Below are 72,089 nucleotides of genomic sequence, written 5' to 3' on the forward strand. Positions count from 1 at the left end.
CAATCAAGGAATGAAAATATATATATTGGCACCATAGGCCTAGTCACAAGGACAATCACTAAATTATAAATTTAGATTTTTATAGGATTATAAATTGTATAATTAAACAAATAATCCTTTACTAGACAGAGAGTCATAAACCACAACTGTCATTATATAACATAGTTATAACCCGTAGGTATCAAGCCATTAATAGACTTGTGTACAGATAAAATCTGTAGATATTTCTTTACTAGGCAGGGAGTCATAGACCACAACTGCCACTATATGACATAGTCATAACCCGTAGGTATCAAGTCATTAATAGACTTGTATACAGATATAATCTGTAGATAATTTATTAAAAAGGGTGGCTTGTGTGATTCTACAGATCACGCTTAGCCAGAATGCTAACATGTTCTCAGATGTTAACAGGGAGTTGAATCTTTTCAACCAGGTTTTACCATCAGGGCCAGGCCTGTTAATAAGGCATTCAGGCTAGGTTATACCTTACTAAGATTCTTATAAAATGGCAAATCAAATAAAAATTGATATTTTCCATTATTTTAATATTATTCATGCATATAAATAAAATGATAAATTCAAATTAACCATTTAAATTTCCAATAAAATACCAGTACATAATTGCCCTAAACGGGACTTTGAAATAACATAACTAGCATGAATAACATGCCCGCGCAGGGGCTAAACTAGTACAACAATAACAAAACAAAATAAAATAAAACAAACCCACGCAGGGGTCAACAGGATAGCATACCCACGTAGGGGTAGAATAAGATAGATATACCCACGCAGGGGTAGAGTACTGGAATAAATATCCACGCAGGGACATGAGTACATGAAATGGTAATCGAAGGATTCAACGATCCTTCTTGCTCTTACCCTTGAGCAAATCGAATACCTTCTTAAACATGCCACTGGTGCGTCGGCGATCCTCTCGCATATTGTGCTGAAACTCGCGTCGCATGCTATCAATCCCCTGCAGGATCTCCTGAACCTGCGGCGGCGACATCATAGGCGCCGGTGGTGGTGGCTGGTAGTGCTGCGGCTGCGGCGGCTGGTAAGGCTGCGGCTGCGGTGGCTGCTGGTAACCCGGAGGGTAACCAAAAGTAGATGGGCCAGCAGCCCAAGGGTCTCCAAGTGGACCACTATGTGGGAGTGAGCTGTAGTTCACAGCTTGCCAATAAGGGTCTCCCGTGTAATCATAACCCTGAGGGAATACCTGCTCGAACGGGTTGAACTGAGCGGCACTAGCATAAGCCGGAATCGGCTCTCCAAAATTCTGCGGCGGCAGAGGCGGGATCGGAACAGAAGTAACCTCCGATACTGGATGCTGAGACTCCCCTGTCTCAGACTCCCCAGGTAGCGACGTGTAGCGGCTGCTACTAACACGTGGAGGGGTGCCTATGCGAATCCCTCCGCGCGTAGACATGCGCGCGTTCCTCCTTGGCCTCTGAGGCGGAGGAGGTAAGACTGGCGGCGGCGGTGGTGACGGAGTGATCACGTCACGCCATAGGGCCTCAGATAGGTCCTGCGGTAGAGGCGGCTGCTGCTGGAGCTGCTGCTGCTGCGAGTGGTGCTGTGAGTGCACCGGCGAACCATGGAGCGATTGAAGCATCGGAGTACCATGGAGTGATTGAAGCATAGGAGAGTTGTGGCTAGGGGTGAAGTACCAATCATGCTGCTTGAACCTCTCCTGGAAGCTGTCCACACCATTAAATGGTGATCCGGTGTATGGCGACCCATCCGATATCTCAATCGGGTGGTTTGGTGTACCTGATGGTGGGAGCGAAGGGTCCGTCTCCTCGTCTACGTCCATCTCGTGACCACCAGAAAGGTGGTCCTCCTGTCCAAGTGGGTTATGGCCCACTGGCTCCTCCACATAAGCATTAGGGTTATACAAACCCTGGTAGACGGGCGCTGGGTGCTGGTGTGGTGACTGGTGCAACGGTATGTATGATCCAAGCGAATCATGGGGCCCGTTCTCCGAATGGGGCCCAAACGAGTGGGGTAATGACGGAGAAGTGCTCGCGGAAACCGAATGCCTAGCAGGCTCGGCAAAAGACCTCCAAAGGTCGTTAGCGGCTGTGTGGTGTGTAGCAGATGGGGCCCGCCTATGCGAGGGACCAGCCTCATGATCGTGCGATGTAGGAAATCCTCCACGACCTCTCATCCTTGGCGGCATCCTGATCCTGTCAAAAATCAAACAAGTTGCACAACATATATATGTAAGACAATGCAATAATAATTAAAAATAAATTAAACGAAATGTTGAACATTTCCTAAGTTCTTTGTCTAGACTCGAAAATCGAGGAATGTGCAATTGTGTAACTGAGATTAAACACAAAAGACTAGTGTTTAATTCACTCAGCGTTGGCTCTGATACCAACCTGTCACACCCCGAATTTCCACGTGTCACCGGTGGGCCCGGTGTGGGGTACAGTGACGTAGTTGGCATCGTCATAGACAATCAACACAATATAATAATGCACAGCGGAAGCAGAATAGAAACATTTCAACTTTTAAATAAAGTGTAATAATAATATCACAGTAGTTGAAATGGATCCACAGGCGGATCAAATAAAAATAGAAATAAATAGTTCAACAGATAAATGTCGTCCGAGTTTGCGAGACTATTGTGGACGCTCTCTAGGAAACAGCCAGCCTATTTCCGTATAGTACCTGCACTTAATCTTTTGGGAAAAATACGTCAGTTTACACTGGTAAATACAAATCAACCGACTCATTTTGAAAATGATTTAAAATTTATTTAAATGCACAAGGCATAAATATTTTATTAACTTGGGATAATTATATAATATAAACTTGTGAACGATTTACATGCACTTATATCTCTGGTGGCCCGGGATCTACTGTCCGGGCTAGAGATTTAATTGACGCACCACATCAAAGAGTTATACACGACGGGTGTACGCCTACACCCCGTGCTCTGGTCGTGGCCATCTCGTAAGATAATGCCAAGGATATCCGGGACATGGTCAATAACCCCCCAAAGCCTTTAAGTAAGACAAGACTGTTTAAACGAAATCACACAAGCTATTCAAGACTGTACACCCATAGGGCGCAGGACTTGTGTGCCCGATCAAGCGGTATTTTAAATACCGTACCCCAAGCCCGTATAGGGAAAATAAGTCAAAATGTATTTACCTGAGCAAGTATAAGTCACAAACGATAAGTGGTGGTAGCTTTTACCGGGCTTCCTAATCTGGAACAAAGGTTTATAATTAACCTATTAGATTCCTAACGGCCTTTTATTTAAGCTTAAGCTTTGACCGGTTAGTTTTAGGAGTGATACGGTTTACGCACGATTAAACGAAAGACCGGATAGAATGTGATTTAGACCCGACAAGTTTGAATACTTGTATAATATGGGTATACTAAATACATTCTGGATTTTGAAGCAAAAACGATATCGTTTGACCCGTTTCGGTCAATTTACGCAAACTAGTTACGTAAGCCGAACCGAACGCGAAAAGGGCGATACGGGTAGCCAAAAGATTCAAATGCAAGTTTCCTGAAGTAATATGCTTAGAATATGATATTATATCAGTAAGTTATGTCCTATATTGCCCGGGATAATTTTAAACTCAATTTATGCCTTAGAAGGGCATTTTGGTCATTTAAAAGATAATAAAAGGGTAAAATTAGAAATCTGAGTTTCGGGTCTGGTTTATACAGTAAATATACTTAATATAACATATTATATCAGTAGGGTATGACCCATATACCAAATATATCATTTAAAGTCAAACTATGCACCGTAGGGGCAATTTAGTAATTTCACAAGGGCTAAAAATGCCAAAACTGGAAACCTGAGTTTAAAATATCATACTTACTGTTATTATATGAAAATATGCTAAACACATCAGTAGGTATAAGTTTTATAGGTTTAAAACAAGTACAACGCTTACTATGCGCTTAAAATGCTAAAAATACGATTTAAGGGCGTTTTCGGGTTTTCACAGTAAATCTGAGATTTTTATATTTCCAGAAGTCTTATAATAATTTATTCATCATATAAAATCAGTAGAAAAAGGTTTCGGGTCAAAAGGAGGTGTAAAACTCATTTTATGGCTAAAACGGTCAAAACCGACATAAACCGAAATGGCTAGGTGATCTAGGATCCGTTCAGCCAAAAATTACTTAAAAATCATCAAAATTCCCAGAATATTATATATAATCAGTTGGTAAAAAGTTTTGTACCAAAACGTGGCCAGAAACGGGTTCTACGCAAAAAGGACCGTTTATGTAAATTTTATAATATAGTTTACGCTAATGGCCATAACTCACAATCTGGACCACCAACTGATCCGAAACTTTCGGTGCAAGTTTATATAATAAAAATAAAGATTTCTATCCTTTCACTTTTCCAAAAATCCCGTTTTAAATCAAAAAGGGCAAAATAGTCAACTTTATGCATAAACCGGAAACAAGCATTCGAATAGGCTAAACATAGACTCAATCAACGAAAGTTCCAGAAAGTTTAACTAAAATAATAATAGTCAAAAATACTTTCCAAAACAGATCTTGAACATGCATGTACGAATCCGAATCGATAGTCTACGAAATAATCGTTTTACAAGACTTTCGATTCCGATTCGTGGCTATACTATAGATTGTCGAGTTGATGATGATTAAAACACATTTACATATATATTACAAGTTATTTTCAATGATCAATCAGGTTGCATGTCATCTATATCATTAATCATGTCATTTTTCGCAAAAATCACTTCTGTTGACTTTTTAGAATTAGGTTTGACTCGACATTAAGCATGCATGTAGTGGGAATCAGTTAGTACCCTTTAGAGGGTTTGTTTCCCACATAAATACTAATCTGTAACAAGTTTCAATTCGAGAAATTACTGAAAGAAATCCGTTTAATCAGAAAGTCAAAGGTTATGAACACCCAGTTTGACTTTTAGCAATTAACACAACAAGAATGGATCAAAGAACGAATTGAAGGCTTACAAGAGTCCTATAGATGTTAAATGGTCACTAGGAGTCGGCCTTGTTGATCAGAATCCCTCCAGAAAGCTTGCTTGAAGTGTTCTTGAGAGCTCTTGAGAGAATGCTCCTTGTTCTTCACTTGCAAATGATCAAAATGAGATCAATTCTTGTTTTAAATCAGTATTTTCGAGCTTACTGTAGTTGTAGGCTTGCATGAAATGTTATTGGTGATTGTGGAGGCAAGTTACAGCTGTTTGTCACTCAAATTCGGACCCAAATCAACCCAAATTCGATTTTCTGCACCTGATAGTCCCACGCGGCCCGCTTGGGCATTCCCAGGCGGGTCGCCTGACCCCTCTGATCAGCCAACAACTTTCCTCAATTGACAGAAATGGTCCCTGTGCTTGTACGTGATGTTTCGGCTACTTTTCTCGACCCGTAAACCCCCAAACTTGGTTTTTAATAACCTTAGGACTTTTACCAACATGGTAATGCCCTCGGATAACTTTGCGCTCAACCGCAAAGCCCTGAATTCGACGTTGACGCTTTTAGTCCCTTAAGTACGGTTTTGGCCATAACTTTCTCATACGTTGACGAAACTTCATGAAATTTTTACCACATGTTCTAGTGAGTATATTTTAGCTATACAAAGCTTCGGGTCTGCCAAAAGTTCACTCAGAGGTATAAATTAAACATGTTGACACTTTTGGCCCCTATAGTTTACAATACTTCACTTTTGGGCAATTTCCGCGTCGTATGATCCATGAACCATCCGTTGAAGGTTATGAACATTATGTGGGGTTATCTTGGAGCCTATTTATCCATTGTTGACACTTTGGACCCTTACGTTCCATAGTTTTCACTGTTTGTCACTTTTAGTCCCTCTAAAGTATGTTTTCACATAACGGAACCTTATGACACGTGTCAAGACATTATTGGACGAAATTTTTCGAGGTGTTACAATAGAATTTTTAAATTAAAAGTTTATTGCAAACCTTTATCCAATGAATCTGACAGAATTTGATGTTGTATTAGGAATGGATTGGTTAATAGCCAATAAAGCCAGTATATTATGTGATCAAAAGTCAATTCAAGTAAATTCACGAAGGGGTGAAAAGATCACAATTAAAGGAGATAAGCCATCTAGATCCACGAAATTCATCTCTGTGATGAAAACAACAAGTTATATAAGAAAAGGGTCATTAGTGTATTTGATCACCATAATCACTAACACTAAAGGAAAAGAACTAAAAGATATTCCAGTAGTATCTTAGTTTTCAGATGTATTTCCAGAAGAATTACCAGGATTACCTCCGGACAGGGAAGTTGAATTCAGAATCCATCTGCTACCAAGGACAACACCAATTGCCAAAGCACCTTACTGTTTGGCACCTACAAAATTGCAGGAACTAAAGAAACAGTTAGACGAACTGTTGGAGAAGGGATTCATACAGCCAAGTTCATCGCCATGGGGAGCACCGATTTTATTCGTTAAGAAGAAAGACGGATCTATGCGTATGTGCATTGATTACCGAGTATTGAAGAAGGTCACGATTAAGAATCGGTATCCATTACCGAGAATCGATGATCTGTTCGATCAGTTGCAAAGAGCTCGATTTTTCTCTAAAATCGATTTACGGTCAGGATATTATCAATTAAAGGTACAGGAAGAGGACATTCCTAAGACCGCATTTAGAAGAAGGTATAGCCATTATGAATTTACTGTCATGCCATTTCGTTTAACCAATGCCCCAGCTGCATTTATGGACATGATGAACCGAATATGTAAGCCATATTTGGATAAATTCATAATTGTCTTTATAGATGATATTCTCATTTACTCTAAGAGTAAAGAGGAACATGCAAAGCATCTGCATGCACTTCTAAGTTTATTAAGAAAAGAAAAGCTTTATGCTACGTTTTCGAAGTGCGAGTTTTGGTTAGAACAGGTACAGTTTCTTGGACATTTAGTCAATCATGAAGGAATTCATGTGGATCCCACCAAGATCAAGGCGATTACCAAATGGAAAACCCCTGAGTCACCAACCGAGGTTAGAAGTTTCTTAGGATTGGCCGGTTATTATAGGAGATTTATTCGAGATTTTTCTAGAATAGCCATTTCCTTAACTAAGCTAACCTGTAAATCTGTTAAGTTTGAATTGGACCAAAACAAGAAGAAGCCTTTAGAATTATTAAGCAAAGACTAACCAATGCACCCATACTAGCGTTACCAGAAGGAACTGAAGACTTTGTAGTCTTTTGTGACGCTTCTAAGTTAGGTTATGGATGTGTATTGATGCAACGACAAAAGGTTATAGCTTATGCATCTAGACAACTTAAGAATCATGAAGAGAATTATTCAACCCATGATTTAGAACTAGGAGCTATAATTTTTGCCCTGAAGATTTGGAGACATTACCTGTACGGTAGTAAGTTTACCATTTTCACCGACCATAAGAGTTTAAGGTATGTTTTTGGGCAAAAGGAACTGAATATGAGACAAAGACGCTGGATGGAGATTCTTAGTGATTATGATTATAATATCCAGTATCATGCAGGAAAGGCTAATGTGGTAGCTGATGCTTTAAGTCGAAAGTATCATGAAAAGCCAAAAAGAGTACGTTCTCTTGAATTAAATATACAGATAGATTTAAATGATCAGGTTAGAAAAGCACAAGAATCAGTAATCAAGGATTATACTAAAAAATTAAAAGGAATGATCAAGGAATTAGAACAAGGAACAAATGGAATTTTCAGATTCTATAAGAAGAGAATGTGGATACCTAAATTAGGAAACCTACGCCACCGTATACTAGAAGAAGCCCATAAGTCTAAGTATATGATGCAACCTGGAAGTGATAAGATGTATCAGGGTTTAAGAAAGAATTTTTGGTGGATACGAATGAAAAAGGATATAGCAACTTATGTTTCTAAGTGTTTAACCTGTTCCTAAGTCAAGGCTGAACATCAAAAACCCTCAGGTCTATTGCAACAGTTAGAAATGCCAAAGTGGAAATGGGAATTGATAACTATGGATTTTGTTACCAAATTACCCAAAACAAGAAAAGGTAATGATACAATCTGGGTGATTATAGACAGACTAACTAAGTCAGCTCATTTCCTACCAATGAAGGAAACTTTCAGTATGGAGCAATTAGCTATGCTATATGTAAATGAAATAGTTTCATTACATGGAATTCCTTTATCAATTGTTTCTAATAGGGATAGCCGTTTTACCTCTCAGTTTTGGACAAGTTTCCAAAAAGCAATGGGAACCAAGTTGAATCTAAACACAGCCTATCATCCTCAAACGGACGGACAAAGCGAAAGGACAATTCAGACAATGGAGGACATGCTTAGAGCTTGTGTAATTGATTTCAGAGGTAATTGGAACGATCATTTACCACTAATAGAATTTTCTTCTAATAACAGTTATCACACAAGTATCAATGCTGCACCATTCGAAACACTTTATGGATGAAAGTGCTGAACCCCAGTTTATTGGGCAGAAATTGGGGAAAAGCAACTATCCGGACCTGAAATAGTGCAAGAAACAACCGACAAAATCATTCAAGTCAAGGAACGACTGAAAGCAGCACGTGACCAACAAAAGAGTTATGCTGATAACAGGTGAAAGCCGTTGGAATTTCAAGTAGGTGACAAAATGTTATTAAAAGTCTCTCCTTGGAAAGGAGTGGTAAGATTCATCAAAAGGGGAAAGCGAAGCCCCAGGTATGTTGCACCTTTTGAGATTAGTAGAAGAATAGGACCTGTAGCCTATCAACTACAACTGCCAGAGGAAATGGCAGGAATACATGATGTATTTCATGTATCTAATCTCAAGAAATGCTAAGCTTGTTGGTGCAGTTGTCTGTCGACTACATCTTTGTTCGAGTCTTAGGTTAGGGCTGATTGTATCATGCACGAAAATCGAGAAATCATGTTTTAATCATGGTTCCGCTCATATGACACTAAGATAGTTTCGCTTATGTGTCACTAGGTAGTTTCGCTTATGTGTCACTAGGTAGTTTCGCTTATGTGTCAATGAAGGTTTCGCTTTTGTGAACATGTCTGTATAAGCGAAACCTCATCCCTATATAAAGGGTGATATGAGCGAAACCACATAGTAGTTCGGTGGTGGTCTTGTATGGTACGGCGAAGCTCTGCCAGATTGTCTCCAGCGCTTGTATATTGTTAGCAGATCAATAAAAGAGACGTTAAATTGTGAAATCAAGCTAAACAAAGACTGAATCAATGAATTCCGCCTCTGATTCAGTATGAGCACTCTTCTGATCGACTCATTAGGTCGTATAACGATCCTACAAGTGGTATCAGAGCTCAGAAGGAAGAGTTCTTACCGTTTAGCTCGTTTTCGGTCAAAAATTCTGATTTCTACACCTTCTTTTATCATTTCAGAAAGTTTTACCGGTCGGAATTTGCTCAAAATTTCACAGAATGTGTGTTGTTGGACATTAACAAACCCTGGAAAGTTTCGGACCAAAATACAGACTAAAAATGGATCAAATTGCCTTCCGATTAGGTTCCGCTTTTATGGACACTTAGGGGTTTCGCTCCAAAGACCACCTAGTTTCGCTCTTGTGACATAAAAAGATTGAAAGGTTTCGCTCCAAATTTTCTGATAGTTTCGCTCATAGGTGCGTAATTTGAGGTTTCGCTCATAAGGCCTATCAGGTTTCGCTCTTGAGGCACACTATTGGAGGTTTCGCTTTTGTGAACATCAAGGTTTCGCTCATAGTGCCATATAGGTTTCGCTTATTCGGACATTAACTGGTTTCGCTCATTTGGACTTAAATTGGTTTCGCTCATTTGGACTTAACCTGGTTTCGCTCATTTGAACTTGACTTGGTTTCGGTTTCGCTTATAGTGACATTAGGGTTTCACTTTTCTGTTACTTACATCTTGGAATTTCGCTTTTGTGACATTTTGAGAGAAAACGTGTCGGGATTGTTAGAAAAATGGCAATGGTTTTTGATGAACAAGAAAACAATGATCTTAAAAGGTTAAATGATTGGTATCGAGGATATTTTAGTAGTTCTTATCAGAAATTGCCCAAAGAGGTTTGGAGTAACCGGTTCGAATATTTTCTGAGTAAGAAAGATGAAAAATTGGATGATTTGGAGAAGCGTTTTGATCGTTTGATTGACTATTTGAAGGAAAATCAAATAGTAATAACAGAAGCTGAAATGGTATCAAAGTTTGCTAATGGATTACCAGCTGAATGGAATGATTTTTTGAAAAATCCGAAAGAAAATTCTAGTTTTCCAAAATTACCTCTGAATAAATTCATCAGCAAACTTAAAAATCACGATTATGAACTTTATCAAAAGAAGAGAGATGTGTTGGATAAAATAAAAATGAATTTGGATGATTTGAATTTAGATGTGATATATGAAATAAATAAAAGAATCAATGTTTGTTGGGCAGCAAAAGGAAATTTGAAATATGATATGAAAAGGGGTTGTTATATTGATGATAATGAAAATCCTCTTGATTTCGTTACAATCTTTGGTGCAGGTACATATAAGATAGAGAAAGAACAAGTTCCAAAGATTGAAGAATCTGTGAAGAATGAATCCTCAAGTTCTGAATCAGTATGCTCCAATTGTGACAACTTTAAGACTGACAATGACAAACTCTTGAAGGATGCGGAAAGTTTGACATCGGAGGTCAAGAAGTTGAAAGAGGAGAAGCAAACTGATGAAAACCAGATTCTGGATTTACAGGGAAATTGTGATGAGTTGAAATCCGAGAATGTTAAACTGTTAAATGACTTAAACAGTTTAATATCAGAAAACAAGTTTTTGAAAGAAAAAGAAAAAGACTTTAAGAGCAAAAAGAAATCGTCAGAAAATGAAGATTTCTGGATAAAACTGGAAAACAAAAATCTGAAAGCAAATGAAACAAAATTTCAAGAACAGATAAAAGTTTTGGAACATGAAAAGTCTGTTCTTGAAAACATGAAAAATGAGAATGAAAAATCAGTCAAGTCTCATCTTGAAAGAATATCTCAGCTTGAAAATGAAGCTGAAAATTCAAGAAACAAGATTGATGAACTTGAAAAGAAATTGATAGGTTTTGTGACTGCATCAGACAGTTTGAATTTTCCCTGTCCAAAACCGATCAATTCAGTTCCAATAAGTGACGATGTCACAAACTATGACAAAATCGTAGTTGAAGATTGTGATGAGAAATCTGATGATGAAAATGAAAAGATTGAAAACAAAAATTGTTTTTGAAATTAAAAGAAAAATTTCAGAAAACTGTTCTACAATCGACTGAAAAAGGGAGAATGCTCTAAGCAAAAACCTTTGAAGAAGAAAGTGGAACAGAAACAAAAAATTAAAAATGAGAAAAATGTTCAAAAAGATAATAAAAGCTCATCAGATCGATCATCCAATCAAAATCAAAAATCACAAAAAATGAAAAATGAAAACTCAAAAACTGTTGGTAATAAGTGGTGCAGGTCGGACCACAGTGCTCAAAAGTCAAATCCAGCAATCAACAGGAGAAAGGAATATCACCAAGCCAAACAATTCTTTGATCTGAGTATTTGAGCTGAAAATGGTGATTGGTATGATAACAGAGTGTGTTACCGATGCGGTTATCAAGGACACATTGCTGTTAATTTACAGAGAAGGAATTTTGAGACAAGAAGATGCTATAATTGTCAAATCAGAGGTCACATTGCCAGAGATTGCCCAAGGAGATCGAATGACAGATCAAGGGCTAAGTCTCAAAAATTGGCAAAGATTCCAGTTAATGTCAAGCCCCATGAACAGAAGGTTCTAAAACCTAAAGTTCAAGAACAGACAATTCAAGAAAAGAAAGTTAAACTTTCACAGGGGCAGAAAGACAGACTGAGGAAAAAGAGGAAGAAGGCGAGAGAGTATCTCAAGAAGATTTTGTCTTCGGATTCATCCGATGGTAAGAATTAGAGTTCTGATGAATCGACTCCCTCGATGACAAAGTCAAGCAAGACGAATTTATCAGATACAAATCTGAGGACGAAAGAAGAAAAGAAGAAGAAGAAAATGGTCGGCGATGAATCTGACGTGTCAAAGTCAGACAAGCCACCTTCAGGTGATGAATTTGGCTTCTCAAAGTCAGACAAGCCACTTGCAGGCAATGATTCTGGTTCGTCAAAGCCAGAGGAGCCATTTGTTGAGGTAAAAATGGAGAATTCAGGTTTAACAATGGATGATGCAAATTTTCCACCATTGTTGAACAAGAATTCGAAATCACCCAAGGACCGTCAGGCTTGGGTAAATCTGTTTAAATAGATAAAACCTGACTTGCCGGAGTTCCCAGCTTGGTAAGAATGGAACATGTATCGGCACATTTCTTGAGAAATTTCACTCTGGTGATTTTTCGCCTTACATGTGGTAAATCAGGGACATTAAGTTGTACTTGATTTTCTACTAGTGGTGTTTGAGATATAAAACTGAAATTGTAAAATCTGTCATGTGGATGAAGAAAACAATGTGATGAAGTGACCCCGAACCTACAAATGATTGGTAAACAAACTAATTTTTCCGGAAAACCATTTTGATTAAAACAAACTTAAGTGTTTTGAGATCATAATGGGAAAATAGTTTGTTGTGAGGGGGAGTTCTGATTGTTTACGCCAAGTGGATGGAGAATTGAAGTGATTCAATATCATGTTGTCAACTTTGTACAATTTACTGTTTTGTTTTTCAAATTTTCCCAGAAAATCAAAATTGAAACAGATTTTGATTTTAGGGGGAGAAAAATTTTGAAAAAATTAGAAAATTTGAAAATGTCAAAAACATTGAAAAAAATAAAAAAATAAAAATGAGTTTTGTTGAGATAAGAGGAAATGATAGTACATCAGTGGACTATCACATCATGCTAAAGAAATGAAATGTCAAATGTGATAAATAATCTCACTGTGGATGTGTCAGTAGGTTTTCGCACATTTAGTAAGCTGTAACGAGATATAAACCTAAATTCAAACTTGCTTATTCTGTGGGTTAACAAAACTGCTTGGATATATAGGTAACCCGTGAAATCATGTTTGAAAGGTCCCATATTCTGAGATACTAGGTCTTTATGCTCAGTGATATCTGGGGTATTATCCCGGGACTTCTGCTGTATGGAAATACTGACCTAGTCCCCGGATAATGCTTTCTGCAAAAAGCTTTGAAATATAAGCTAGCCCTCAGCAAGCTGATGAAACAATAAAATTGATAGTCGCTGCTGTTGTAATCAAAAAGATCCTCTAAAGGGGACACACCTAAAAGTCGAAGCCGTCATCTCTCTGCGTATACAGAAGTATCGACCTGAGCTCTCACGGCCCTCGCACATAACCCCTTTACAGATATCATCTGTGGTATACTCACCTGTAAGACTGAAAATTTAAGTGGACAAACATACTGACAATCTAGGTGAATTATTTAGAACTTAAAATGCAATCAAGCTTAACGGTGTTGTTGATATGTCTAAAAAGCTGATATGATCCTCTTACACAAACTCACAAAAATATTGTCTGTATATATTTGTTTACTGTATTTCGCTCTTCATCAAAAATCCAAAAAAATTGTGTTTTAGCTTATGTTTCATATTATTGAAAAAATCCAAAAAGATTTTCGACAACTGATGTTGAAAAGTTGATTTTCAAAATCTCAAAGGCTAAACATGATGAACAGAGGTTTGGTTAAATTGGTTTGAAATGTTTAATCAGATTTTGGAAAGTTTAAAGTTTGATAAGTTTTACATGTGAAGATTCTCAAAGGTTTAGTTGATTCATTAAGTTGAATCACAATTTTGTTTGGTTGTAATAAAGTGTTTTGAGTTGTGTAGGTTTCTGATCCTGTTGCTACGGAAAGCCAGGAGATGTATCAGAACCTGAGAAGAGCTTAAACTTATAAAGCCAGGATTTGATTTCAATGGTGATAACAAATTCCAGACAGCGATCCCAGCTCGATGATAGGGGGAGTCTGATGAGAGTTACAGCCAGAGAAAGATCCGGGTACATGATTCCAGGAAGAGTTCCTGAAGAAGACCGATCAAGATTGAAGAGTTGTCATGTTTGAAGACTCTCACTGAAGATTCCGTCAACATTCAAGGGGGAGTCTGTTGGTGCCGTTGTCTGTCGACTACATCTTCGTTCGAGTCTTAGGTTAGGGCTGATTGTATCATGCACGGAAATCGAGAAATCATATTTTAATCGTGGTTCCGCTCATATGACACTAAGATAGTTTCGCTTATGTGTCACTAGGTAGTTTCGCTTATGTGTCAATGAAGGTTTCACTTTTGTGAACATGTCTGTATAAGCGAAACCTCATCCCTATATAAAGGGTGATATGAGCGAAACCACATAGTAGTTCGGTGGTGGTCTTGTATGGTACGACGAAGCTCTGCCAGATTGTCTCCAGCGCTTGTATGTTGTTAGCAGATCAATAAAAGAGACATTAAATTGTGAAATCAAGCTAAACAAAGACTGAATCAATGAATTCCGCCTCTGATTCAGTCTGAGCACTCTTCTGATCGACTCATTTGGTCGTATAACGAACCTACAAAGCTGATGAATCACTGATGGTACCTCTTAAGGATATAGAGGTAAATAAGCAGTTAAAATTTGTAGAGAAGCCTCTACAGATCGAAGATAGGAAAATTAAGAACCTCAAGCATAAGAGATTAGTTCTAGTCAAAGTGAAATGGGACTCCAAAAGAGGACCAGAGTATACATGGGAGCTTGAATCAGAAATGCAAAGGAAATATCCACACCTATTCCAGTAGATCTCGAGGACGAGCTCTAAAACAAGGCGGGGAGGATATAACAACCCTCAAAAATATTTTTGACACCCTAATATATTTTAAAATGTCCCAATACGTCCCAAAATACACTCCGTATGCGAAAACAGGACCTGAATACCTTTATTTCTATTTAAATTAAATAAAAACAAAGTTTTAACATCGCTCGCGGGCCGCGAACGTGTTGACCGAGAGCTACGTGGGGCGCGACAACCTTGCCACTCAATGATACCCGGTGCTGCCACATGGCAGCCACACGTCGAGCCTATAGTGGTGACCAGGCCAAGCTAGGCCCTACTACCCCTATGTCGTGGGCCGCGTAAGAAAACCCTTTGATCTTCCCGGGCCGCGAGGGACTGAGAAATCAGCCTTATAAATGGAGGGCTTCGGCCTTTTGTCCAACTCGCTCAAATTCTTTTCTTTCTCTCTAATTTTCACATAGTTAAAGCTATTCTCGGGCATAATACCCCCCTAAATAACAAAGTTCTGCCCCGTTGTAAATATCATAACCCCGGTTACATATTAGATACGCTACCCGATTGATCCAGGGTTCCGTAACGGCTGTCGAGATTCTGCCCGACGTAGTCGTTGGAATACCGTCTCGGGGAGGGTATTACTAATGTAAATATTGGGTTATTATACTAACGCGTGTGCATTTATGTAAATTATAGATAATCACCAGGAAATCCTTAAAGGAAACCCTAAGACAGCAATGTGAGTAATCTCCATTTTGCAAAATGTTTTTACAAAACCTCACACAATTAATAATATATTAAACAGTTATTGAGTATTTGTATTCTACAATTATCGTCGGTATGTTGGGCTTTTGTATACAAAATTTGTTACTACCTTGCGAGGTGTAACATGACCACAAGTCGGGTTGACAGTACCGTGGGTGGTAATTAGAGTAGATGGAAACAAATGTAATTGCGCGACCGCCCTCAATACTGTACAATGGTTTTACTTAACTTGATTAAACTGAGCTTTACTCACCAGTATTTCCCACTGGCAAAATGTTTTTAAACGCGTTTCAGGTAACAAAATGTGAAAGCCAAATAGAAGCCAGCTGGACAGCACTGAAGGCTTGGAAAAGTGGCTATAAAGTTACCTAAAATAAAGTGAGGTTTTTATTAAATAAAATAGGGTGTATCCCTATGAAAATGTGTGTACTTAAAACTTGGGATTTTTCCCACATGTTTAATATTATGAAAGTGTGGTATTTTACTCTGGTAAAATATTTCCTAACTACGGTCCTGATGTAATTTCCGCTACCAAAATGATAACCACAGATACCACCGAAACTGGCCGCGGCCGCCCGTTCCCGGGTTGTTAGGGGACGGGGGTTGTGACAACTTTGCGCAACTACCTAAACAAGGAATAGTTTCAATGGACTGCTGAGGCAGAGAGCACTTTCCGGGAGATGAAAGGGTGTTTGATTCAGTTACCGACTCTCACCGCACCGCGCAAAAAAGAACCACTCATCATGTACTTGTCCGCCGCGGACAACGCGGTGGGTGCGGTACCCATAGCGGAGAGAGGGGGTCCAAACGCTAATCTATTATGTCAGCAAAATGCTCAACGATCCGGAGACAAGATAGTCCATTATGGAGAAGTTGGTGCTCGCATTGGTACATGCATCTAGACGGCTACGCCGATACTTTGCACATCATGTCATCACCATTTTAACCAACTTCAGGATCGGGCAAATCCTCTACAAGCCCGAAATCTCTGGAAGACTTGCCAAGTGGGCCATTGAACTCGGCGCACATAATTTGGTTTATAAGCCACGCCCGACAATCAAAGGGCAAGTTTTAGGTGACTTTGATGCGGAAGTACCGACGAATCGCATCCAAGAATGCGAAGACGAACAAAATCCTACATCTCCGTCGTCCCCATCAGACATGTGGGCACTATCACTGATGGTGCGTCCAATGAGGACGGCGCGGGTGCAGGTCTGTGACTCATCCACCCTGATGGCCAAGAACTTACTTACGCCATTTGCCTCGACTTCAAAAGTACAAACAACGAGGCAGAATACAAGGCTTTACTCGCAGGGCTACGCTTGGCAGTCAAACTCGGCGTGCAACATTTGGAAGCACAAGTCGACTCATTACTAGTTGTGGGGCAAGTCCGCGGAGACTATGCCGCGAAAGGGAACATCATGATCCTCTACCTCGAACAAGCCAAGCAACTTACATCACAGTTCACCTCCTTCAACATTCGCCATATCAACAGGAGTGAAAACAAACCCGAGGATGCACTTTCAAAACTCTCATCCACCAGCTTCCAACACCTGGCAAAGAAAATACGTATTGAGATCCTACAAAATCCTTCAGTACCCCTGCGCCAAGTCAACGTCATCCAATACGGTACAACGTCTTGGATGACACCAATCATAAGATACCTACAATCAGGTATTACCCTCGAGAAGAAAGCAGAGGCACGCAAACTGCAATACAAGGCGTGTCACTATCAAATGGGGGATGGTATCTTATACCGCAAGTCATACCTGGGGCCACTCCTACGATGTGTTGACCCTCAAAAGGCCACATATCTTGTCAGAGAGATACTTGAAGTAATATGTGGCATACATGCAGGCCCGCGCATGGTAGTGGCCAAAATCATGAACGCTGGGTATTACTGGCCTGGCATGCACCTAGACGCGGTTAAGATCTTGCGCAAGTGTTTCAGTTGTCAGCAACATGCACCGAAAACATTGCGCCCAAAGAACAACCTGATCCCTGTAACCACCGCGTGGCCTTTCCAAAAATGGGCAATCGACGTGGCGGGACCCTTTCCAGATGTACTACGTGCGGTGAAATTTATCATAGTGGCCGTCGACTACTTCACCAAATGGGTAGAAGCAAAACCGCTAGCCTCTACCACCGCTATGATAACAAGAAAATTTGTCTGGGAACATATCATCTACCGTTTCGGTTTACCAATGTGCATCATAAGCAATAACGACACCAACTTCGCTGCCGATGACTTCCAAAACTGGTTAAAAGAACTAAACATTGAGCACGTTTTCTCCTCCGTGGCGCATCCTCAAGGGAACGGCCAGGTAGAAAGTATCAACAAGATTTTAGCCAAAGGAATAAAAGCACGGTTGGGAACAGCCAGGCGTAGCTGGGTCGATGAAGTCCCAAGTATCCTATGGGCGCATAGGACCAACCCGAAGACAGGCAATGGCGAGACACCCTTTAGTCTAGTCTACGGCTCTGAAGCGGTGATCCCGACCGAAATTGGTCTCCCTTCACCTAGATTGCTGGCTGTCAACAAAATTGACAATATCGACGAGCGCAGGCTTGACCTAGACCTCTTGGAAGAAAGGCGTGAAAACGCAGCAATCAACGAGGCTAATTACAAATCAAAGCTTGAAAAATACTACAATGCGCGCGTCCAAATCTGCACATTCAACCCAGGAGATTATGTCGTTCGCGATAATGAAGCTTCTAACGCAGAGCTCCCGGGAAAACTTGCCCCTAAATGGGAAGGCCCCTATCTCATCCAAGAGGTTTTGGGCAAAGGCGCATACAAACTGCAAACATTAGAAGGAGACCCTATCGCAAGGACATGGAACACACAGCAGCTTCGACGCTGTTATATGTAAGTCACAATTTACACTTTCTATGTAACCTAATGGCCCGCAGGTCATCTGTCAATAAATAAACAAACAATTTAATTCAATATTGTTTATCTTTTCTATTACAAATGCGTGTTCCACTTTGCGATATCTACAAAAACAGACTGGCAAAATCTTCATTCGCGATACCCATACAAAGTGGCAACCACACACAAATATTGTAATAGGTCAGCAAGGGTAAACGTCGCTATGCTTCCGGCCGAATGCGTACAATGGGTTGCTCGCGGTTTTTTTTCAAACCAGAACACAATTCCTAGGCCCTAATGGGAAAAAAACGGGAATTGACCATTGCTTACATGACAATGGTGTACAGTACACTCATTACTTCACGCATTCCCTAACCAGTGGAACGGAAATAATGAAAGATGTCGACTCACCCGCGCTTTAAAGCCAGCAGAGTCACACATTCATATACTTGCATGTCACCTAGACATGCAAATGGCAAATCCTGGCTTAATGTTATTTACTCGTGCCTTAAACATTGGCCTTAAATAATAATAACCCACCTGCGCTCACACAACAACAAGAAGTAAATATCCTACTTATATGCTTTGAGCCGCACATACTTGTATATCACCTAGACATGCAAAGGGCAAACATTGACTTAATGTTATTTACACGCACCTTAAACATTGGCCTTAAATAATATTAATTCACTCGCGCTCACACAAAGGAAAGAAGTAAATACCCTTTACTTACATACTTTGAGCCAAACAAAAAATCTTATATTCAAAATACTTATGAACCTATCTGGTACATAAGGGACAACCTTTACATGGTTTTTTGAACATTTACATAAAGGAAAGCAAAACAAGGCATGCAGGCCCAACCTATTCTGCATTTGCACCACTAGTGCCTTCACCCTCCTTCTCCGGGTCAAACAACATGCGCAAACGATCCACGTAATCTTCCGCTTCCAAACATGTTTCAATACGGTCAAGGGCGGGAATGAAAAGTCTGTTGTACGCATCCACCGCAGCGTCATAAGCAGCTTCGGTATCTACGCCGTGTAACCCAGATCATTCATCAGTGAATTTGCTAGTAAAGAATGGGTTCACATCACCAAGGCACTTGTTATAACCAGCCTTAAACCCAGCCCGGCGCGCAAGCTTATTCATATCAGCAACCGCAGTTGCATTCTCATGGGCATCAAGGATGGTCTCCACAATCTGATCACATGACAGTAACAAGATTACTAAGGCGAACACAGGAATAAAAAGGCACAAGGTACTTACATGCCCGATACCGTGCTGACGCATCCACGCATGATCCTCGGTAACATGGGCAAAGGAGGTGGTCAACCCATCTCTCGTTTCCACAGCTTGCCTTGCCCGCGCCTCAGCCTTAGTAGTGCGGGATGTCACTTCCTCAAGGATACTTACGCGGCTCTTCAGTTCCGCCTGTTCGCAATGAGCACAAACAAGTATAACAAGACAATCTACTACACGTATCAAATCAAGGAAACAACTCATGCATAGTCATTGTTCATACCTGGAGCTCATCCACAACCTTGTTCAGCTTGGTGCGATCAGCATTCGCATCCGAAAGCTCTTGGGCAGCACCCGCCTCCGCCTCCTTTAGCGCGGTACGTGCCTCCTCTTCTTCAATAGCCGCTTCAGCTGCGGCTTTTTCCTTGGCCAAAGCGGCATTAGCGGTCTTCAGGTTATTAAGCTCCTGACGAACATGGAAAATCTTTTCATTCTCTGTAGCACATGCTTCCTTCCAAAGCTTGCGCTCATCAGAAAGCAGTTTGGCAAGGGAACGAACTTGTTCAAGGCCGGCAGATGCGGTCCACCTCTCAGTCTGCTTCAGCTTCTCGAACGTAGTTTTTTCCTTCTCCAACTGCTCCACACCCTCTTGAGCAATCTTCATCATCGCCTCAGCCTGCGCCCTTAGTCGGATGGTTTCATCTTCCCTGCGAGCTGAGGCATTATAATCCTCAATAACCGAATTTGCAATTATGGAGCCTCCAACAAGCATGGAGGCAAGCTTGCTCTGTAAATTTTGGCGACTAAGGCCACGAGCTCGAGCAGCCTCAACAAGGGTCCCAAATAAAGCTTCCCTACAAGCAGAGGGATCATTCATCACCTCATCCCCCTTTAGAATATTCCAAAGGGGATGGTGGAAATCAAAACTATGCTCTGCCGCGTAAGAACGATAGTAATAATCCAATTCAGTCTCCCCAGGCTGAATTGGAGGTTGATCTTCAACTCCCTTGCCTGCGGCAGCAGAACCAGATACCTTTTCAAATATAGGGGACTTTGGCTTCTCGCCCCCCTTATCACCTTCACCACGTGGGTCGATCAAGTTGTTGGACGAGTCCAACGTTTCAAAGATCGTGTCACCCCCGGTTTTCCTTGACGACTGCTTCGCATGCACGGCTGGAGGTATAACAACTCTCCTAAAATCTCTAAAACACCCCCATACGTCCTAAAATACACCCAGTATACGAAATGTGGGCCCAAAATACCTTAAATTTTACAAAAATCGAATAAAACAAGGTTTATGGGGCGCTCGCGGGCCGCGACCCCTTGACTAAATCTGTCGCAGGGCGCGACAGCTTGGCCACTAGATCGCACCCCATGCTGCCACGTGTCCCCTCGTGTCAAAGCTAGTGGTCGATGCAGCAAGGCTAGGGCTACCCTAGACTGCCTCGCAAGCCGCGAAGGCCAAAGCAATCTCTCTCGCGGGCCGCGAAAGAGTGCTCGATCAGGACTATAAATAGGAGCCTCAGGCTTCACTTCCAACTCGTTCAAAATTCAAATCTCTCTCAAATCTCTGATAGCAATTATAATTCCCACTAAATTAGCGAAGCTCTGCTTCGTTGTAAGTATTATAACCCCGGTTACATATTAGTTACTCTATCCAATTGATCTAGCGCTCTGTAACGCATGTCTAGCCTCTGCCTGACTCAGTCATTGGAGTTTTGTCTCGAGGGGAGGTTAAAGCTAATGTAAATTGGGTTATTATACTAACGTGTGTGCATTGTTAAATTTAATAGATTATAACCAGGAAGTCACAAGGAAATACCTAAATTAGCAATGTGAGTTAATCCTTCTTTTGTAAACTCTTTTTACAAAACCTCAAATGTTTTGAATTATAATTAACAGTGATTTAGTATTTGTAAATCTACAATTATTGTCGATATGTTGGGGTTTTGTATACATAACTTGTTACTACGCTGTGAGTAGTAACATTACCACAAGTCAGGATTGAGAGCACTGAAGGCTTGGAAAAGTGGCTATAAAAGTTACCAAAATAAAGAAGAAGTTTTATTTTAATAAATGAGGATTTATCCCTATAAACATGTTTGTAATGGAAACTTGGGAATTTCCCATGTATTTATTAATTAAAAAAGTGTGGTGTTTTACTTTGATAAACTATTTCCTAACTACGGTCCTGATGAAATTTCCGCTGCCAAATTAACACCGATACCACCAGCTTTGCGAGCTCGCCACCGCCCGCCTTCCAGGGCAGGGGTTGAGGGTTGCGACTGGAGGTGGTATCAAAGCTACAGCCACTGTTTTCAGCCACAAAAGTGTTCTGCTGACACCAAAATTTTATCCATTATGTTTGGAAATAATCTATGTAATTACGTGCATATCTGTATATTATTGTTTTGTGTTATTTGACAATTTGTTAGTTTACAGAATGAGTGATCAAGGTCCATCGGACGCCTATCGTTACCTGTCTAGTTCTTCTAGAGATGAAGGAACTTCCTCCCAGCCTATTCCTTCGGGGATCTTCATATTTAAGGTGCAATCCGAAGAACCATTCCCTACCAAAAAGAGAGGATGGCTCAGTCGGGGAGCACATGAGCGGAGAGAACGAATGAGGAAATTACAGCAACAACGGGCTCTAGCAGCAGCAAATAGGGAGATGAATGCCCAGACCCAGGACATAATCAATCGGCGATTGGCCAACTTTCACATACTAACTACCACTGCCGCAGACCCAAACTTAGACCAGATCATTGCACCACAGCCACTACCACTATTCCTAACCCGACCCATGGAAATAGAACCTAACCTAGGAGACCAGACTCCCATACCCGCATTCGACCCAAACGAAATCCCTAGAGACCCAGCACCAAATCCTCTAGCTTATGACCCATGGGAGGATGAACATAGGGATTATCGAGAACTTTACTCATTGGAGGAACCCATACTAAACCCTGTAGCACCATACCCCAACCCTGACCCTCTAGATCCATATTGGGATGCCGGTCAGTATGTCTAGGAAATATAGAGAACCCATACCCATATGGAGAACCGATATCCCAGTATCCTGACCCAATACCCGCACCACCACCACCACCACCTATGAGTACCGAAAACATGCAGGAACTCCGAACATTTGGTGAGGAGTTAGTGGATGAAGGAGAAAGAATAAGGCAAATAGTGGAAAGGCTCGTTTGGAAATACGATGAACGAAATATGCAGTACTGGATGAACCCCTAGTGATAATAGTAATAATATATATATATATATATATATATATATTATATATATATATGTATGTGTGTGTGTGTGTAGTTTGGAAATACATATATATATATATATATATATATATATAATCAACTAAATTAGATAACCTAATACTTACTGATGCATAACTAGTAGTGTATTTTAAATTCTAGTTGTAGCTTGTAATATATATATATATACACACATATATATATATATATATATATATATGAAATAGAGTAAATGTTGCAATGCACGACGATTCTGACCAATGTGTTTGTTTGTGTGATTGCTCGCATTAAATCTTGTTCTGTGATATTAATACTTGGTAAATGTTTATAATCCAGATGGACAACGAAGTGAATCAGGAAAACCCGAATAACGATAATAACGAGAACCAATTAGATAACAGTGCCCTCCAACACATAGTGGCACAAGGGATTATAGACGTTATGCCATATATTATCAAAACGGTTAAGGAAGCGGAAAATAATAAAACTAACAGTGGAAGTAAACGACCACCTACTGAACCCAGTCACAGCATAAACAATGGACCATTACTTCAATCGCCTATTCCAAAAAGAAGAAGAACCATGTCATATGGTTGTTCTTACAAATAATTCTGGTCTTGTAGACCAATGGAATTCTCTGGCAATTAAGAAGCCATTGCAGCTCTACGTTAGATAGAAAAGACTGAGGCAGTCTTAAAAATAAGCAAATGTGTAGAAGAGGATAAAATCATGTTTGCTTCCAATCTTGTTAAGAATGCAGCTCTAGAATGGTGGAACACTATTCTCCAGTCTAGGGGGAGTGACAGAGTTTATAATATGGAATGGACTGAGTTTAAGAATATGGTTGAAAGAAAATTCTGTCCTTCCAATGAAAACGAACAAATTTCTTATTAGTTCTTAAACTTTAGAATGACTGTGTTTGGGAACAAATGTGTTTTGATCAAATTTTGAAGTGGTTCATCAAGATTATAGTTAAACTTGAGGGAGAGTCTGAATACCTAAATTTGAAATGTTTAAATTTGAGAGATTTACTTTGAGGTAGAGATTGTGCAGGTGTAAATCTAAGCCAAGTTGATCGATCCTGAGAAGCTGGTGTTTAGAGAGCCAGGTTTCGATACCTTAGGACTCGATGAACAAAGTTTGCATCAGGCAACGATCTTGAACCTGTGAAAGCCAGATTACGATCCTGAAGCAGACGATGCTGATGAACTTAAGAAATGCCAGCACATTGTTAGGGGAGTCTGTTGATGCTGATTAAAAGAGTGAAGCCCAAAGACTGATAAAGACTGAAGATGTGAAGACTCGACACGAAAGACTATCTGAGGGGGAGTCTGTTAGTGCATACATCTATCGACTTCGTCTTGTATCGAGTCTTAGACTAGATAGGTTAGATCAGGGCACGTTGTACGAGAAAATAGGAGATTTAAGGTTGATTTGTAAGTGATTTCGCTTGAGGGAGCTATTCCGCTTGAAATGACCTTGGTCACTTTCAAGCGGAATCACAACCATGCTTATTTCGATTGAACTGCTTTCAAGCGGAATCAGAGTCTTATATATAGGGTTGGAGCGAAATCATTTGTAATGTTTTCTGAAAATCATACCGAGGTGCTGCCGGTTTGATTCTTGCGTGTAATCAGTGTTATATTAATCTACAAGGTGTTTAGAGTGAAGTACAAGCTATTTCTAAGTTAGTTTCTTAGTTTCCGCCTCTGAAACTGATCAAAACTTCTCTGAACGACTCGTTCGGGTCAGCTACACGGTCCTACAAGTGGTATCAGAGCTCAGGAGGAGGAGTTCTGCAGATTATAGCCTGATTTCATTGTGTTTTCTGACTTCTACACCTTCTTTTATCAATTGAACAAGATTTAACGGATGAAATGGCCTAAGTTTTTCACATATTGTGTAAAAAATACATATTAACAAAGCCTTGAAAGAATCAGTTTAAAATTCGAATTAAAAATAGCAGAAATAGACCTTCGAAGTGATTCCGCTTGAACGGACAAGTTTTGTTTCCGCTTGAACTTGACATATTTCGCTTCAAAGTCAGTATTCCGCTTGAAAGGTTTCAAGCGAAATCAGTGATTTCGCTCGAAAAATCTGATTCCGCTCCAAAACCTTATTTCGCTTGAAATTCAAGCGAAATCAGATTATTTCGCTCAAAAGCCTATTACGCTTGAACTTCTGATCTCGCTTAAAGTTGCTTTTTTTTTCAGGTTATTTCGCTTGAATAGTGCTGTGTTGTTGAAAAACATGATATCTAATCATGAGTGAAGAGTTTTACGACGCATTCGCCACATCCCCGACTACTCCAGCTTCCATTGCCCAGAACATGAATTTGGAAAACGAGACCGGAACTTTACAAAAGCCCCCGAAGCTAATGAGCATAGAAGAGTATTATGGATGGAAAGATAGATTCGAAAACTGGGTTCAAGCTAATCATCTGAGATCATGGGAGTGTATTTTGAAGAAGTATGTTCTACCACATACTGATCTGCAAGTTGAGAAAACAATTTCTGAATTCTCTGACACAGAACGTGATATGTACAAAGCTGAAAAGATGATGATCAGTCTACTTCAGCAAGCCATTAAGGAAGACATCTTTGTATTGCTTCAACATGACAAGACATCAAAATCAATTTGGGATGCTCTTCGAATCAAGTTTGAGGGTAGTGAGAATATGATTAAGAGCAAAAAGGCACTGCTTAAGAAAGAATTTGATCTATTCACTAGTCTGCCTGGAGAAGATACAAAGAAGCTTATTGAAAGATATTGCCACTTAGTACGATCCATGTCGATGCTAAGCATAACCAAGGATCGTGAAGAATGGGTCGACAAGTTAGATGATGCTTTACCTCAAAAGGAATGGGGTACTTACTTGATGATCTTGAAGAACACTGGAGTTTATGATGGGTTGACAATTTCTCAGTTCATCGAGAAGATTGAGGGTCAAGATCTGGAACAACAAAGATTGTGAGGATGAACAATCCAAGTGGTCAACAGGACGTGAAAATATATTACAAAGGCAATGTTCCAGAAGTTGAAAGAAGCCCGAAGATTCAAACTACTTTTAATGCTGGAAATTCATCAGAAAATGTTGATCAGGGTTCTAACAACAACAGTGGATTCTCTTCATATCCAAGTGTTAATCCAAAAGATACAACATCAAGTTTTCAGCATCTAAGCTCTAAAATCGGAAATGGTTATATGATACAATGCAACATTGCTCTAAATCTTCCTGATGGTCAAAGTTTCTCTGAAGAAGTTGCAAAAGATCATATGGCATTACTTGGTTCCGTGCTACTATCTTATGAAGGTTTGGTTGCAGTAGGGGTGAGCAAGAAAACCGAAAAAACCGAACCGTAACCGAATAACCGAAATAACCGAACCGAAAAAACCGAACCGAAACAAAAGCCGACGGTTCGGTTTTCGGATTTTTAATAACCGACAAGTTCGGTTCGGTTTTCGGATAAACTTTTTCAATAACCAAAAAAAACCGAACCGAACCGATAAGTTACAATCCATATATTTTTTATGTTTAAGTTTAAATTGTTTAAGTGCTTAACCCAATGCTAGTAGAAAATGTTAATTTTATTCTTGAATGTTAAGTGTTTATAATAAAAACATTATAACTAAAATGATTTATTCTTGCCTAAAAGATATAACAAAATTTAATATAAAAATTAAATTTAATTAAAACTTTAAAGAAACATAAAAATATATTAGAAGGTTAGGTTTATGTAAACAATATTAATTAAAGAGGTTAACTATAATAACTAAAATATAAACATATAAAAAGATTGTTATAATATAAATTATACTTTTTATTTTTTGAATCTTACATAATTTTGTTACAAAAACCGAAATAACCGAAAAACCGAACCGAACCGACATAAAAACCGAAAAACCGAAACCGAAAAAAACCGAAACCGAACGGTTTCTAAAACCCAAAAACCGACATTTCGGTTTCGGTTTTGATTTTACCCAAAAACCGAACCGAACCGAACCGTGCACACCCCTAGGTTGCAGGAAGGATCGGGAATCCTATGCTGACAAAGGAGGATTACGATCAGATAGACGCTGAAGAGATGGAGCTCATGGACATCAAATGGTGTCTAGCTAGTGTCCTAAGAAGAGCAGAAAAGTTCAAATTGATTACCGGAAGAAATGACTTTCTTGATGCACATGTTTCTACTTTAGGTTTTGATAAATCTAAAGTTACTTGTTTTCGATGCAGGGAGAAAGGTCATTTTAAGAGGGAATGCAAGAACTGAGAAGCAAGTGAAGTTAAGAATCCATTCGGAAAAGATGACTACTACCGGAAAGCCATATATCAACAAGTTGGTCAGCAACAACAACAAGAACCACAAGTGGCTCATGGTAGAAAAGTGATAGAGGATTCAAAAAGAGCATGTTTGGTGAATCAAGAAAATTTTAGCTGGAACAAGTACATTTCATCCGACAGCAAAGCATGCCTAATCAATCAAGATGATGAAAGGCTACCTGAAGGCTTTAGCTGGGATATGTTTGTTGATGAAAAAGGAGAGTTTAAAGCTTTCATTGCTAAGATTGTGAAAGAACCAGACATGTTCACCGAGTGGATGAAATCTATTGGTGTTAGTATGAAGAATGAAGATGAATAATCTGTTTCATCAGAAGAATGCTCACAGGGTTCAGATGAAAGTTCAGAAAGAGAAGCTGTTTTTGATCAAACACCATCTGATTCTGGTTCTTCGGATGAAAATTTTGAAAAGTCAATTGAGTTCGATCAATCAATCGCCAACTGATGACAGCAGTGATGATGAGGAAGAAAAACATATTAATGTTGCAAAATCTCATCTATCTCCTGAAAGTTTTCAGTTTTATTTTGCAGACCGTTTGGAAAAGCTGAAGGAGAGACGAGCAGCAAAAGAACAAAAGCAGATGAAGTCTGAAAAGATAGCTAAAGAAGATGAAACTGTTCAAAATGAAGAAGTTAAAATTGTTGCTGAGGAGATTGTTGAAACAGAAAAGATGACTGAAGCAGAAAAAGTGGTTGAGGTGGTGAAAATAATTGAAGTAGAAAAGATTGTGGAAGTCATCAAACCATGCTCAAAGTGTTTAGAACCATGCAAGGAATGTGCAGCAAAAGATGAGAACCTAGCTGAGTTTAAGAAAATGAAAGAACAATTACTTTTCAATCTCAAGTATGTAAAATAGTCTTATGATGTTTTGAACAGAACAGTAACTGGTCTTCAAAAGACAAACTCTGAAAGAGAACAAGCATTAACCATGATGAATGCTGTGATGATAACAAAACAGAAGGCTATAAACTTCTACATCGAAGAAAGTGCAAAGTGGAAGCAAGAGTTGGAGACCGAGAAAATTGAGAATGAGAGAATCAGACGCTTATTGCAGAGTTATTCTAGTTCTGATTATCTTATTGATCGAATTTATCCGACTGTTGCAGGTATGGAAGCTTTTCAAGATGACAAGCCTAAGAAGAAAGATACTGGTAAGAAACCGACTCTTAGCTATAACAAGTGTCCGCCTTCGATCTGGGAAGGTTATTCTCCCAACAAACCAAATGAGGAGCAAGTCGAAAAGGCAATCAATATAAAGTTAAAAACCGATACAACTGATGAATTACCAGAAAACATTGACGTCACTTTCACATCGTCTGACACTGATCATGAGTCTGAGTTAATAAAAAAGGTGGTCGATCAGGTGTTGGATACTGATGAGGAGTCTGAGTCAAAGTCTGAGTCTGGAGGGTCAAGTTCGTCAGTCATCAGTTCAAAACCGATGGTTAAAAGGGCGTACAGTAAAGAGTTTTTGTTATCAAAATCAAATTTGGATGATGAAACATTTGAAGTCGCATACACTTTAAATGATTCCGACAAATTATATTCTAACAAAGAGTTTCCAATAAGAAGTGTTAGATTTGAAATGATCAAAAAGGTTTTCAAAATGACAGAAATTAATATTTCTGAAATAAAAGATTTAAATCTTACTGGAAAACCTAAAAAATACACTTCAAGAGTTCAACAGCGATTAAACAAGAAAAAAGGTTACAATTCTGGTTCTGGTTTTCAAAAGAAACCAAACCATAATGGTAATTTCAAAAAGAAAGGTTTAGGTTTTATTCCACCAGAAAATTATAAAAATGAGAAAAATTCTAAAACAAAAACAGAATTTGTTACAGGTGGAAGCGTTGAGGATGAACAGAAGAAACCGTTTTGGAAACAATCAAACCAGGAGTGTCTTGCTAAGAAGAAAAGGACAGGAACTAGAGTTTTTCATCCAAAAGAAACTAGAACCTGTTTTAAATGCAATGAAGTTGGTCACATTGCATCAACTTGTTCTCAAACAACAAAACCAAAACAGGGAGTATCTGAAAAACTTAAAGAAAAAGTTATTGATGTTGAACCACCAACTGAAAAATTCAAAACTTATGAAAATTCTACATATGAAGTTGGTGAGAGTTCAAAGAAAATTTTTTACAAAAAGAAAGCCAAAGACAACCAAATGTGGGTTGTTAAAAAGTCTGATGAGAAAGTCGGCAATGAACCTGATTCCACAAAATCAGAGGAGCCATAGGTTGAGGTTAAAAAGGAAAACTCAGTACCTCCGATGGATGATGAGAACTTTCCACCATTGAGGTCTGAAAATTTTAAATCAAAAATTGGTAAGGTTGAAATATCGAATCAATTCTATTCTGAAAAGAAAGAATTTGATGTCGATAAAGAGTTTAATGGAAGCGTGAAAAGGATTTTTAGAAAAATGGTTGATAGAAAGGTGAAAGGGGTAAAAGAGTTTTATGAAACAAAGAAAGCAACATATACCCTAACTGAAAGTGAACTTGATAAGCTATCATCCAAGCTTGCTGAGGCTTGGATGTCTGTGTTTAATATATGAAAACCGGACTTGCCGGAGATCCCAAGTTTGTTATCGCGGATCGGGAATCAGCATCTTTCTTAAAATTTGATTTTCGTGAATGAATTTTTAAAGTTGATAAATTTTACAGGTGATGGACTACGCCGGAGCTTCCAGGTTGGTAAGTGTGAAGCAGGAATCGGCATCTTTATTGATAACATGATTTTGTGTAGATGTGTTATTCCTACATATGGTCTGAAAAGTGACTTTATCCTACAATTGGTACATAGATTTGTTCTTAAAAGTGGTACAAGTGATTCGTCAAGGTTATTAAGTTGAACTTGATGTAATCCTCATATTTTTGGTTAAAAGACAATATGATGAACCCGTCCCTACAAGTGGTAAAAACAAACTTATTTTCCAGAAAAATCATTTTGATTAAAACAAACTTAAGTGTTTTGAAATCATAATGAGAAAATGGTTTGTTGCAAGGGGGAGTTCTGATTGTTTATGACAAGTGAATGGCGAAATGAAGCGATTTGATATCGGTTGTCATTTTTCTTGTACAGTTTGTTTTCAATTTTTTTTAAAATGTGTTTGCATTTTAGGGGGAGTAAAAATTTCAGAAAATCCAAAAACATTAGAAAATTTGAAAAAGCACAAAACTCATTTTTGATTTGGAAAATATTGATAAAACAACAAAAACATGATAAAATGAATAACGAGTTTTGGTGTATAAAAGAGGAAATGATAGTACATTAGTGGACTGTCACAACATGCTAAAGAAATGGAAAGTTAGAAATGTGATAAACAATTTCACTGTGGATATGCCAATAGGTTTTTGCACATTTAGTAGATTGTGACGAGATATAAACCTAAAATTCAAACTTGCTTATATCGTGGGTAAAAATTTCTTGGATATATGGGTAACCCCCGAAATCTTGTTTGAAAGGTCCCTCTTTCTGAGATACTAGGTCTTTATACTCAGTGATATCTGGGGTATTATCCCGGGACTTCTGCTGAATGGAAATTCTGACCTAGTCCCCGTATAATACTTTCCACATTGCTTGAAATAAGCACCACCCTCAACATAAAAAAATGATGAAACATTGAAAAATGCTAATCATGTGCAGTTGAAGAAAAGATCCTCTAAAGGGGATACACCAAAAGTCGAGCCGTCATCTCTCTGCTGAACGGAAGTTCTAACCTGAGCTCTCACGGTTTCGCATTTAACCCCTTACAGATATCATCTGTGGTATACTCACCTGTAAGACTGAATATTGGGATCTGGATACGGGAGTATATTCAAGTAGTGGGACACGCGGATAAGTTTAAGTTTTTAAGACATTAATATCGTATCTCGAAACAATTGAACTTTGTGTGAAAATTTAAGTGGACCAATATACTGACAATCTAGGTGAATTGTTTAGAACTTAAAATGAAATGAAGCTTAACGGTGTTGGTGATTTGTCTCAAAAACTGATATGATCCTCTTACACAAACTCACAAAAAGATTGTCTGTAAATATTTCTTTATAGTATTTCTTTATAATCAAAAATCCAAAAAGATTTTTAGTGTGTTTTAGCATAAACTTTTGAGAAATTCAAAAAGATTTTTGACAACTGGTGTTGAAAAGCTGATTTTCAAAGTTCCAAGTGCTAAACATGATCCCATTTTTGTGAAGGGGAGTCTGTGTTTGGAAACAAATGTGTTTTGATCAAATTTTCAAGTGGTTCATCAAGATTATAGTTAAACTTGAGGGAGAGTCTGAATACCTAAATTTGAAATGTTTAAATTTGAGAGATTTACTTTGAGGTAGAGATTGTGCAGGTGTAAATCTGAGCCAGGTTGATCGATCCTGAGAAGCTGGTGTTTAGAGAGCCAGGTTTCGATACCTGAGGACTCGATGAACAAAGTTTGCATCAGGCAACGATCTTGAACATGTGAAAGCCAGATTACGATCCTGAAGCAGATGATGCTGATGAACTTAAGAAATGCCAGCACATTGTTAGGGGGAGTCTGTTGATGCTGATTGAAAGAGTGAAGCCCAAAGACTGATAAAGACTGAAGATGTGAAGACTCGACACGAAAGACTCGTCAACATCTGAGGGGGAGTCTGTTAGTGCATACATCTATCGACTTCGTCTTGTATCGAGTCTTAGACTAGATAGGTTAGATCAGGGCACGTTGTACGAGAAAATAGGAGATTTAAGGTTGATTTTTAAGTGATTTCGCTTGAGGGAGCTATTCCGCTTGAAATGACCTTGGTCACTTTCAAGCGGAATCACAACCATGCTTATTTCTCTTGAACTGCTTTCAAGCGGAATCAGAGTCTTATATATAGGGTTGGAGCGAAATCATTTGTAATGTTTTCTGAAAATCATACCGAGGTGCTGACGGTTTGATTCTTGCGTGTAATCAGTGTTATATTAATCTACAAGGTGTTTAGAGTGAAGTACAAGCTATTTCGAAGTCAGTTTCTTAGTTTCCGCCTCTGAAACTGATCAAAACTTCTCTGAACGACTCGTTCGGGTCAGCTACACGATCCTACAAGGGTTACACTACCGTATTCTTCGAATATGCTAGAATTGTGCCAACCATAGCTTCACCAGAACCAGTATTAATCTCCCGTTACATCTGGGGATTAGTCAGTGAGATTAGACACGTAGTCAAAGTCAAGATTGAAGTCAAAGGAAGAAAAGATTGCTACTTACGATCTGTCACTCCTTGCTTAATTACTGATTTGACTTCTTTGACTTGTAATCGAATCTTTTATTTTATTTGTTTTAGTTGTATTATGTGGAGTATCTATGAATAATCGAGGTTTAATCGATGTTTATCGCATGTTTTGTCGCTTTATCGCTTATCGCATCGCAATCGCATTCGCACATCGAATTATGCGTTCTCGATATTGTTTTACGTGTGTGTGCTATTTATGTGTTACTTGTGCATGTTTACTTATGTTTATGTTTTGTGGTGATTAATCGAAACGCAATCGCAACTCTATCGCAATCAAATCGCAACCGCTAACCGCATGTATAATCATCCTAAGTAACTTTATGATTGTATGTTAGATATAGTATTAGTCTGGTTATTATAAATCTATCGCATCGCATAATTGTTCAAACGCATCGCAACGCTCAACACGCGAAACAAAACGAAATGCCAAAACACAACTCGTCGGAGCCACTCGATCGAATGGCCATCCGATTGGAATGCCATCCGATCGGATTGCCATCCGATCGAGGCGCTATCCGATCGAGGTGCACCCTTTCCCTTTTTGGCAGCCTATAAATACCCCTCCTGTCACATCACTTGATGTGACAGCTCTCTCACTCGACCAGCCGCACTCAAGCCCTCATTTCTCTAAATTTCTCGCGATTCTTGTAAGTTTTCAACCGAAATCTTGTACTTCTCTGATCTACACACACTTCTTCATCTTTTTCACCTTTGAATCTTAACTTTTAACCGCGAAATCAGCGGATATGAGGTGTTCTAGGATGATGTCATCATGGAGTTCTTATGTGCTTCAAGAATTGGCTTCATTCCACCAAGAACAGCTTAGATCTGAAAGATTTCCACATGATTAAACAATGATTTTACACAGATCTGAACATTTTCAAAGTTAAAAGGATTGAAAGATGGTTTTCCAACTTTCTTTCAACTCTTTTACACTCAATGCACTCAAAACCGATAGAATCGGAGCTCGTTCTGATCTTCTACTCTTTCTTAGTGATGTGTTGGTCCAAGATCTGAATTATATCCAAGAGACAACTGATTTCGGGTTGAACATGAACATCCGTCTCGAACAGTTAACTGATCGGACTAGGGTGATTCCTGTTCGATCGGATTACTTGGGTCTTGATGGGGTTTCTGTTGTTTAATGTGTTATCATACCGTCTCGAGCAAACCGCAAAACTCTCAAAATAATCAAGTTCCAAGATGTTTAGATCATTGGGACGGATTGCCGTCTGATCGGATTGCCATCCGATCGGATTGCCACCCAATCGAACAACCATCCGATCGGATTGCACTTGGTCTCCACACTTAAACAATTTTCAACATGTTCAATGCATAGTTAGTTCTAATGGATTGCCATCCGATCGGTAGACCATCCGATCGAGTGACAATCCTGCTGTGAACTTGTTCTCTGAGAAATGTCTCGCCGAACGGATCGCTATCCGATCGAACCGCCGTTTGATCGAACGACATGAAAGGTAGAGATACTTCTCTGTTTTCAAAATGCTACAACGAAAACTTCAAAGCCATCATACACAAACACAGCCTTACCAAACAAATGTCAATCCAATCGAATGGTCAACCGATCGGATTGCCCTCCGATCGGATTACCGTTCGACACTTGGTCCCTTTGCACCGTTTAACGCGCCATTCTTTCGCTTATGCTATCGTTAACTGTTCAGGCTAATCTCTCTCAGCGCTCCCTTCAATCCAGGAGAGTGTTTACTTGTTAAACGCTATCTGTGAGTATACTCGATCCCTTTTTTCTTTACGCACTTTTGGGTGTTACATACGTTACTTATTCTAAATCACAATCGACACACAACGCAAACACTATTTATACGCTAACCGTTATTGCGTGCTATGTGTTATTCGATGAATGCTTGTATGTTTTGTTAACACAGTGATTGTTGCCTGACACCTTAGCAACGATAGTACTATAGTTTAGACTCAGCACCTGTCGTGGACAGGGGTTGTTAAGGGCTTTACTTCACGTGTCCCAGTGGGGATATGTGTTGCGCATTCTACAACTCGCAGTCATGTCTGTGCATATTTCTCTGTCGATAACCTACTAGCCTTCACTTTATTACATGTTACATGCCGGTTATGCGTAAACGATTTCGAACTCTATTTACTATCAAACTTGTATGCTCACCTTTACACTATGTGTATTGACTTTTATTTTAAGGTATGTGATAGGTGTTTGAGATGCTAGGATGTTGCTTGCTTTCATGGAATCGAGTAGGAGAGTCTAGAAACAAAGACAATTTATTTATTTAAATCTGAGTTATCGGAACAATGTTTTGTTTGGAGAATATCTATGTCTGTAATAATTTGATTGCTTGATAGGTTATGGTATGGGACATAATAATAACTATCCGGTAATTTAGTTGTGTCTATAATAATAACGAATAGACAAAGCGAAAGGACAATTCAGACAATGGAAGATATGCTTAGAGCTTGTGTAATTGATTTCGGAGGAAATTGGGACGATCATTTACCATTAATAGAATTTTCCTATAATAACAGCTATCATACCAGTATCAATGCTGCACCACTTGAAGCACTTTATGGACGAAAGTGCTGAACTGCAGTCTGTAGGGCAGAAATTGGAGAAAAGCAACTGTCTGGACCAGAGATAGTACAAGAAACAACAGACAAGATTATTCAAGTCAAGGAAAGACAAAAAGCAGCACATGATTGTCAAAAGAGTTATGCTGATAACAGGCGGAAGCCATTGGAGTTCCAAGTAGGAGATGGGGTATTATTAAAAGTTTCGCCATGGAAAGGAATAGTTAGATTCATCAAGAGGGGAAATCTAAGCCCCAGGTATGTTGGACCTTTTGAGATTATTAGAAGAATAGGACCAGTAGCTTACCAGCTATAAATGCCAGAGGAATTGGCAGGAATACATGATGTATTTCATGTATGTAATATCAAGAAATGATTTGTGGATGAGTCATTAGTAGTATCACTGAAGGACATGGAGGTAAATGAGAAACTTAAGTTCGTAGAGAAACCCCTACAGATTGAAGATAGAAAGATCAAGAATCTCAAACACAAGAGATTGGTTTTAGTTAAAGTAAAATGGGATTCCTAGAGAGGACTAGAATACACTTGGGAGCTTGAATCAGAGATGCAGAGAAAATATACACACCTGTTCTAGAAGACCTTGAGGACGAGTTCTAAAACAAGGTGGGGAGGACATAACAACTCTCCTAAAATCTCTAAAACACACCTATACATCCTAAAATACACCTCGTATACGAAAAGTGGGCCCGAAATACCTTAAATTTTACAAAAATTGAATAAAACAAGGTTTATGGGGCGCTCGCGGGCCGCGACCCCCTTGACTAAATCTGTCACGGGCGTGACAGCTTGGCCACCAGATCGCACCCCATGCTGCCACGTGTCCCCTTGTGTCAAGGCTAGTGGTCGATGCAGCAAGGCCAGGGCCTACCCTATACTGCCTCGCGGGCCGCGAAGGCCAAAGCAATCTCTCTCGTGGGCCGCGAGAGAGTGCTCGATCAGGACTATAAATAGGAGCCTCAGGCTTCAATTCCAACTCGTTCAAAATTCAAATCTCTCTCAAATCTCTGATAGCAATTATAATTCCCACTAAATTAGCGAAGCTATGCCTCGTTGTAAGTATTATAACCCCGGTTACATATTAGTTACTCTGCCCGATTGATCTAGAGCTCCGTAACGCATGTCTAGGCTCTCCCCAACTCAGTCGTTGGAGTTCTGTCTTGGGGGGAGGGTATAGCTAATGTAAATTGGGTTATTATACTAAGGCATGTGCATTGTTTAACTTAATAGATTATAACCAGGAAGTCACAAGGAAATACCTAAATTAGCAATGTGAGTTAATCCTTCTTTTTGTAAACTGTTTTTACAAAACCTCAAATGTTTTAAATTATAATTAACAGTGATTGAGTATTTGTAAATCTACAATTATCGTCGGTATGTTGGGGTTTTGTATACATAACTTGTTATTACACTGTGAGTAGTAACATTACTACAAGTCAGGATTGACAGTACCGTGGGTGGTAATTAAAGTAGATATAAACAATTGTAATTGCGGGTTGCCCTCAATGCTGTAAAATGATAAAAATTGTTTTGATTAAACTGGGATTCGCTCGCCAGTATTTCGTGCTGATAAAATGTTTTTAAACGCATTTCAGGAAACAAAATGTGAAAGCCAATTAGAAGCCAGTTGGAGAGCACTGAAGGCTTTGAAAAGTGGCTATAAAAGTTACCTAAATAAAGAAGAAGTTTTATTTTAATAAATGAGGATTTATCCCTATAAACATGTTTGTAATGGAAACTTGGGAATTTCCCATGTATTTATTAATTATAAAAGTGTAGTGTTTTGCTCTGATAAACTATTTCCTAACTACAGTCCTGATTAAATTTGTGCTACCAAATTAATAAATACCGATACCACCAGCTCTGCGAGCTTGCGGCCACCCGCCTCCCAGGGCAGGGGTTGGGGGTTGCGACAGGAGGAGTATCTTCACTACTCACCACCTCAATGGAAGGGTTTTCTCCACCTTTCTTCTGGGCTTCCACGTCCACAACCTTCGGTGGGGAAGACGGGAAAGTAGATGCGGAGACCGGTACCTCCAAAGGTTCTACAAAAGCAAAAGACATCTATCAGATACACTGGGGAAATAAACTTTGCAAAGTATTGTACCAACTTACCAGCAGAGACCGCAAGCTTTTTCTTTGGAACCGCAGTCGCCCGAGTTTTCTGAAACTTAGACGCTTTCTCCCCACCGGCAACAGAGGCATCTCCCTTCCGTTTTTGTCATCAACAGGCTTAGTGCCTGCGGTCGCGCCACCCGCACACGAAGAACCACCTAGAACACCCAAGCCCTCAAGAGTGTCAGACACTACTACGTAATCTTCATATTTGTGTAAACGAGTACGAAAGGTACCTGCTGCTTCTGACACCAAGGGGGAAGAGTAACCGCATCATGCGCTTTTTTCTTGTGCCTTTGCTTATCAACCAACACGTTCGTAGTCACCTTTGGAACACCCGTCGCATCAAGGTCTCCCAACGCCCCAAGATGACCTGGGAATAGTTACAAATCAGTTATCAAGTAGAAGTTAGTAAAGGTCAGTACGAGCAGAATAAAATATTGTACCTTTGCCTTCCTGCAACACCGCATTCAATGCGGCCTCAACAGGGATCTGGAAGTTGCTAAGAATGGTTTGGTTCCATCTTCCTTGTCCGGACCGCATTTCTCAATATCAATTTTGCCCTCGAACTCAGGACAAAACATCCTCCACAATGGAGCTTCCACTGCCAACCCATCTATGAAAATTATTAACACAAACAGAAAGGCAAATAAACACAAAAAACGCAAAGGCACTTACCTTCATTTTTCTCCCGCAACATAGGCCTTGCCTTCCTATCCAGCCTGCCACCCACCATCATCCGCAATATCCACAACTGCCTGTTATCCAAATTCTTGGAACTAATGACACGCAACTGTGAGAACCAAGCTTGTTGCCCCTCTTTGGGGGTACTCAAATTCTCGGTTTCCATGGGCCCCGTCACATTCCTAAACTGCAGCTTTATAGTAACCGCGGCTGCCTTCACATAGAAGAACTTGGTCTTCCATTTAGTCATGCCCTTGGGTGGGCTCATGAGCTTGGGAGCACCTTCCCGCACACGGAAGGAAAAGAAACCAAGCTGCACAGTCAACTGGTAGTAACATCGGAAATCCCCTACCAGAGGCTCCAAATTCAGAGCACGAAATGTATATTCGAAATTTCGTACTCATATCATTCCCAACGGACTCAGTTGGGAAATGTGGATCTTGTAATTCTCTAATACTTCCACCATGAAAACCGTCAGTGGGAGCCGAAGATTACAGTCACCAAACCAGTCAGCAAACATGCTGATATACCCTGCCGGAGCATCACCGGCAGTATCACCATCTTGGGGATACCTAGCCCCATAAGCACTAGGCATTTGGATAGTCGTCATCAAGTTCTTGAATCCCGACTCAGTCCACCTCAACACTGGCAAGGACTTGCCAGGAGCATTCACCTTCGCCTCCTCCTCCGCCGCCGGCGACGACGGCGGTTCAGGATTTCCAGCGACAGTGGAAAAAGGGTTAGAAGGACAAGCCATTGAGAACAACAAACAACGAACAAGAGCAAGAAAATGTGAAAATCTCACTGGAAAACTCCAAATTTTGTAGGATCACGAAACGACCTAACGAGTCGATCAGAAGAGCGCTCAGACTGAATCAGAGGCGGAATTCATTAATTCAGTCTTTGTTTAGCTTGATTTCACTATTAATTGTCTCTTGTATTGATTATAAAGCTGTTACAGATGCGGAGACACTTCGACGGAGCTTCGTCGTCGGAAACCACAACTCTATGACTAACTACTGATTTCGCCCCAAACTGCCTATATACAGGCTTGTGATTTCGCTCGAACATGCATGTTCATTAGGAGCGAAATCAGATGATATGCTTAGGAGCGAAATCAGGTCCAATACACTTATGAGCAAAATCAAGATATTGGTGGTTTCGCTCCAAATGACAAATGTCATTTGGGGCGAAATCAGCACTATTTTACACTTCCTCGATTTCCGTGCATTGTACAATCAGCCCTAAACTAAGACTCGAACGATGATGTAGTCGACAGACAACTGCACCAACAGACTCCCCCTTGAATGTTGACGGAATCTTCAGTGAGAGTCTTCAACATGTCAATGCTTCAATCTTGATCGGTCTACTTTGATGATGTTCCAGGATCTTACTTTGGCTCTAATTTCATCAGACTCTCCCTCTCATCATGCTAGGATTGCTGTCTAGAATTTGTTCGTCAGACTCTCCGTATCATCATGTTGGGTATGCTGTCTGAAATTAGAATTTGCCTTTAAACCGAATCCTGGCTTTATCCCTGTTCAGCTCAAACACCTACACAACTCAAACACTCTATTACAACAAACCATGTTGTGATTCAACTTAATGAATCAACTAAACATTTGAGAATTTTCACATTTAAAACTTGTCAAACTTTGAAACATTTCAAAATCTGATTCAATTTAATGAATCATCTTAAACATTTCAACTCAATTAACCAAACCATCTGTTCATCATGTTTAGCCTTTGAGATTTTGAATATTAGTTTTCCAACATCAGTTGTCGAAAATCTTTTTGGATTTTTCAAAATATGAACCATAAATGCAATAACAGAAATTAAATGCAGAAATGAAATATGTACAAACATATTTTTGTGAGTTTGCGAAAGAGGATCATATCAGTTTTGAGACATATCACAAGCACCGTTAAGCTTTAAATCGTTTTAAGTTCTAAACGATTCACGTAGATTGACGATATTGTTGTCCACTTAAACTCAAACTAAAAACTTTCGAAATGCTTACCGATACGTTAAGGTATATTAAATTTGCACTAAGTTCTTATGGACCCCACGATCTCAGCATATCCCCTCATCATGCAATACATAGACTCAAGTAATGCCTTTAAACTTTGATCAACTGTGATTTGTGCGAAAACAACGCAGAATGTTTAAACATTAACAATCAGGTCGATACTTCCGTATACGCAGAGAAAGTCCAATGTTTAAACAAAATAAGAAAATAAAAATAAATTGAAGTTGTTTAGGCTTTAACCACCAGGTCGATACTCCCGTATACGTAGAGGTGATCCAAAGCTTAAACGAAACACCAAAGAAAATAAAGCAGAACATTTAGGCAATAACATCCAGGTCGATACTCACGTATACGCAGAGGATGTCCAATGCTTAAACAAAATAAAGAAGTAAAACAAGTTTAAATCTTTGCAAAAATAAATGCACAATCACAGTATCATTTTAGTAAAGTTGTGAAAGCTCACAAGCTTAACCAGTTTTTATGCTTTTGGCATTCAGCGATTACTGAGTAGGCACACAATCAAGAAGGACAAAACTAAGTACTATGCTGTTGATCATGTTTTCCACTAGAACTAGGCTTTTTCTTTATGTTTGTATCGCTATTGCAAATCTACTAGTCTAGCTGAGCCTATCGTCACATCTTTTAGTGAGACCGTTTATCACATTTAGACTTTATATATCTTTAGCATGCTTTGATAGTCCACTGATTTTCTATCATTTCCTCTTGTTTCAGCAAAACTCATTTTTAAAATTTTCATGTTTTTGACGTTTTCAAATTTTCAAATTTTTTAAAATCTTTACTCCCCCTAAAATCGAAATATGTTTCAATTTTGTTTTTCTGGGAAAATTTGAAACAAACTGTACAAACTTGACAACTTGATGAGAATCACTTCAATTCTCCATCCACCTGGCATAAACAATCAGAACTCCCCCTATCAACAAACTATTTTCCCATTATGATTTCAAAACACTTAAGTTTGTTTTAATCAAAATGGTTTTTCAGGAAAACTTAGTTTGTTTAACAACCACTTGTAGGTTTGGGGTCACTTCATCACATTGTTTTCTTCAACCACATGTAAAGATTTAGCATTTTTCAGTTTTAAACCTCAACACCTTTTATAGAAAATCAAGTACAATTTAATGTCCCTGATTTACCACATGTTGATCGAAATTTCACCTAAGTGAATTTCTCAAGAAATATGCCGATTCATGTTCCACGCTTACAAACCTGGGAACTCCGGCAAGTCAGGTTTTTCTATTTGAACAGATTCACCCAAGCCTGACGGTCCTTGGGTGATTTTGAAATCTTGTTCAACAATGGTGGAAAATTTGCATCATCCATTGTTAAACCAGACTTCTCCAATTTTACCTCAACACCAGGCTCCTCTGGCTTTGACGAACCAGAATCATTGCCTGCACATGGCTTGTCTGACTTTGACTTGTTAGATTCATTGCCTGAAGGTGGCTTATCTAACTTCGACACGTCAGATTCATCGCCGACCATTTTCTTCTTCTTTCTCTCTTCTTTCGTCCTCAGAATTGTATCCGTTGAATTCGTCTTGCTTGACTTTGCAATTGAGGGAGTCGATTCATCAGAACTCTTATTTGTTCAACTGGTGAACCCGAGGACAAAATCTTTTCCAGATACTCTCTCGCCTTCTTCCTCTTCTTTCGTAGTCTGTCTTTCTGCCCCTGTGAAAGTTTAACTTTCTTTTCTTGAATTGTATGGTCTTGAACTTTAGGTTTTAGAACCTTCTGTTCATGGGGCTTGACATTGACTGGAATCTTTGCCAATTTTTGAGAATTAGCCCTCAATCTGTCATTTGATTTCCTTGGGCAATCTCTGGCAATGTGACCTCTGATTTGGCAGTTAACAGCAATGTGTCCTTTCACTCCACAAGTGTAACACATTCTGTTATCGTACCATTCATCACTTTCACACCAGATGCTCAGATCATAGCATTGTCTGGCTTTGTGGTAATCATCACTCTTCTTGAAAACTGGATTTGGCTTTGAAGTACTGTGGTCTGACCTGCACCACTTATTACCAACAGTTTTTGAGTTTTCATTTTTCAATTTTTGTGATTTTTGATTTTGATTGGATGATCGATCTGATGAGCTTTTATTATCTTTTTGAACATTTTTCTCGTTTTTAATTTTTTGTTTCTGTCACACCCCTAAAATCCACCCGCGGAGTACTACCGCTTGGAGGCGTGACTGACCAGGATCCAGCCACCAATCACACTGAACAAGCATATAAACAGTTATAAAAGTTTAACCAATACGATTGGTGTTTCTAAACAAACAAGTTTAAGTTGCAAGCGGAAGCATAAGTCTTAAAGTTATAACATAAGTTCAAATGTTTTCAAATAGAACATGACACGCAGCGATCCGTGTCCCACAACGACCCTCCTCCATGCAAGCTCCAACTGAGTACCTATGGTCCTGCAAAGCATGTAGTAACGAGTCAACAACTAGTTGAGTGAGTTCACAGTTGGGTGTTCGTTTTAGTTATTTCGAAAATAGTTTCCTTTAACTGGCATCCTGCCGTGGGGGTTACCCCATAGTTTAAAACGTGACTTGTTCATTCCCAATTACTCCGGCACTCCAGCCGTGGGGGCTACCCCATGTTAGTTATCAGGCATTTCGGCCGTGGGGGCTACCCCATGCGTACACTAGACTCGTTACCATATCGACTGCTGACTGTAGTCATGTTTATGTGCCCTGAAAACATCAATGTCTATCATCATTGACGTGCCCCAGATCCATTAGTTCACGCCCGTCCTCTGCGGCACGGTGTGAGGTTTGTCAGACCTAAATAGCGCTATCTAACTAATGACCCGCTCGCCATTGGCCCGGCGATTAAGTCGATACAAAAAGGAGGGACTTCGTGATAGAGTTTTAGTCTAGTACGAGTTATCCGTCCATCCGGACGAGGAATCACATTCCTGAACCACTGACGTCCTACCCAAGGAGGACGAGGAACCCACGTTCCTTAACCCCGTTCCCAACCCAGGGAACCCCATGCTTTGTAGAGGGTGTGAACTCACCTTGGTTTGCTCGGTAGTAACACAGAAAAGTTAATCGAATTGCAGGTAATCAATTAGGTCCTATCACAGACATTATTCGTATCAGATTCAAGCCAAGCAGTGCACGAATGTTCACACGTATTGTTCACAGGTATTGATCATGGCAAACACGTTTAACATCAACAGTTCACAGTTATCAGTCATATACAACCCAAAGTCTAAGTGTGAGGCCCTAACAGTTGGGCTCGTGATAACAGGCCCAAACAATACGTCACAGTAACACAGAAGTCCATAAGTCCGGCCCACTAACTTAGGCCCATAAGTGAGATCTCGAGTCGCAACCGGACTCGCAAGCATGGTTTCGGGTCATGCTGTTTGTGTTGATCATAGGTGGTTGCGAGTCGCAACCTATGTCGCAACCACGGTTTCGGCTTGTCATGTTTTGGTCTCGAGTCGCAACGGGACTCGTAACCTGTGTCGCAACCTGTGGTCTCGGTTCATCATGCTGTGGTTGCGAGTCGCAACCAGGTGTTCTTGACTCGCAACCGGTGTCGTAACCTGGAGATTTCGAGTCGCAACCAGGGGTTCCGACTCCCCAACAGTTGCTGATTCTGCGCAGATCGTACTATCCAATAGAATTCATGCAGAAATATGTACCAGCCACTAAACATGTTTTGTTGTCTAAAATTTACCCAAAATGGATCAAACAATGCAGGTTTCAAATATTTAAACCCCATTCAAAGCATATTCAAGTAGTTCTTCATGTTCTTCAAACATTCAACAAGTTCTTCAATTATTCAAATCACAAGCAACCCTTATTCTAACACATTTTGCGTCAATCACCAACATAGTCATGAATAACAAATCAACACATTTAACCGAACACTACAAACTCGGTTCTATACTAAGCCGATTCTATGACACATGTAAACCGGTTTCATGAACATCAACAACTAGTAGTTTTAAACTCCATTTAACACAAGATATCATAACTCATCATGTAATGTATCCGAAATCAAGACGTATCAACCGATTTGTCACAATCATGCATATAGTTTCATCTTTTGACAACAAATAGCTATTTTATCAAACAAACATCTTGATAAACAATCATCTCATGTATAAACAACTTAACAATCAACTCAAACACTAAACATAATGAGAATCACTAACCGGTTGATGAATTTCGAGGATGTGTGTGAGCTTCCAACCGATTGTGTGTGTGTGCCGGTTCCAAGAGTCCAATCCGAAAGTGAGGAGTGGTGTTCGGTTTTGGTGAGAGGGGAAGGAGTGGGAGTATGAGTGTGTGTGTTGTTCAAGAAGATTGCAAGGTTTGCCATGAGTGTGATTTATATAGTCCTCTTGGTGCACCCTAGTGGGCTTAGAAGTCGATAGAAGGGGTTTACGGCCCAAAGGCCCAAGCCGGTTACTATACACTCGAGACCTCATGGTCTCGAGTCGGGTCCTTGTCGTCTCGAGTTGGATTCTCGGCTCACATATAACACGTACATATATACATACAAATGCACACATGACAAAGCACATAATCACATAAAAGGTTCACGTTTATCATTAAGTTTAATCAGTTAACTAGTCACATAACGTACAAGTATGTTGCATCAAGACACAACGAAGGTTCTAGATTTCGAGTTGTCACGTCATCCCCAAGTTGAAAGAAATTTCGTCCCGAAATTTGATGACACTCACTGAGGAAGCTAGTCAAGTTGTATGGTTTTCCCGGTTTTCCTGGGGTGTCACATCCACCCCCCGTTGATCTGGAATTTCGTCCCGAAATTCCGTAGCTTCAGCCTCAGTAGCGGTTGTACTGTTCTCAAACAGTTGGGGATACTTTTGTTTCATCCGATCTTCGCGCTCCCAGGTGAACTCTGGGCCGCGACGTGAGTTCCAACGAACTCGAACGAGAGGTATTCTAGTGCTCTTGAGGACCTTAACATCCCGGTCCGTGATTTCGACTGGTTCTTCAACGAATTTCAACTGTTCGTCGATCGTGAGTTCCTTCAGAGGAACTACGTGGGTCTCATCTGACAGACACTTCTTCAGATTCGACACATGGAAAACGTTGTGAACTGCACCGAGTTCTGCTGGTAAGTTCAGTCTGTAGGCCACCTTGCCTATTTTCTCAATGATTTCAAAAGGTCCAACGTATCGTGGGTTGAGTTTGCCTCGTTTACCAAAATGAACCACACCCTTCCAGGGTGAAACTTTGAGTAATACCCGCTCCCCAACCTGGAGCTCAAGTGGTTTCCTGCCCTTATCGGCGTAGGCCTTCTGACGGTCTCGAGCGGCCGCCATGCGTTGTCGTATTTGAGCAATCCGCTCAGTAGTGTCTACCACATGTTCGGGACCAGTGATTTGACTATCCCCCACCTCTGCCCAACAAAGAGGTGACCGGCATTTACGTCCGTACAATGCCTCAAACGGAGCAGCTTTAATGCTGGTGTGGTAGCTGTTATTATACGAGAATTCTACGAGTGGCAGATGCCTCTCCCAGCTGTTGCCAAAGTCGATTACGCAAGCGCGAAGCATGTCTTCTAAGGTCTGAATAGTGCGCTCGGACTGTCCGTCCGTCTGCGGGTGATACGCTGTGCTCATATCTAGACGTGATCCAAAAGACTTGTGCATTGCTTGCCACAGTTCCGAAGTAAAACGCGCATCTCGATCAGAGATGATAGAGGTGGGCACCCCGTGCCTCGAAACGACTTCCTTGAGATATATCTCCGCTAGAGTGGAGAATTTATCTGTTTCCTTAATTGCCAAAAAGTGTGCGGATTTTGTGAGTCGATCCACGATCACCCATATAGTATCGTTTCCGCGCTGAGATCTTGGTAGGCCAGTAACGAAATCCATGGAAATTTGCTCCCATTTCCATTGTGGTATCTCTGGTTGTTGGAGTAGGCCTGAGGGTTTCTGATATTCCGTCTTGACTCGCGCACAAGTCAAACACTTGCTGACGTAAGTTGCTATGTGGGCCTTCATGCTAGGCCACCAATACGTAGTTTTAATGTCGTGGTACATCTTGTCCGAACCAGGGTGTACCGAGTAGCGAGATTTGTGTGCTTCATCCATCACAAGTTCTCGTAAGTCGCCATAGAGTGGGACCCAAATGCGTCCTGTTACGTAGTAAGCACCGTCTTCCTTCTGTTCTAAGCGTTGTCTTGACCCGCGTAGGGCTTCGGCCCTTACGTTTTCTGGTTTCAGTGCTTCTATCTGAGCAGCTTGTATTTGCGAAGGTAGACTAGAATGGATCGTGAGTTGTAGAGCTCTTACGCGCTTAGGCGCAGTGTCCTTTCGACTCAGGGCGTCGGCCACAACATTGGCCTTGCCCGGGTGATACCTGATAGAGCACTCGTAGTCATTCAGCAGCTCGACCCATCGTCGTTGCCGCATATTCAGTTCCTTCTGCTTGAATATGTGCTCTAGACTTCTGTGGTCGGTGTAGATGGCGCACTTGGTTCCGTACAGGTAATGCCGCCATAACTTAAGTGCGAAAACAACAGCTCCCAGCTCTAAATCATGCGTAGTGTAGTTCTTCTCGTGAACTTTGAGTTGTCGTGAGGCGTAAGCTATGACCTTATCTCGTTGCATCAATACACATCCAAGGCCTTGAATTGATGCATCACAGTAAACCACAAAATCGTCTGTGCCCTCTGGCAGTGAAAGGATAGGTGCACTACAAAGTCTATCCTTTAGATGCTGAAAAGCTAACTCTTGTGCATTTCCCCAATGATAAACAACGCCTTTCTGCGTTAGTGAGGTGAGAGGCTGTGCGATCTTAGAGAAATCCTTAATGAATCTTCTGTAGTAACCTGCCAATCCCAAGAATTGGCGAATTTCCTTTGGTGTACGAGGTGCAGGCCAGTTCTTAATAGAGTCCACTTTGGATGGATCAACGTGAATCCCATCCTTGTTCACCACATGTCCTAGGAAATGGACCTCTCGAAGCCAGAAGTCGCATTTCGAGAATTTCGCATAAAGCTGTTCTGTTCGAAGAAGTTCCAAAATAAGTCGTAGATGCTGTTCGTGCTCCTCCTGACTCTTAGAATAGATCAGGATGTCATCGATGAAGACTATAACAAACTTGTCCAGGTAAGGCTTGCACACTCGGTTCATCAAATCCATGAAGACTGCGGGTGCGTTCGTCAGCCCAAACGGCATGACCAAAAACTCATAGTGCCCATAACGGGTTCTAAAGGCTGTCTTAGAGACATCCTCTTCTCGAACTCTCAGCTGGTGGTATCCCGATCTTAGGTCAATCTTTGAGTAGTAGCTTGACCCCTGTAATTGGTCGAACAAGTCGTCAATGCGCGGTAGGGGATAACGGTTCTTCACAGTCACCTTGTTGAGTTCACGGTAGTCGATACACATTCTAAAAGTACCGTCCTTCTTTTTCACAAATAGTACTGGAGCTCCCCAAGGCGATGAGCTAGGACGAATGAAACCCTTGTCCAAGAGTTCTTGTAGTTGCGTGGAGAGTTCTTCCAACTCGGATGGAGCTAAACGATAAGGTGCACGTGCTACAGGCGCAGCTCCAGGAGCTAGTTCAATCTGAAACTCGACTTGGCGATGGGGCGGAAGACCAGGTAATTCCTCAGGGAATACCTCAGGATAGTCGCGTACAACTGGAAAATCTTCTAGCTTCTTCTCTTTCTCTGTGGTATCAGTAATTAGAGCCAAAATCGCAGGGTGGCCCTTTCGTAAGCACTTCTGGGCCTTAAGAAGAGAGATGATGTTCTCAACAGCACTTCTCTTGTCGCCACGAATCATGAGAGGTTCACTACGTAAACCAGGAATACGAACGATCTTCTCGTTGCAAAGAATCTCTGCTCGGTGTTGGGATAACCAATCCATCCCAATGACAACGTCGAAACTACCCAAGACGATAGGAATAAGGTCAATAGAGAAGGTCTGGTTAGCGAGAATGAGTTGGCAACCTTGGACTACGTGCGAGGCTTCCAAGCTCTTACCATTTGCTAGTTCTACTGTGTGCTTGTCGCTCAGGGGTGTTGGAATACGCTTAAGCATCTTACTAACTTCTAGTGACACATAGCTAGTATCGGCACCCGAATCAAATAAGACTGTAACATAAAAGTCGTCGAGAAGGAACTTACCCGTCACCACGATGGGATCATTCCTTGCCTCACCTTGACCAATCACGAACACTCGTCCCCTAGCACCATTGTTGTTGTTGTGGTTCCCATTGTTACCATTCCCCTGATTGTTGTTGTTGTTGTTCTGGTTCAGTTGAGGACAATCTTTCTTGAAGTGGCCTTCAGCTCCACACTGAAAGCATCCTTTGTTGTTACCCTGCTGCTGTCGCTGGTTCTGCTGAGGTTGCTGACGATTCTGATTGGCGGGATATGCGCTCCTGCAATGCTTTGCAACATGACCAGGCTTGTTGCACCGATGACAGTTGCCCCTGGTGCATGGCCCACTGTGGTATAGGTTGCAACAATTGCATTTGGGGTGATTTCCTTTGTACTCACCATGACTTTGACCTCCAGACGATTGCTGACTGGGGCTCTTGTGGTCGTCAGTCTTTCTCTGCTGAGACTGAGATTGTACAGAAGTTGAACCCTTGCTTGAAGTTCCATCCCATTTCCGTTTGTCCCCACTAGAAGTACCAGAAGTAGTCGCACCACCGATACGCTTCGGTAATTTGTTCTGCTCCACCGCCTGATCAGTAAGACGGTGAGCCAACTGAACAACCTGCTGGATAGTAGTCAAGTTTGCTGAAGTCACATGGCTTTGGATCTCTGGCACCAAGCCCTTGAGATAAAGTTCAATTCGCTTATACGGAGGGTCCACCATAGTAGGACACAACAAGGCAAGCTCATGCGATCTCTTAGTGTACGCCTCAATCTCTGACCCCGTCATCTTGAGATTGTAGAACTCATCTTCCAGCTTATGGATGTCATCGCGACTGCAGTATTCCTCCTTGACCATTTCCTTGAAAGTTTCCCATGGGGTGGCGTTGGCAGCAACCAACCCCAGCATTTGCACTTGAGCATTCCACCACGTGAGGGCCAAACCCTCGAGAGTACCAGTAGCATACTTTACCCTGCGCGCTTCAGGGCATTCACACATTTCGAACACAGATTCCAGTTTCTCAAACCAGTGTAGGAGACCTACTGCTCCTTCTGTTCCGCTAAAAGTAGTGGGTCGGCAGTCCATAAAGGTCTTAAAAGTGCACACCGGTGCCTGAGCATATTGACCTCCTGCGTGTGCAGCTGCGAGTGCTGCGGCAACTCGTTCGTTGATCAAAGCCGTCAACTGGGCTTGTGTCATGTTAACGCGTCCAGACATGATTCTTCATAACAAGAGTAATACGAGTGAGAGTGGTTCGCGAAAGTACGATAGTAGGATAAAGCGAGCATGCACGTGTTCAAGCAACAATACTTACACTAATCAAGCATACCATGAGCAATGTAATACGTAACTAACAAGTAGGCAATATACACATATCATATTACCTAGTATGTCGAGCCTTGCATGCGGAGTGGAGCGTCGTTGTGGACCGTTGAGCACTAAACCGGTTATAGTCTGGTTTTAACAAAAACGTTTCCCCTTTATTAAAACCTAGTTCACTATAACCAATGGCTCTGATACCAATCTGTCACACCCCCAAAATCCACCCGCGGAGTACTACCGCTTGGAGGCGTGACTGACCAGGATCCAGCCACCAATCACACTGAACAAGCATATAAACAGTTATAAAAGTTTAACCAATACGATTGGTGTTTCTAAACAAACAAGTTTAAGTTGCAAGCGGAAGCATAAGTCTTAAAGTTATAACATAAGTTCAAATGTTTTCAAATAGAACATGACACGCAGCGATCCGTGTCCCACAACGACCCTCCTCCATGCAAGCTCCAACTGAGTACCTATGGTCCTGCAAAGCATGTAGTAACGAGTCAACAACTAGTTGAGTGAGTTCACAGTTGGGTGTTCGTTTTAGTTATTTCGAAAATAGTTTCCTTTAACTGGCATCCTGCCGTGGGGGTTACCCCATAGTTTAAAACGTGACTTGTTCATTCCCAATTACTCCGGCACTCCAGCCGTGGGGGCTACCCCATGTTAGTTATCAGGCATTTCGGCCGTGGGGGCTACCCCATGCGTACACTAGACTCGTTACCATATCGACTGCTGACTGTAGTCATGTTTATGTGCCCTGAAAACATCAATGTCTATCATCATTGACGTGCCCCAGATCCATTAGTTCACGCCCGTCCTCTGCGGCACGGTGTGAGGTTTGTCAGACCTAAATAGCGCTATCTAACTAATGACCCGCTCGCCATTGGCCCGGCGATTAAGTCGATACAAAAAGGAGGGACTTCGTGATAGAGTTTTAGTCTAGTACGAGTTATCCGTCCATCCGGACGAGGAATCACATTCCTGAACCACTGACGTCCTACCCAAGGAGGACGAGGAACCCACGTTCCTTAACCCCGTTCCCAACCCAGGGAACCCCATGCTTTGTAGAGGGTGTGAACTCACCTTGGTTTGCTCGGTAGTAACACAGAAAAGTTAATCGAATTGCAGGTAATCAATTAGGTCCTATCACAGACATTATTCGTATCAGATTCAAGCCAAGCAGTGCACGAATGTTCACACGTATTGTTCACAGGTATTGATCATGGCAAACACGTTTAACATCAACAGTTCACAGTTATCAGTCATATACAACCCAAAGTCTAAGTGTGAGGCCCTAACAGTTGGGCTCGTGATAACAGGCCCAAACAATACGTCACAGTAACACAGAAGTCCATAAGTCCGGCCCACTAACTTAGGCCCATAAGTGAGATCTCGAGTCGCAACCGGACTCGCAAGCATGGTTTCGGGTCATGCTGTTTGTGTTGATCATAGGTGGTTGCGAGTCGCAACCTATGTCGCAACCACGGTTTCGGCTTGTCATGTTTTGGTCTCGAGTCGCAACGGGACTCGTAACCTGTGTCGCAACCTGTGGTCTCGGTTCATCATGCTGTGGTTGCGAGTCGCAACCAGGTGTTCTTGACTCGCAACCGGTGTCGTAACCTGGAGATTTCGAGTCGCAACCAGGGGTTCCGACTCCCCAACAGTTGCTGATTCTGCGCAGATCGTACTATCCAATAGAATTCATGCAGAAATATGTACCAGCCACTAAACATGTTTTGTTGTCTAAAATTTACCCAAAATGGATCAAACAATGCAGGTTTCAAATATTCAAACCCCATTCAAAGCATATTCAAGTAGTTCTTCATGTTCTTCAAACATTCAACAAGTTCTTCAATTATTCAAATCACAAGCAACCCTTATTCTAACACATTTTGCATCAATCACCAACATAGTCATGAATAACAAATCAACACATTTAACCGAACACTACAAACTCGGTTCTATACTAAGCCGATTCTATGACACATGTAAACCGGTTTCATGAACATCAACAACTAGTAGTTTTAAACTCCATTTAACACAAGATATCATAACTCATCATGTAATGTATCCGAAATCAAGACGTATCAACCGATTTGTCACAATCATGCATATAGTTTCATCTTTTGACAACAAATAGCTATTTTATCAAACAAACATCTTGATAAACAATCATCTCATGTATAAACAACTTAACAATCAACTCAAACACTAAACATAATGAGAATCACTAACCGGTTGATGAATTTCGAGGATGTGTGTGAGCTTCCAACCGATTGTGTGTGTGTGTCGGTTCCAAGAGTCCAATCCGAAAGTGAGGAGTGGTGTTCGGTTTTGGTGAGAGGGGAAGGAGTGGGAGTATGAGTGTGTGTGTTGTTCAAGAAGATTGCAAGGTTTTCCATGAGTGTGATTTATATAGTCCTCTTGGTGCACCCTAGTGGGCTTAGAAGTCGATAGAAGGGGTTTACGGCCCAAAGGCCCAAGCCGGTTACTATACACTCGAGACCTCATGGTCTCGAGTCGGGTCCTTGTCGTCTCGAGTTGGATTCTCGGCTCACATATAACACGTACATATATACATACAAATGCACACATGACAAAGCACATAATCACATAAAAGGTTCACGTTTATCATTAAGTTTAATCAGTTAACTAGTCACATAACGTACAAGTATGTTGCATCAAGACACAACGAAGGTTCTAGATTTCGAGTTGTCACAGTTTCTGTTCCACTTTCTTCTTCAAAGGTTTTTGCTTAGAGCATTCTCCCTTTTCAGTCGATTGTAGAACAGTTTTCTGAAATTTTTCTTTTAATTTCAAAAACAATTTTTTTTTTCAGTTCTTTCATTTTCATCATCATATTTCTCATCGCAATCTTCAACTTTGACATTGTCAAAGTTTGTGACATTGTCACTTATTGGAACTGAATTGATCGGTTTTGGACAGGGGAAACCAGAAGAAGTCACAAAACCTTTCAATTTCTTTTCAAGCTCATCAAATTTAGCTCTCGAATTCTCAGCTTCATTTTCAAGCTGAGATATTCTTTCAAGATGAGACTTGATTGATTTTTCATTCTCAATCTTAATGTTTTCAAGAACAGACTTTTCATTAACCAAAACTTTTATCTGTTCTTGAAATTTTGTTTCATTTGCTTTCAGATTTTTGTTTTCCATTTTTATCCAGAATTCTTCATTCTCTGAAGATTTACTTTTGCTTTCAAACTCTTTTTCTTTCTCTTTCAAAAATTCAATTTTTTTTCGAGCACAATCAGCTTCTTTTTCAAGTCGGATAATCGTCTGAAGATGAGAATTTATCATTTTTTGCTTTTCAATGTTATTTTCACTAAAAACACTTCTCCCATCTTCAAGAATTTTTATTTGACTTTGAAAATCTTTTACCATTTTTAATTTTTCATTTTCAAAACTTTTGACTTTATCATCAAACATTTTTTTATTTTCTTTCAGTTTCTTGTTTTCCAATGTCAAACTGTTCAAATTATCTAACTGTTTGACATATTCAGATTTCAACTTTTCACAATTATCTCGTAATACAAGAATCTGTTTATCATCAGATTTCTTCATGTCTCCCAAAACTGAAATCTCTTCAGTCAAGTCTTCTCCCATTTGCACATCCTTTTGACTTTTCTTATTTTCAGCATTGATCACCATCTGTTCTTCAATCTTTTCAATGAGTGGACAAATTGTCAGCTGAGAAAATTCACCAGAAATTTTCAAGTTTAACATATAATTTCCCCATTCTTCTTGAGATAAAGCACTGACAAATTTCTCAACCCATTCTTCTGGTCTTTTGGTTATACCCATTTTGGACATTGAACAAACAAGATGGCTATACCTCTCAATGATAGTCTTTGTGTTTTCTCCTGGATAACCTGAAAACGAATCAAATTCTTTCTTTAATACATTTATTCTATCAAATGTTTCTTTAGTCATATTAAAGAAATTTGTATCCATGATTCGGTAACACGTTTATCGAGACAGTTCCTTTTCAAGCGAAATAGGCCTTTTGAGCGAAATCACCACTTTGAATTGGAGCGAAATCACAACAATCCAATTCTAGAGCGAAATCGGAAGAAACCCTTGAAGCAAAATCAGAACTTTTGGTGTCTAGAGCGAAATTAGACTGAACAGACACCCTGGAGCGAAATCCTAGCTAATATTGGAGCGAAATCAAAAGACTATGGCAATTAGAAGCGAAATCAGAATATTGCAGGAGCGAAATCAGACTTATAGGAGCGAAATCAAAGAATGTCCTCTCGAGCGAAATCAACTCGGATGACATTTTTGTCCATTTTTAGTATATTTTTAAGTGTCAAACTTTCAAGGATTTATCTATATCCAATTTCCTATAGTCTGTGAAATTTTGATCCAATTTTGACCAATAAAACTCGTTCTGATGAAGAAAGAAGGTGTAAAAATCAGAATATTAGAGCGAAAACGAGCTAAACGGTAAGAACTCTTCCTCCTGAGCTCTGATACCACTTGTAGGATCGCGAAACGACCTAACGAGTCGATCAGAAGAGTGCTCAGACTGAATCAGAGGCGGAATTCATTGATTCAGACTTTGTTTAGCTTGATTTCACTATTAATTGTCTCTTGTATTGATTATAAAGCTGTTACAGATGTGGAGACACTTCGACGGAGCTTTGCCGTCGGAAACCACAACTCTATGACTAACTACTGATTTCGCCCCAAACTGCCTATATATAGGCTTGGGATTTCACTCGAACATGCATGTTCATTAGGAGCGAAATCAAATGATATGCTTAGGAGCAAAATCAGGTCCAATACACTTATGAGCGAAATCAAGATATTGGTGATTTCGCTCCAAATGACAAAGTGTCATTTGGGGCGAAATCAGCACTATTTTACACTTCCTCGATTTCCATGCACTGTACAATCAGCCCTAAACTAAGACTCAAACGAAGATGTAGTCGACAGATAACTGCACCAACAAATTTTGATCGCAGAAGAAGAAGAAACCGATTTCTCTCACCGGAAAAATTTTGAAATTTCGAAAAGTGAGGGGAAACCCTAAAGGGTTTCCCCTTTATACTCATCGCAATTAATGTGATCACAGTAACCGAACAAACGTGCGATTTGGAGCCCGTCATAAGCCGCCACGTGTCAAGCGATGATTTTCCTGACAGTTATCACGCGCGCGTAGCCGCCCACGTGTCTGACAATACGCGACCTTTTGCACTCCTGCTACAGTGCATTTATTGTCTTAGGCAGTGCAAATGTCCTTTCATTTCAGCACATGCTAGCTAAATCTCAGCAACTTCCACCAACCCGCACGTGTATAATACCACGTATAAAATAAGCAACAAAACGACGACAACCTTCATTTAAGCGACATGCGGTTTCACTGGTATCCCGCACCATAACCCATACAGCATGTTGTTTTTTACATACCCCTCAAAAAAGAGAAAATATATATATACTATGTAAAGAGGGGTAACCAAGATCTTCATATCTCCACTTCCACACGTGGAATATGCGGAGATGACACACACGAGCCCGCACAGATGTGTTAGTTACTCAAAACCAGCAATGTTCTTTGGATTGCGAAAACCGCATCTCAGGAACAGGCAAAGCACAATGCCTTCAAGATTCTTCAAGCTTCAAATCCCTCGTTCCCTGTTCCCAGCCACAGAAGGGAAAGAAACAGCTTCTCCATAGGGAAAGGATAGGTCTGATGAGCGACTGCACATCAGCAACCCTGACTCCTGAACCTTCAAGAGCTACATCCAGTGCAACCCTCTTTTAAAGCGAGTCTAAAGTTATAAACCGCAGACACTCATGAGTCGATGTGGCCGTTCCACACCTATGGAAACGGTAGCTACAGAAGAGCCACGACTAAGTTACCACACAGATGATCAATGCTACTTTAAGGAAAACTGTTCCCTAACTTCCTATGAAGGAAAGTGGCTACAGAACGAATGCGGACGAGTTTCGCCCAGATTCCTAAGTAACCGCGGTGATCTCATTTCTCAACAAGCCAAGCAATGGTGGTAACAAGTCTGCTTATGACTTTTTTTACCTACCAATTGACTGCATAGAATAAACAATAGTGGGCACAAACATGCCTATGACCATGTTTATTTGCCCATAGTTCAACTGAACTATTCGCATTGTTCGACCAAACACGGCCACCAATGCAGAACGTTTCCTCACATTGTTCGACCAAACATGGCCAACAACGTTCAGAAATGAGGTAACCGCAAAGGACGTGTGGTTACTTGAGAGCTAAACTGGAAGAACACGAACACCCCACAGAGAAGGTATCATCGTTTCATGTCCAGTTGATAAACATAAAGCGCCGACATGGCACTCAACACATTGCATCCGCAACCGCAAAGGTTACAGCTAGAGTTGCGGATACTGACGAGTTCATACTCATCTTCAGTCACCATCTCAAAGGTTGGTTCGGCACATCAATAGGTGGCAATCTAGTCTGATGACATCAGAAAAGGTAGACCACACTACCTAACTCAGCATCAGCCTGAATTTGCTCACCGGTCCGGAAGAGACGTCACACGGCTCTACCGAATCTCCGATTTGATTTACTCAAAGCAGGATCAACCGATCGGGCCTAGAATCTTCTCCAATCCGACTTCAAAAGTACCCACTCGACCTAATAGTCCAGCATTCCTCCCACCTGCACCTTGCATGAGGAAGCACTTGAAGGGGTATGGTCCCAAATCTCGCACCAGAGCAGTTGCGAGTGACCATCACCCTTATCAAATACTCCCACCAACAGGAAATTATCTGCGTCCGTGCGGGCATGCGCGAACGCAGCTACCGAATCGAATCAGTCAAGTGATGAGAAGACTTACCTTGTGTGCGAAAAAGGATGTTGCACATGGTGATAAACCGCATCCTATGAACATTTTCGTCACGACAAGGGATAAGGTAACAATACCAGTTACCGCATGTAGCGATGCGGCTTGGTACCGCATCCTAAGCATCTTCGTTAAACCAAGGGACGTGGAAACAAGCGTGGTTACCGCAGATAGCGATGCGGCTTAGCACCGCATCCTATTGACGATGCAAGTGGGACTGACACCTTGACTCAGGTGACCAAAACAGCAAGTGGCACACAGACTGACAGCCACAGTGGGGCGTGGCATCACCTCCGTGACTGACAAGCCTAACACACCTACAAGGGGCTGCGCGTTGTCAGTCTAGCAACTCACTCATCCTCCTTCACTCCTCGGCTATAAATACCCATCCCAGACCAGGTTTGAGGTTCGCTTATCAAACTCTCTCACTCTTACTACTATCACACACTTGCTCTATAGCAAATTATTGATTCTCACACCGGAGAGTGGTAACAAGGAGCACCACCCACCCCATCCTCCTTGTTACGAGTCACGGGGTGTTTTCCTTGTGCAGGAGATAGATCAGTGGACGATCCAGCCACCGATCCTCGGAAAGAAGGGATTAACCCTACTTGACGAGACCAATGAATTAACCTCCCTTGGTTAACCACTGTTTCATCAAATACACATGAACCATATATGGGTCAAGGCCATGAAATGGTTTGGTCAACAAGATTTTGAAGCATATACAGTTGTTAAATTGAAACTACATGGGAAAGAAGTTGGACTGCTAAATAACCATGGTCCTTTCATTGTCCTCAAGGTTTGTGTGTACGTGTGTGCGTGTGTGATGCGTGTGTGGTGTTATAGGTTTTTATATATATTTTATCCCTTTTTAACTACTTTAGTCAAGTTTTAAATTTATAAAACACGATATTTACTAACACCAAACACACATATGGGCAAGTGCACCCATCGTGAGCGTAGTATAGTGTTGGTAAGATACTGAGGTCGTCCAAGGACACAAGAGCTTTTAATACCGGTTTATCCTCAACGTCTAATCAAATCAAAAAATTTAGAAAAAGTTTTAAACTAGAAAAATAAAACTAAAATGCTGAAAATAAAATAAAATAAAAAACAGATAGACAAGATGAATCACTTGGATCCGACTTGCCTTTAGTGTAACCTTTGATTATTTCCGCACTTTTTATGAGATTATCTTAGTTATTGTAGTAGGCCCCTCTTTTGAAGGTGATGTTACCCTCAACCCAGTAGTTTGAGTCAGCAAGGATACAATCCTAAAGGGTTGGATTATTGAAAGATAATTAATTAAGTTATTAATGCATAATGTGGTAGGCCCCTCTTTTGAAGGTGACGTTACCCTCGGCTAAGTAGTCTGAGTCAGCAGGGATACAGTCCTAAGTAGCCGGGTTAATATATTAATAGTAGTTTACATATGAGGGGATCAAGAAATTCGGACCCCCGCCATCCAATACCAGTGGGTATTGAAGGAGATCCTACTAAGCTTCACCTAGGTCCTTGCAGGATCTATACACTGAACAAGGCAAGACTCTTACCAAACCATTCCGTTAACCCCCGACCAGGTAGCCAACATATCTCCATATAGACCGTGGAGATATAAATGGTGTAAATCTTTTATTTTGTACAGACAGTAAAATAACGCCAAGACACCATGGACAAATGATAAGGAAGACTCACCTTCAACATAAGAAACTAGTTATTAAAGTCATTAATACCTAACCAAATAAAAAGTGTGAAAAGATTAAAAATAAAAAGTATTACACTAAATGCTTATCTTCACCAAGTGATGTAAGAGACTTAGGCAAACATGGCCTTTGATCGTCAAGAACTCTTACGATCAATCTTGGATCCCGAGACTACTACACACGCTCTATGATGGATGGTGGATGATGGTGGTGGATGATGGTGTTGTGGTGGTGGTGGAGTGTGGGTGATGTCACGGCCCCCGGCCCTGTTTGACCTGGTTCAGGAGCCGCGGAACAGAAATCCCGTGGTATTTATTTTAGTAGAGTTGACAGCGGAAGATTTTAGCAGGATCTCTTTTTAAAACCGGAAATGCCCGATTATTTTATTTCATCATTCGGGATAAAACCCTGGTAGTTTATAATAAAGTGATTTCACTGGGAAATCCTTATTTTACAAAACATGTTTCTTTATTTATATTGAGCCACTTCCTTAAGCTTGTAGTGCTTCACGGCACTTTTCCTGGATCACAACAGATCACCTGAAACATGTTTGAAAAAGGTTTTGTCAGCGGGGAAATACTGGTGAATCATTCTTTTTGTCTAAAACGCCGCATTGTTATAATTTACAGTATTAAGAGCGATTACAATGTTTATATATATCAACCATCTACCCAACGGTATTTGTCACTCGACCACCAATTGGCTATCTCGTTGTCCAATGGTGTCTGTGACTATGGTCATATCACCCCTTGGCTAACCCGTTGTCCAATGGTGACGGTTATCAAGTAATGTATACAAAACCCCACATACCGGTTGTAATTGAAGACTACAAAGACTTAATCACTGTAATTATAACTTTGGAAATAAACATGATTTTGAAAGCAAACTTTGTAAAAAGAGAATGACTCACAAACTGTGAGAAAAGAGAATGGACTCACATTGCAGATTTACGCGGGCAGAGTTTAGCCTACTGATTAGCCTGATAACCTAATTTAAATAATAATGCACACGAACTAGGTCAGTAACAAATACAGCATTTACGTAACTCACGAGATTAAACTCTCACGACGAATGACAAAGTGCAATACTTAAACATCCATCGAATTTACGATGAATGACAAAGTATAAACCCTAATTTGAGCAACACTTAAACATTCATCGAATAGTTTCAATCGATCAGACATTGAATCGTAGCAGCGATCGAGTTAATACCCGGTATCGTAGCAGAACCTTGCTATTATGAAAGTAAATTTCGAGTTTGGACAGTATGACTTCGATTTTATGAAATGTTTTCGACACCATCGAACTGCTCAGGAGCCAAGCTATTTATAGCTGAAAATTGGCTCTGTCGCGGCCCGCGTGAACCATCGGCCAAACTTTACGCGGCCCGAGTGGCCGCCTACTCTACGCGTAGGTCTGATTGGTCATGAGTAGGGTCGCCATGTGTATGCCACGTGGCCCAGGAACGCTTATCCGGTCAACCACACCTTGACGCGGCCCGCGTAAGGTTAAGCTAACCCTTACGTGGCCCGCCTGAAACCCATGTTTCACATTTTATTGATTTTTCATGCACAGTATGGTTTCAGGGGTTCAGGTTTTCACTTATGGGTTATTTTGGGACAATTTTGAGAGTCCTTACAGGTGAAGTGGGAGAGAGGTGGTTTGCCAAGGGATGATTTACAAGTGAGCCAAGCACCCCTATTTATAGCCTGCATAGAAGCCCGGACAAGGCCCCGTGTCCTTGGGCACGGCCCCGTGTCCACCCATCTTCTCTTTCTTCATTAATTGCAGTTTGTCTGCATTAGTTGACCATCCCCTCGTGTCCGCTGGGCACGACCCCGTGTGCAGAAGCGTATCTGTACTATCAAGATTTCCCTAGATTCTGCGAATCTTAGAGTTGACCACGGCCCCGTGTCCGCTGGGCATGCCCCCGTGGTGGGTGATAGAAGCTTCTACAACTTTGTCTTTTCTGCAGACACTTGGGCACGCCCCCGTGCTCAGTGAGCACGGGGCGTGTTCAGCCTTCTGTTCTCTTGTTTTTGCTTGGGAGGATGCTGTCGAGGGGTCGGGCATGCCACATTTATTCCTTTTCTTGTATTTATGTTAGATTTAGATGCCTTTTTGCTTCTTTTGTTCATTTGAGCTCATTTAATCCTGAAAATACAAAAGGAAGACAAAAGCACACTTTTTCCAACATTAGTACTAAAAAAGGGTTAGTTTTATGCCACAGTTGATGTAATTTATATGTTGCATTTTGCACACATCAAATACCCCCACATTTGAATCTTTGCTTGTCCTCAAGCAAAACTCTTTATAATGTGGCTTTACACTCCCAAATGGAATGGGTAGAAGAGAAGGTTTTTGGGCTTGTCATAAAGTGTCGGGATTCCAAGATTTTTATTAGGTTTTATTTTTATTTTATTTACAATCCTATTTGTCATGATTTATTTAGAACATTACATAAGATAAATTACTTATTTGGGCATAACATGCCTCTTTAAAATTCCATTTATATACAAGTTCACATACCTCACGGGAGATCATTCAACACTTGGCCGAAGATGTATTTGTGAAACACTCGAGACCGGCATGGAACTTACTTCTACCATATGCTTGCCAAGCAATCAATCCTCCTCCTTTTTAACTATAAACCTTTGTGAATATCAAGAGGACTTTTGGGGAAGGGTTAGGCTTGGGTTAAAGGTAGGTGGTTGGGTTAGTGGTTAGTAGAAAAGGGCGAAAGGCGTCAAAAGCGTCAGTTTTCGCAAGACTTTTATTTTTTTCCATAACTTTTATTTTAATGAAGCAATTCTTTAAACAAAGTTCTTTTTGATGAACTTGTTTGTTTTATTTTCTTGACTTCATCATCATCATTTTTTTTTGATAAAGAATGTCATATGAAAAACCGAGCTTTTTACTAAAATAAAGGGTTTAAAATGAAAAGGGGGGTTTTGGTGGATAAAAAGGGTGTTTCTTTTGTGGGTTAAGAAATGAAAAAGTTTAGGCTCAAAGGAGTTAACTAGGGGGATTTTGGGTAGGTGGTAAAAAAAATAATGGTGTAGAAATAAAAAGGGTTAGTCCTAATGCCTCCATCACTTACTTACTTGGGTTTAAGTTGGTAAGGACCGGGAATGAATCGTCGTGGCAAGTTCTAGAGTTGTAAGAAACCAAGCGGCTATTCACACAAGAAACGAAAAATGAGCATTTAGTTTAAAGATGTGTATTTGTATGCTCGATAAAGGCTCAAAACTCACTTTTTGTGGGAATAGGTTTTTATGTGATCAAGTATATATAATCAAATTTTAACAAGATTTGTCATGCCGTTTCATAATTTTCTTATGTTGGTTCTTTTTATCACGACGCTATTGGTTGTAAATTTGTAAAAATATAACCTTTTTTTTCAAACTTGTAATTCCCAAATTAAACCGAGACAAGTAAAAAATGAAAAATTTTTGAAAAAATTTGGGGTGATTTGCGGTTCCAATAGAGTTTTGTGTAAGGCTTGTGGTTAGGACTTGCAAAATTCAAGGTTTTAGCATCCCCCCTACACTTAAATTACACATTGTCCTCAATGTGTCCCAAAAATAAGTTTTTAGGTTGATTAAATGTGTAAAAGTGTGTAATGTTACTGGGCGTCTGGACACGGCCTCGTGTCGGATGAACATGACCCCGTGGTCAGATTTTCAGTAACGAAAACTTATAGAAGGTGGACACGGGGGCATGTCGGCTGGGCACGACCCCGTGTCTGGCAAAAATCTGCATAATTTAGACAATCCGCAGGTCTGGGGCAATGGGCACGGGGGCGTGTCGGCTGGACACGACCTCGTGTAGACAATCTGCAAGGGTGTAAAACATGTTTCTGGCTGCGGTTTTGCTGTCCCGACTTTGGTGGCACTAAGTTTAGTGCTCTAAGCCTCGTATGTACCTGTTTTATCAATAAATACTACACCAAACCATAACAAGCATCCTAAATTACCATTGTTCAAACATCCATATCACAAGTTAATAAAAAGAAAAAGAAATAAAATCAAGAAATAAAAAGAGTTAAACAAAGTAAATTGTTCAACACATGGCACGCAGGCCAGAAATTGTTCGTGAGATAAAGGGGGTTAACCTGAGAGACCTCCAACCAGCTGATCCTACCTCCACTCCTCCCGCTTAGTCCATATCCTCGTCTTCATCGTCATCGTCTCCTCTGTGCCACGCCATGTACTCCCGGATGTTCCCAATGTCATCTTGTATGTCAGAGATGTTTCTCTCAATTGCTCCGACCCGGGCATACGTGTTGCTGGCTAGGTTGTAGGTGTTCCTGATGCACATGAGGTTTTCCTGCAACAAATCATGTAAACTTTGAAAATTAGGAAAATCGCCTCCTTGAGAGGAGGATTGGCCCGGATCACCCTGGGGCGGGTAGTGGTATTGAGGAGGAGGACGGATGTGAGGTGCGTGGAGGACGAGTGCCTCTTGCGGTTTCCATGCATGCCCTTGGACTCTTTTGTCACACCCTGGCTTTGCGGAAGCGTGGGTTTATTTGGTGTGACTTCTTAATACCTTAGCATAATCACAACAATGCTATATGAAAATAAAACCATGATGTTCATCCATTAATTCAAGTTTTAAAAATAAAATACGACAACATTGTTTTCAAAAGTCGACACATGCAACGGGTTACAACATGACATAATAAAAACATTGTTCATACGACACAACCAAAAGACTTGAATAAAACATAGTTTAAGACTTGTGACTCGTCCAGGCAAAAGTCACAATCCCTAAACTCGGATGACATCATTTCTCCTACGCAGCTTGATGACATAGCATACCTTGCTAGATCCCTAATTTCCTGAAATACATGTAATTTGAAAAATCAACAAAACGTTGAGCGAGTTCTTGTAGAAGTGAGTATGAATAAACCTTTAGAGTATGTATAAAAGTCCCTGGTATGTAGCAGTAAGGAAAAAGAGATCACCAATGGGTTGCAAAGCCACTGGTATGTGTGAGAAAGTGCAAATTTGTACCGGGCTTCGGCTGTAAGACACAGTCACCTCTATGGGCCTCCCCGGCCTCACGGGTGTGGGCTCGCTACACCCAAATAGATCTATCACTCTTGTGTCCCTCGGTCCTAACAAAGAGGATTAATGGCCTCGAGTGTTGTACCCACCCCTCACATGATCTAGTAGTATAAACCTTCCCTACGCTAACCATACCATGTAATAAATGTTTGTAATAGTTGTCACATGTATTTCACCCCCGAAGTATAAAATTGAAAACAGTAAAGAGAAAAGGGGGGACATGAACTCACAGAAGTGCGTCTCCAGAAACGTCAGTCTCCTACTCAATCTGCAGCGTGACGACCTACACGTACTAATTCCTATTAGACGGACGACCGTGCCTTAGCTTAAGGTTTTTAACGTTTTTGGGAAATAGTTAGACAACTATTTCGTATTCACACTTCTAAATTATTTTATATTCGTATTTTCCTTCCCAATGATGGGGGTAATAATACATGTGCGTCTTATAATTCCGAAAATATATTTTTAAGACTCACTTGAAAATATATTTAATCACTTTGTCTAAAATGTTTTAATTTCCAAAATATATATATATTTTTCCCAAAAATATTATATTTTATTTCATAAGTTTTTCCAAAATAATATTTTCACAAACATGTACAAATAGGAGTATTTTTCTGAAAAATACACAAGTTACATTTTTAATGTTCGCGTTGTATTACGATACTTATATAAATTAAATATTTATTTTGTGAGCGCGTTGATATTATTTTGGAGTCGTAATTTCACGGTGTTTTCATGTTATATTATTTTTACCCTAAAAATAATATATATCTAGTTCACAAAACAATCACATAATCACACAAGCGTCTTATTATAAAATATATATTCTAAATATATATTTAACAAGTTTTATTTATGAAAATCCACCTCCGGTACTTGGTATTTTGTAATAAAAATCATGGCGAAGTTTATTTTTGAAAACAAGTTAAAAATTATATTTGTAAATATTTGTTAGAAAAATATTTCTAAGTGTTATATTTCCGGAAAAATTTCGCCAGAGTTTCCTCTGTAAATGGAGGTGTCCATGCTATTAGCATATCATTTTCTTTTCAAAAACCAATCAACAATCATCAATCAATAATGTATACAATATTTAATCACTAATCTTTGACAAAATAAGACTAAATCATAAGCTCATAAACTTGAAAGTTTTGTAAAAATATGTAGTAAGTCACTAACACATTTAGTAGGTTTTGTTATCTTTAAAAATAAGTTTAGTTTCTTGAAAACTTTATTTTTAAAGAATTTGAAGTTTAACAACTTCTAGTCAAGATTCAGAAAAATATTTCTTTATGAAATTTCCTTATTACACAAGTGTTTACACACTTGTTTGGTTACTATAAATGCTTCTAGTTCATAAAATATCCGGGTTTTAACAAAACTAGTATCTTCCGCTTGGTTCTTCCGAAAAACCACTTGTAGATCTTTAGATCCACAAGTTTACAACTTCATTTTACAAGAAAACTTATGTTTATTCAAGTTTCAAGTTCATGGTGGATGGTTTCATCATCTTTCATATTTCTAACACTAACATCTTACTAGTTCATGTTCTTGAACATGATCTAGTATGTCTAGATGATGATCCATCCTACTTTTAGTATCAAACAACATCAAATAATCATAACTACACAAGATTCACATGATTTACACACATAACTTCTCTTTATCCACCCTTTATCACTTTATGTTCAAGGTTATTGTAAGTTCTTTAGAGTTTCTTAAGTTTTAACCATTCAATCAACTATTAACCATCAAAAACAAGATCAAGATGATGATTAGAAGCACTTACTACTAGCACAAGGCTAGGAATGAAACAAGGCGTAAAAGTTGTGGATAAAAGGAAACTAGAGTGGTTCTTGAACTTCCGAGTGCACCGGGCTTGTTTGTAGGACTCCTTGCACCTTTGAGTGTATGAGAAATGGCTAGAATGAAACTTGATGGTGGAGATATGGTGGAGGATGTTGGCGGCCGAGAGTGGTGATGGAGGGAAGGAGAGAGTTTTGTTGTTGTGTGTTCTGATGAAAGAGAAAGATTATCTACTAAACATATTTATAAACCATCTTCAAGCTTTATCCATCATGCAAAGTGTTACAAAATATCCAACATAGGTGAATAAAATAACCAAAGAAAGACAAGGGTGTGTCCCACCCTTGTGACCGTCATTTAGGGGGGGGGTATAGGGGTTGGGTGGTGATAATATGGTTACTAATTAGTTGAAATCTAAAGGTGTTTAGTTAGTGTATTAGTGTGTTGTTTAATACAAGGTGTGTTAGGGTGTTCGGGGACCCTAACTAGCTCAGAAAAGTAGACACCTTGTCTTTGGCAATATTTTTAGGTTCCGGGTAAAGTTCGGTTGTTCGGTTGGATGTTGATCCGTTAAAGTGTTAAGTAGAGCTTTAAAGTGTCTTTTATATTGTTTTTAGTGACACATTTAATTCCCAACACTTTGGAATGTGTCTGGAATTATTTTGACTAGTTTTTGCACTTTACTAGCTTTGTTAAAAGCTGAATTTTTGTATGTAGTGCAGAATTTTTGTAATTAAAATATGTTTTTGGCACTTCCCGACACTATAACTATCACCTAGTGACGCAGTTTTATGATCCTCATCTCCCTACACTCCCTACTAGTGCAGTAATCTATTCCCGGCTCATACTGGCCTCAGAAACAATGTCTGTCTAGTGCTGGCAATGTCAGCATGTTTACTGGGTTATCCGCTCACTGTGCTAACTGTGCTTTTGTGCATCAAGCTTGTCACTATTGTTTGTGTATAATAAATGGAGTGACAGTAATAAAGTATGATGCGTGAGTATGTATGTATCAGAAAACAGAAAGCAGTTTATTCATAATTGTAATCAAGCACAGTAATTAAGCACCAATTAAATAGTAATTAATTTGTATGGATACCTGGATTTGTGAGGGTTGTCACATTCTCCCCCCGTTAAGAAAATTTCGTCCCGAAATTTTAGGCTCTGCTTCTAGTTGTAGGGGTCTTAGGAAATAGATGGGGGTACTTTTCTTTCATACGATCCTCACGTTTCCATGTGTATTCTGGACCGTGTCTTGCATTCCAACGAACTTTGACGAGCTTGACACTACTCCTGCGTGTTTTGTTTATCTTCCAATCCGTAACCTCAATGGGTTCTTCAACAAAGTGGAGCGTGTCGTCAATATGAATTTTGTCAGCGGGAATGACAACAGTTTCTTGTGTTGGACTCTTTTTCAAGTTCGATACATGAAATGTATCATGAACACCATTAAGTTCGGCAGGTAAGTCCAACTTGTATGCTACTAAACCAACCCTCTTCAGAACCTTGAATGGACCAATATAACGTGGATTCAACTTCCCACGCTTTCCAAAGCGTGCCACACCCTTCCAAGGTGATACCTTTAACAAAACCATGTCTCCTACCTCGAACTCCAGAGGTTTCCTTCTTCGGTCCGCGTAACACTTTTGTCGATCGCGAGCCGCCTTGATGCGTTCTCGGATCTGTGCAATCTTGTCTGTGGTTTCCTGGACCACTTCAGGACCAACTAACTGTCTATCACCTGCGTCAGCCCAACAGATTGGTGATCGACATTTGCGTCCATAAAGAGCTTCGAACAGTGCGGCTTGAATACTTGTGTGATAACTGTTCTTGTATGAAAATTCAACCAATGGTAGGTGAGTATCCCAACTCCCACCTAAATCCATGACGCAAGCTCGCAGCATATCTTCTAAAGTCTGAATCGTTCATTCACTCTGCCCATCTGTTTGTGGGTGAAAAGCTGTACTCAGGTTCAACTGAGATCCGAATGCTTCTTGAAAAGACTGCCAAATTCTTGACACAAACCTTCCGTCTCTATCAGAGATGATCGAGAGAGGCACTCCATGTCGTGCAACGATCTCTCTCATGTATATCTCTGCAAGTTTGCTTGTGTTGTCTTTTTCTCTGATTGGCAAGAAATGCGCAGATTTCGTTAACCGATCCACTATTACCCAAATAGTATCGTGACCCTTGGGTGTTCTTGGCAGTTTTGTTATGAAATCCATTGAAATCTGTTCCCATTTCCATTTGGGTATCTCAGGTTGCTGCAGAAGTCCTGAAGGCTTCTGGTATTCGGCTTTTACCTTGGCGCACGTTAAACACTTACAAACATAGACTGCAATATCGCCTTTCATCCTAGGCCACCAATAGAAGTCCTTAAGATATTGGTACATCTTATCCGCTCCTGGATGGATAGAGTACCGTGACTTGTGAGCTTCATTGAAAATAACCTTTCTCAAACCACCAAACAGAGGAACCCAAATCCGTTTCATGAAACATAAAGTTCCTTCCTCGTTTGGTACTAACTGCTTCTCCATTCCACGGAGATATTCCTCTTCAATGTACCTTTCTTTCAGAGCCTCCTTCTGCGCGGCGTGAATGCGCAAGGAAAGATCCGTCTGGATAATCATCTCTAGAGCCCTAACCCTTATGGGCTTGATCTTTTCCTTCCGACTTAGGGCATCGGTGACCACATTCGCCTTCCCTGGATGGTACTAATTTCACAGTCGTAATCATTCAGTAGTTCTACCCAGCGCCTCTGTCTCATGTTGAGCTCCTTCTGATCGAATATGTGTTGCAGACTCTTATGGTCCTTGAAGATTGTACACTTCATACCATATAAATTATGTCTCCAAATTTTCAACGCGAATACCACTTCACCTAGCTCCAAATCATGTGTGGTATAATTCTTTTCGTGAACCTTCAACTGGCGTGACGCGTAAGCTATGACTTTCTAGCGCTGCATCAGCACACAACCCAATCCTTGACGCGAGGCGTCACAGTATACAACGAAATCATTCGTTCCTTCTGGTAGCGATAAGATCGGTGCATTACAAAGCTTGTCCTTCAACAACTGAAACGCTTCTTCTTGTTTGATTCCCCAATCATCTTTCTGCATGAGGGAGGTCAAAGGTTGAGCAATTTTTGAGAAATCCTCAATGAACCTCCGATAATAACCAGCCAAACCTAAGAATTGTCGAATCTTAGTTGGCGTCTTTGGAGTCTCCCAATTCTTTATCGCTTCAATCTTGGTGGGATCCACATGGATTCCATCCCCATTAACCACATGTCCAAGGAATTGGACTTCGCATAGCCAAAACTCGAACTTCGAGAATTTAGCATACAACTTTTCCTTTTTAAGTAGCTCCAAGATAGCTCTCAAATGCTGTTCGTGCTCAGCCTTCGTCTTCGAATAGATCAAGATATCGTCTATGAACACAATCACGAACTTGTCGAGGTACAGTTTACAAACTCTGTTCATCAAATCCATAAAAATAGCCGGCGCGTTTGTTAACCCAAACGGCATCACCAGAAACTCGTAATGTCCATATCGAGTTCTAAAAGCGGTCTTAGGAATACTTTCCTCTTGAATTCTCAACTGATGATAACCTGATCCCAGATCGATCTTTGAGTAGTAACTTGAACCTTGAAGCTGATCGAATAGGTCATCAATCCTTGGTAGGGGATATCTATTTTTTATCGTCAACTTGTTCAACTCTCGGTAGTCGATACACATACGGAAACTACCATCCTTTTTCTTGACAAACAAAACTGGAGCTCCCCAAGGCGAGAAGCTTGGTCTGATGAATCCCTTGTCTAGCAACTCTTGAAATTGTGTCGACAACTCCTACATCTCCGAAGGCGCAAGTTGGTAGGGTGCCTTAGCCACAGGCGCGGCGCCTAGAACTAGTCTATGTGAAATTCGACTTGTCTTGGAGGCGGCAATCCTGGCAAGTCTTCTAGAAAGACTTCAGGATATTCTTTCACCACTGGGATGTCTTCAATCTTTGGCTCAGCAGCTTCTTTATCCACGATGTGTGCCAAGAAGGCAACACATCCCTTCTGTAAACACCTTCGAGCTTTCAGACAGCTGATGATTCTCAGAGGCGTATCGCCTTTCTCTCCATGAACCACGATCGTATTTCCATCTTCTGTTGGGATGCGAATGATCTTTTCATGGCAAACAATCTCAGCCTTGTTGCTTGACAACCAATCCATCCTTACTACCACGTCGAAGCTTCCCAACTTGACCGGTAATAGGTCCAAAGTGAACTCGCGTTCTCCCAGTTCAATTACGCATCCTCGAACAACTTCATTGGCTTCAATCAGCTTCCCATTAGCCAGTTCAATTGAGTATGGTATATCTAATTTACTAGCGGTTAACCCAAGCATACTCTTAAATTCTAACGATACAAAGCTATAGTCGGCACCAGTATCAAATAGAACAGATGCAAAGCGTTGATTTATAAGGAACGTACCAGTGACAACGTTGGGATCCTGGCGCGCTTCCCTCGCTCCTATGTTAAACACTCTTCCACTGGCCTGGTTCAGCTTTGGGCATTCCTTCTTAAAGTGCCCAACTTCTCCACAATTAAAACATCCCGGTCCGTGACCATTACCACCTCCGTTCCCAGCTTGAGCGTTGTTTTGGTTACGATTCACATTCCCAGCTTGATTTGCATTGTTCCCACGGTTTCCATTTCCGTCGTTTCCTCCTTGCTGGCGGTTTCCCTTACCATTCCCATAACCTCGATTTCCAGTACGCCCAGCACCAATTCCGGCCCAACACGTATCCTTCGTGTGGTCGTTCCTTCCACATGCTTCACACTTCCTCAATCTACATTGTCCATGATGACGGCGCTGGCACGTATTGCACTTGGGCAAAGTACCCATATAACCCTTCCCTTTATTTTCAACATCGGTTGCAGCTTTGGCCGGTGTGCTTGATTCACCTTTCTTGTTCACGTTGCTTGTACCCTGTTTGAAGTTCGAAAATTTCCTTTTATTTTCATCAGACGACTCCACATGAGTCTCTTTCTTCTTCTGCTCAGAATTCGAGAACTTGTTCAAGCGAATGGCTTCCTCAGTAAGAGCCACACTGAGATCAATGGCTTCTGTGATTGTCGCAGGCTTGGAAGTAGTAACCATACTCATGATCTGAGGTGCCAATCCCCAGATAAAGCACTCAATACGTTTGAACTCCGGTGTGACCATGTATGGCAATACATGGGACAAATCGTGGAATCTCTGAACATACTCTGCAATCTTGGGACCTTCCATTTTTAGATGCCAAAACTCAGTCTCTATCTTCTGAATTTCAGCACGTGAGCAGTATTTCCTTTGCATGAGCTCCTTTAGCTCATTCCATGACATCACATAAGCAGCAGCTTCACCAAGAGTTTGCACTTGCAAACTCCACCAAGATAGGGCTCCATCCAGAAATAGCCTTGAGATGTAGGTCACTTGTTGCTCGGGAGCACACTTGCTCATTCTAAGAACAGATTCTGTCTTCTCAGCCCATCTAACAAACGCAACAGCACCTTCTGTTCCGTCGAAATTCACGGGCTTGCAATCGAGAAATTGCTTGTAAGTGCACCCTACACATACATTAGGATTTACAAATGGTATTAGCGAACGTGCTAAAAATATCCAAATGTATCTTAGTATATCTCAAACGACTTAACATTACCATTAGGTGGATTGTTATTGCCGTGGTTCTGAGAGATATTTCCACTCGTTTCTGCATGAGAAGCAGCATACTGCGCGATAGCGGCAACAATGATTCCTTGAAGTTCTGCCTCATTAGTGGGCATGCGTGGGTCACGTCTTGGTGGCATCTTCTAAAAGATGTTTTACGTTGGTCAGGTCATAGTGAATGAATAATGTGGGTATGTAATAACATTCATCAAGCACATAACATCTCATGTTACAAATTAATCAAGCACATAACATCACACGTTATAGAATATAAACAATCAGTGCAACATCACATATAATGAGAACACTGCGATTGCGCTATCATAAATCAAGACCACAATGTAATGTTTACAAGTTCATAACTGTATCGTACATCATCAGTGACTAAGGACCACATCGCCCTAGTCCAAACTATCTAATCAGTTACAACAACAACCAAAATACAAAACATCAAAAGTCATAACATCAAAATGCGGTCTCCAAAAAGCTGTATAGTCTGCACAATCGCGGTCCTCTCACCAAAAGTCTACCTGCATCGAATCAAAACGCCTATGCTGATGGCGGAGGTGGAGGAGGAAAATGAGAGTAATACAGGTGACGCATATGTAACCAGTCCTGCTCTAAAGCACGACAGACGCGCAGCAAATATGCTATCTGCTGCTCGGAAGTCCAAAAGCGAGCGTCTGAGTCGGGGGAAAGTGGACGCGGAGGGTGTGATGCTGCAAATGGGGTCTGGCAATGACAGGATGGACGTGGAGCTCTCTCCAAATCCTGAATACGATGTGTCAACGCCTCCTGCTGTATCATCAATGATGTGAGTATGTCCTCTGTAGAATACCCAATATGGTATGGGTGGTACAGATCAGACAGTGGCATGATAGGGGGCATAGTCCATAAAAATGGCTCGCTCGATGGAGTGAAGGACGGTGCAGTAGGTGGTGCAGCAGTGGGAAACTGAGACGCTAATGGAAAAGGGGATGACAACATGGGTGGAACAGGAACAGGCGGCTGCCTAGATGACCCCTCTCCAGGACGCGGTGGCGGTATGTCCTGAAGAAACGTAATAGGGAGATCAGTGCGGTGAGCGTCTGTAGTGTGTGGGGGAAACAACAGAATATCAATGGGCGCAGAAATGGGTGCTGAAACGGGGGATACTGGCGGTGTAACAGGTCGCACAAAAGGTGGGTAATCGTCATCATCGTCGATCCACCCGTTACGGGTGTCAGCGTAACGTGGATCTACATGAGTAGCAAAAGGTGCATGGTCGAACAGCACCGGCACAGGATCAGGAAATGGTGCAACAACAGGATCCTCTATCAAGAGTGGAGCGTCAACAACATGATCATCCACAAACGGTGGAGCAACAATAGGATGATCAGCTACGGGTATATCATCAACAAAAGGTGCAATGGCTGGTGCATCATCATGAACAGGGTCATGCTCTAATGCAGGGTCAGGAGCGACGACTGGCTCAGGGGCCACGACAGGCTCCGGGTCAACAAAATCCATATCAAAATCAGCTGGATCATCAAACAATGGATCGATAGGGGCTACAGGCTCCTCTAGGGGCTGGTCTAAGTGAATG

This window comes from Helianthus annuus, chromosome 16, assembly GCF_002127325.2.
Source record: "Helianthus annuus cultivar XRQ/B chromosome 16, HanXRQr2.0-SUNRISE, whole genome shotgun sequence".
In the NCBI taxonomy this organism is placed as follows: domain Eukaryota; kingdom Viridiplantae; phylum Streptophyta; class Magnoliopsida; order Asterales; family Asteraceae; genus Helianthus; species Helianthus annuus.